This window comes from Lonchura striata, chromosome 14 (genome assembly GCF_046129695.1).
Source record: "Lonchura striata isolate bLonStr1 chromosome 14, bLonStr1.mat, whole genome shotgun sequence".
Lineage (NCBI taxonomy): Eukaryota > Metazoa > Chordata > Aves > Passeriformes > Estrildidae > Lonchura > Lonchura striata.
Window position 1 is genome coordinate 6,042,899 of NC_134616.1, and position 60,948 is coordinate 6,103,846.

The following is a 60,948-nucleotide window of genomic DNA, read 5'->3' on the forward strand; positions in this document are numbered from 1 at the left end:
CAGCTTCTCAGCTTTGTTATTTTTAGTAAATTCTCTTTTTGTGTATTTGTTTTCTGTGTGTATCCTGTAAACATCTCTGGAATGTTATTCCAGGGGAATGTTGGCTGATATCCCCCAGGAACCAGAGCTGGAGCTGCTGGGGTGGGAGCAGGGCAGTGCCCGGTGCCCCAGGGCACTGGGTACATACACAGCAGGGAGCTGGGGTGAGCAAAAACTCTTGGCAAATCATTTTCATTCACAACCATTCTGTCAAAATGCCCACAGGATGCCAAAACTCAGGGGAGAGGAGGGAGCAGTCACTCCTGTCCATGTCCCACACAGCCTCTGGCGGCTTGGCTGTGTCCATCCACAGTGTCCCCAGCAAAGGGCTCAGGCTGGGGGAGCTGGGGGTGCTCACCTGGGGAAGAAAAGCTCCAGGGAGAGCTCAAAGCCCTTCCAGGGCCTACAGGGGCTCCAGGAGAGCTGGAGAGGGACTGGGACAAGGGATGGAGGGACAGGACAGAATGGCTTCCGTGCACCCCAAGACACAAGGAGAAGGGTCAGGTGGGAATTCTCCCCTGTGTGGTGAGGCCTTGGCACAGGGTGCCCAGAGAAGCTGTGGAAGTTTCCTGGAAGTGTTTAAGGCTGTGCCACTTGCTTCACTACCCAGGCCAGAGAGAAGAGCCCTGTAACTTTTGGTCCCAATTAAAGATGGTTTGTTTTGAGATGCAAATAGTTTGTAATCAGAGGGGGAAAGGTGGAAATATCCACAACTTAATTTCTACAGTCTAAAATGAATCAGGCATCTGTGGGGTTTTTTTTAAACATGTATTTCTTTTAATAGGGTGAGTAACTTTCGTGTGGGCTGAATTAGCTCTAAATGAAAGCAAACAAGGCATAATTAGAAACTGGTTCACTTTTTTCCTGGTTTCTTCCCCTCTGGAAGGGCAGCAAGGTGTGCATTCAAGGTGTGCATCTGGCAGGGATGGACAAGCCCAGCAGTGGGGTCCAGCTGGGGGGTGAGGAGGGGGCAGCAGGAGCTCCCAGCACGGGAACTGGGCACACACTGGGAACCATCCAGTGGCTTTAAGGCTTCTGGAGGTGCAGGATAAGGCCCCCTCCCAGCTGCCAGCCCCACCAGTGGCTGTGGCACTGTGGGTCCCTGTCCCCACAGCCAGACATCCCTACTGTGGGAACCTGCCCCTTCCCAGCAGCAGGAGAAGGGCTGCTTTGCAAAGGCAGCTCCACATGTAAATCTGGGAAGCTCCCACTTGGGAAGTACATGAGTTTCTCATTTAACGTGGTACCACACTGCATTCTTTCTTTATAAAGAGCCCTCATTTAACTTTAGGCGTGTTTGCACATCTAATTAAAATTGGGTAACGTTTAATTGATTTCATATATCACTGCTGCCACCGCCAGCACAGTCCAGTGATGGTGGCAGTGCTGCATCCCTGGCACAGGCACTGGGTCCCTGACCCTGGCTGGGTCCCAGGTGTCCCTTCTGCTCTGCCCTTGTCCCGTTGGCATGGCCACAATGCCAAGTGCCACCAGCCCCCCATGCCACCATCCCCAGGGAGCTCCCCCTGGCCAGAGGAGCACCAGGCTGAGCAGGGCAGGGAGAGCCTCTCCAGCCCTTCCATGGCTTCCCTCCAGCTCCACGGTGCCCACACACAACCACTGTGGGCTGGTGGTTTCCAAATCCTCAGGCTGGGGAGGAGGACACTGCTTCCAGGGCAAGGCAGGAGCTGGAGAGCTCCCTCCATGTCCCTGCCACCCCTGCATGGAGCTGAGCTGGGGTTGTGGCACTGCCTGTGCTTCCCATCGCCCTGTGCTCGATGTCCCCAGTGTCCCTGCTGTGGCACCACCACGGTGAGGGACACACCAGGGGCAGGAGCCCCTCCAGAACACAGGGACAGCAGGACAGCAGAGAGGGGGACAGCGCTGGGGGACAGGGAGCATGGCTGGGGAGCCCAAGCCTGGCAGGACTTGTGCCTGGTGTGTGCCCAGTGGTTGTGCCCGCCCTGCCAGCCCCAGAGCAGCAGCAGGGACGGGCACTGCTCGTCCTGCTCCTGTCACAGCTCTCCTGGGGAGCTGAATCCAACTGTCAGCAAAGAGGGGACGATGAGTCAGCTCCCACCAAAGGCTACCCTGTTACCTAGCAGCTTAATAATGAGAACTGTCATCATTCCTGCAATAAGGAAAGATAAAGAAGTTATTAAAAGAAGAGCCTCCACCCTGCCTGGGCAGGGCACCACGCCAGAGGGATGTTAACTGCTGGCCACAGCCTGTTTGGGGAATGGAGAGGGATACCCTGAGTGCTCCAAGGAAGAGCTCTTCTCCAGATGGCTTGGAGAGAGCTCGTGGGCCTGGCACAGTGAGAGCCACCACTCCTGCTCCAGCCACGGGTCCTGCTCCATCCACCACTCCTGCTCCAGCCACAGGTCCTGCTCCAGCCACCACTCCTGCTCCAGCCACAGGTCCTGCTCCAGCCACGGGTCCTGCTCCAGCCACAGGTCCTGCTCCAGCCATGGGTCCTGCTCTATCCACCACTCCTGCTCCATCCACCACTCCTGCTCCAGCCACAGGTCCTGCTCCAGCCACCACTCCTGCTCCAGCCACAGGTCCTGCTCCATCCACCACTCCTGCTCCAGCCACAGGTCCTGCTCTATTCACCACTCCTGCTCCAGCCACTCCTGCTCCCATTCCTACTCCTCCTCAGAGCTGCAAACATAAATACAGCTCCAGGAAGGGAGACGGGGCTGGAGGGGAGGACTGAGGGTGAGGAGGGGCCAGAGCAGGCTCTGAAGATCTGATCACCCCAAATCCAGAGCAAGGAGTGCATTCATGGGAGCTTTGCTGAGCACTGTCAGTGGGACCCTCTGTGGCAAGAGCACCAAGGGACCACCCAGAAGAGCATCCCTGTGGCAGACCCTGTGCAGAGAAGGGGCTGGTGTAGCTTCCATGCTGGACTCTGCTCTGCTCCACAACCAAAAACAGCTCCCCTGCCAAGCCCCCTCTGGTTGGGGCTCAACTTTAGCACCTGTCAATATGTGACACAGCCAAAGGCAGCTCTGATCTGGTGGCAGAAAGGTGTGAAATGGTAAAGGAAGGAGGAAAGAAGTGACCTTCCTTGCCCAGCTGTATTTTACTGGGAGAACATCCACGAGCTATTCCATCTCTGGCCAGGAATGGTGAGGCCCTGACTGCTCTGAAGAGCTGAACAGAATAAATGACCCTCATAACACTGTCTCTCTGAATTCCTCCAATTTTGCACTAATAAACAATTTGGTTGTCAGGGCAGTCCAGCCACTTTATCTAAAAAATGCTCCTTCCTTCCTCCCTGAACAGTCAGAGAATCTTCCCTGGACCCTACAGCAACACATTCTCCTCCCTGCTGTCTTCTGGGGGTGAGTTCTCCCCAGGTCCTCCCACATCCCCAGCTCTGCCCCCATCCCCACTGGTGTGAGCTCCTGGGGGCTTAAAAAAATAGAACATTTATGGTGGCACCCCCCTCTCTCTCTGGGCTACCTCAGTGCCATTTTTAGCCTCAGCACAGCCCCTGGCACCACGTTTTTTACCCGCTGTGTTTTCATGCATCTCCTGCAGCAGCTGAAGTGTCCTGACAAGCCTCTGGAATCAAAGGCTTGGAGCTGCCCCAGGGGCAGGGAGCAAAGAGAAAAAATCACCTGGGCTGTGTGGGGATGGTGCAGGAGGGGCTGCGGGAACACGCCTGGCACGGAGGGGTGGGGATGGTGTGTGGCAAGCACATTTCTCTCCCTTGCAGGATTTTCATAGAGGTGCACAGAGAGAAATGAAAGAGAAAACAATTTCTATTTCTGCTCCTTGTTTTTCCTATGTGGAATGTGTTTGGAGAATTGTTTACCTGGAGTGAGTGCTTGGTTGGATTTTGGTGAGGATTGTTTGAGCCTGGTGGCCAATCCAACCCACCTGGAGCTGGGCTCTCAGAGAGGGTCATGAGTTGTGTCAGAGATAGAGTCAGAGAAAGTAGCATGTAGTTTTAGTATCCTCCTTTTATATAGTATATTGATGTATTTTAGCACAGTTATAATAAAGAAATAATTCAGTCTTCTGAATTGAGTCAGGCATCGTCATTTCTTCCTATTGGGTTCACCTGCATTGACAATAATGGTGCAGGAGGGGCTGCAGGAACACGCCTGGCACAGAGGGGTGGGGATGGTGCAGGAGGGGCTGCAGGAACACGCCTGGCACGGAGGGGTGGGGATGGTGCAGGAGGGGCTGCAGGAACACGCCTGGCACGGAGGGGTGGGGATGGTGCAGGAGGGGCTGCAGGAACACGCCTGGCACGGCCGGGTGGGCTCTGGGCCACGGCCCTGCCACCCACGGCGGCGCAGGTCCCGGCACGCCGCGCTCCCGCAGACACCACCGGGGACCACAGGCACTCTCAGCCAGGAAAGAGCCCATAAAGTTAGTGAACATCTTAATAATTAGTGGCTAATGAGGCCCGTGGTGCAGCCCAGGGCTGCGTGCTGCTGGCACTGCGCTGAGCCCTGCCTGTCCCAAATGCCACAGCAGCTGCCGGGGCGTGGGGCAGGGGGGACAGGGCAGGCACAGGACATGGCACTGCTTAAATGGCCTGGGGACACTGGGGAGAAGTGGGGAAGGTCTGGTGTGACACTGAATTGTCTCACCAAAGCCCTTTGCTCTTCGACTCCCAGAAGCATTTTACATCCTGAAAACCTGTTTTCAGGTCTGGCTGCCACTGGTTCATGTTCCCTCAGCCACCAAGGGGTGGCTGTCTGGGAAAGGTCAGTCTCCTGCCCTCAGGCTAAAGCCAAGGGTTTGTCCATGGTGCCATCACACTGATGCCATGGTGCCATCTCCTCTGTGCCATGGTGCCACCACCCTGATGCCATGGTGCCACCTCCTCCGTGCTGTGTATCCTCCCTGCCAGAGCCAGGCAGCAGCAGTCCCACCTGTGGCCATCTCAGAGGGACCTGAGGGCTGGGCTGAGGGCAGTGTGTCAGAGCCCTCCATCCCTCTGTGCTTTTCTGGCTGTGAACAACGCAGCACCCACGATGTGGATGAGCCCCTCGGTGTCTCAGCTCTTGCTGCAGGAGGGGACAGCCTCATCCCAGCCCACGGCACAGGATTTCCTCTCACATCCCACTGGGCAAAGCTGACTGGGGCCGTGCCCCTCTCCAGCCACCCCTGCCTCCCCCTGCTCTGCTCTGGCCACGCTGAACTGACCCATCCCTCCCCCAGGGGCTGCTCCCCTACCTCTGCCCCAGCCCAGACCCTGCCTCCAGGGCACTTGCCCGCCTTGGTGCTCCTCTGGAGACTTTTTCCCCCAGCCTCCCTCCTCCTGGCCAGCCTCCTGCCGTCCCTGCCCTCTACTGCTCTCCTGCCGCCTGTAAAAATATATAGAATATAGAACATTATTTTATGATGTACTATAAAAAAAAAAAAACAACCTGGAACTAGGAGACACGTGCCAAACCTCAGCAGCACATGCAGGAATGCCTTTGTCCCATCTGTTGCTGGGTTGCCTGAGTCTGAAGGCTTTTCAGGACAGGAATCTTGTTTCTCTTAATTTATTGATTTTTTTTTTCCTGGCACTGGCCAGCAGTGGTGGCAGTGGCTGTGCACAGTGAGTGATGCCATCTGTCCTTTGGGTCCCATCTCCTGAGGCCCTGCCCAGGGCTCCCCAGACCAGAGCTGGGAGTGTGGCTATCAGTGGAGCTGCAAAGTGTGAGGAGGGGCAGGAGCAGGGGCCTCCCATTGTCCCGAGGATGCTGCTGCAGTCATTGCTCCTCAGCTCCTCTACCTGTCAGAGCCTTCTCCCTCCTGTACCCCTCACCTTTTCCTGGGGTTTCACTGAACTGCTGATTCCTGCACAGGTGATTTGGGGCACCACGAGCAGGGAACTGCTTGTCTCTCCTATCAGGGCTGATGTCAGACCCTAAACAATCAAGGGACTCCATCCCACAGCAGTACCCACACCCTGAGGTGCCAGACCCACACTAGGAGGTGCCAGCTCTTAGTCCTCCCTATTTCCTTCCCCTCCTGGGCCGGTGAACTTTCCTACAGCCCCTCAGCCCTAGCTCCATAAAGCTCCCAATTCATTCCGCAGATATTTCCTGCGCTGGGGCTTTCCGCAGCATCTGCTGGTTTGAAGTGCTCCGTTTATTCGTCCTGGGGGCACCATTACTTTCTGCTTTAGCAGTTCTGCCTGCTCTGAAGTCTCTGCCAGGCTCCATCCACGGGAGAGAAAATTGATGAAAGAATAATAATGATGATTGTTATAAATATATATTTCATTGCGGTGGCCCTTGGTGCACGTGTTCGTCACTGATGAGGAGAGCAGAGGGTGAGGGGGTGCTCAGTTCCCACCAGGCTCCCAGAAGCAGATGTGTGTCCTCACCCTGCTGCCCTCCTCCTCCTCCTCCTGCCCTTCCTCTTCCTCCTCCTCCCCCTCCCAAGGCACCGGGCTGTTCTCCCCAGAGGGTCTCAAGGGGGTCTGGTGGCCAGAAGAGCTGGACATGTCTGGAGACAGGATTCTGGTGGTGCCTGTGGGACGTGTCCTGGGCAGGCTGGAGCCACTTCCAAGCTCATGCATCCATTGGGATGGCAGGAACAGGGCTCAGGGGGAGAGCACTGACCTGGGAATAGAGCCTCACAAAGTGGGGCATGGGCAAGAGATGCCCAGCCAAGTGTCCTGGCCTCTGCCTCCATTTCTCCATGGATTTCTGCTCTCATCCAGCTGAGTGGAAACATAAATCACCAATAACTTCACCCACAAATGATCCCCATCGGCACCAGCAACACATTTCCCTCTCCTCAGGGATTATCCAACCAGGGATTCTGTGAGTGAGTGCAGAGAATCTTTCCCCTTCTCTTAAAGGAAACTTTTTTCCTTTGTTTCCCAAGCTGTGGATAATCCCTTTCCCTCCACATCCTCAGCCACAGCAGACTGAGGATGCTCTGGGCCAGTGTCCCGGCCCTCACGGCCACTCAACCTCCTCCACTTCCATTTCCTGCTGCACAGAGTTTCAGGTATTTCCTGTAGACACTTTAACATTCCTCAAGGGCTTCTCCATTTCACCCACAGTGGGATGGCCTGGAAGCAGGACAGCAGGAGCTGCGTGGAGTGGGGTACCTGGATCAGCATTCCTTGGCTCATTTTCCCACTGGCCTTCCCACTCAGAGCAGCCCTCCCCTCCCTGCAGATCAGACCAGAGAGTTCTACATGGGCCCTCCTGGGCCTGAATATCAGTAAATGCAATTCCATCTGCAGCAAGGATAACGTTACCACGGCTGGCTCATCCCTGCTCCAGCCAGGAGCCATCTGCGTGCTGGGGGCTGTGCTGGGGACACACACGGACACACGGAGAGCACCAGCCCAGGGGGGTACTGTTACCTACAGATGGAAATTCATCTCCGAGGCACTTGATCTCCCCTAAACTCCTGTGCTGTAACTCTTCCAGAGGACATCTGTTAAATCCCTCCAGGGATGGAGACTCCCACTGCCCTGGGGAGCCTCTCTCAGTGCCTCACCGCTATTCTGGGGAAGAAATTACCCCTAATATCCAACTGAACCTCCCCTGGCACAGCTTGAAGCTGTTTCCTCTCATCCTGTCCCTGTTCCCTGGGAGCAGAGCCTGATCCCGACCTGGCTGTGCCCTCCTGTCAGGGAGCTGTGCAGAGCAGGAAGGTCCCCCCTGAGCCTCCTTTTCTCTGAGCCCCTCCTGGCTCCCTCAGCCACTCCTGCTGCTCCCAACCCTTCCCCAGCTTTGTTCCCTTCCCTGGACACACTCCAGCCCCTCAGCATCTTCAGCTCTTCAACTCTACATCTCTACATCTTCATCTCTATGTCTCTCCACCTCTGCATCTTGCAGCCCAGGAAGGAGGGAGAAAGAGATGGAAATACATCAACCACCAGAGCTTGCGCAAATGTAGATGCAAAATCTGGGATTTTTTTTATTCCTTATCTGCTGTTAGACCAGTCATAAGTTCTGCTGGAGCCCCCTCCCAGTATGGTCAGAGGCATCAGAGCTCTCCTGTGCCCTCGGGGTCACCATCTCCTCCCCCATGCTGCTCCAGTGGTGCATCCTGCAGAAGGGAGCAGCTCCCTGTGGAGCACCCGGCTGTGGCCATCCCAGCCTGCGGCAGATCCTTCCCAAACACTCTGAGATCCTAACATAAATGGGCAATTCCACAGAAAACCCACAGCTCAGCTCAAGCAGCAGGTCAGGGATGTTGGCTGAAAGGCTGTTTCAGAGCCTAGAGAGAGACCATGCAGCCCAGAGGGTCTCAGCTTCCCTTGTTTGCTCCCGAGGAAGTTGGTTCTTATGGCAATTTGCGCTTCAATAAACGTGAAATAAAATCCATTCTGCCCTTTCCCTGCTGGCGTCATCCCCATTTCCCTCTGTTTATCACATCACATCCATTGCCCCGGCAACCGCGGCAGCGCAGGCAGGGATGGTGGTGGCAGGTGGGGCCTGTGCCAGCCGCACGCCTTGGCACGAGGATCCCACTGTCACACAGGCGTCTCCAGTGGGACACGCCACAGGGAGGGAGGGAACCCAGGATGGGAGAAAACAGCCGCAGAGGAGGATGCTCATGGCAGGAGCTGGTGCTGGCCCCGGGAAGCACCCGCGGGAGTGCCTCTGGATGTGTTTGCCTGTGGGATCTGCAGGTGTGGACATCCACCCCCGCTGCCCTGGCTCTGGCTCCAGGACATCACAAACAGAACCCCAGCTCAGACAGAGCCCGGGAGCCGTTTGGGGACCGGCTCCCAGCGCAGGTCCCTCTCTGGGCTCACTCGTGCCCTCACAGCTCGTGGGGCCATCCTCTGCCTGTGCCTCCCCTGCGCTGTCACCCTGCACGTTCAGCCCTTCGCAGTCGGGAGCCCGTTCCCGGTGACTCGTTCCCTTAGCCCTGCATGGGTTCGGATTCGGAGCTCGCTGTCCCACCGCTCCCGGGACAGCTTGCGGACCCGCTGCGGGCAGCGCGGCCCGCGGGGCTGCCCTGCTCCCGGCCTCGCCTCCATCCCGGAGAGATGCCCGGAGCAGCCGCAGCCCGGGACAGCTCCTCCCGCGGTCTGCGCCTGCCCCCGCGCGGCGGCGGCGGCACGGACACACGGACCCACGGACGGACACACGGACCCGCGCCCAGGACGGACACAGGACGGACCCACGGACGGACACACGGACCCGCGCCCAGGACGGACACACTGACCCACGGACGGACACACGGACCCGCGCCCAGGACGGACACATGGACCCACGGACGGACACACGGACCCACGGACGGACACACGGACCCGCGCCCAGGACGGACACACGGACCCACGGACGGACACACGGACCCACGGACGGACACACGGACCCGCGCCCAGGACGGACACACGGACGGACCCACGGACGGACACACGGACGGACACACGGACCCGCGCCCAGGACGGACACAGGACGGACCCACGGACGGACACACGGACGGACACACGGACAGACACACGGACGGACCCACGGACGGACACACGGACCTGCGCCCAGGACGGACACAGGACGGACCCATGGACCCGCGCCCACGGACGGACACATGGACGGACTCACAGACGGACCCACGGACGGACACACGGACCCGCGCCCAGGACGGACACAGGACGGACCCACAGACGGACACACAGACCCGCGCCCACGGACGGACTCATGGACCCGCGCCCACGGACGGACACACGGACGGATGGACCCACAGACAGGCCCACACCCACGGACAGACCCATGGATGGACCCACACTCACAGATGGACCCACACCCATGGACAGACCCACACTTACGGACAGACCCACGGACAGACCCGCACCCACACTCACAAAGGGACACGCACCCACCGGGAACCATGCCTGGACCCACGGACAGACCCATGGACAGACCCACAGACAGACCCGCAGCAGTTTGGGACAGACGAGGGTCACCGGGAGGGACGAACGATGGGAAGGATGGGAGGGAAATGCCCAAACACTGGGGGAGATTGACTTGAGAGAGAAGACTGACAGTGTTCAAGGCTGGGGGAGCCCTGGCACGGGCAGCCCAGGGAGGCTGTGGCTGCCCCATCCCTGCAAGTGACCAAGGCCAGGCTGGACAGGGCTTGGAGCAGCCTGGGACAGTGGAAGGTGTCCCTTAAGCTTCTCGTGCCAGTGGGGATGGGATGGGATGGGATGGGATGGGATGGGATGGGATGGGATGGGATGGGATGGGATGGGATGGGATGGGGTGGGATGGGATGGGATGGATCCTATCTGTGCTGGAAACAGAGCCTCCTGGAGTCTCCAGGGGCAGCCTCATCTGGATTGACCCTACAGGCAGCTCTCTCTCCCTCTGTGGGCACCAGAACCTCACTGCCACATGCCCAGGAGGGACACAAGGACTGTGGAGCAGCCAAGGGACAGGGTTGGATGCTGGGTTCATCGAGCCTTGTGCAAGGCTCTGCTGGCAGAAACAGTGAATGAAGATTAAGCAGCCACAGGGAGTTGCTTCACATCTTATCAAAGAGCTGCTCTCCCCTCCCCTGCAGTGACTCATGCTCTGCTGAGCCCTTCCCACCTCATCTGGGATGTGTTACAGTCCTGGACCATACTCCCTTTCCATACAGATGGAGATTCTCATGGAATGTCTGCCTCTTCCTCCTCCTCCTCCTCCTCCCCACTGTTTCTGCTTCTCAGGTATCCCCTGCCCAGGTAACACAGCCTGTCCCCTAAGCAGGGCTCCCTTTGGCTTGTCCCCGCTCTGGAGCCAGCCCTGGGAAAGGGGTGCTCCCCAAAGCCTCCCCCTTTCCAGAAGCTGCTCATGGCTGTTCCTGCCTGCTTGGTTTGGCTGCCAATCCTCTCCAGGCCAGTGTAACTCTGCCCAGCAAGGGGAAGGAGGCAGACACCCAGACTGGGAGTGAGCCCAGATCCATTGGCTCCTGGTGATGAGCTGCCAGCTGACATTTCTGAGGAGCTGAGCACGTTCCCTCGGTTGGGTGAGGTTTAATTTAACCATCTCAGAAGCACACACACCTTTCAGAGCCAGGGACAGTGGTGACTTGAGGAGGGAGCAGAGCTAAATCAGATATTAAACACTGATTCCTCCACACATCTCCAGGGACTGACAGCTGGAGTCCCTCTCACCATCTGTCTTCCCGCTGCAGCCCCCAGAGAAGACACACTCTGTTAGCTGTTCCTCCAGCTAACAATGGAGAGAGAGAACAAATGCTCTCATTTCCAGGCCTATGGATTTTCCATTCAGGGATTTCGGGAACAAGCTGCACTGGGGAATGTGCTCTGTTCGTCCCAGAAGCAGGACACAGCTCCTGTGCTGTTACAGGGACCCTGATGAACTAACTGTATCCTCCCCACCCCTGCCCAGGGCACCCTGCAGGCAGATGTGTCTGGGCTTTCTGATCCCCAGAGGAAAAACTGTCCGAAAGTTTGTATTTATTGTTCCTTGTGCTCTCGTCTTCACCCCAGGCAAGCTTGGAGACCAAAGGGGTTGGCCAGAATCTTGGGACACATGATAAAACCATTTTGTCTCTAGATAGGACACATCTTCTTGGGAACGAGTCCAGAATTAATAAAGCATCTTCCAGCAGCCAAGTGCATCGTGTTAACTCAGAAGTAATGAGGTCGTGGGGAATCACCAGGAGTCTGGGATGCAGTGGGAGAAACCAGCTCAGAAAAACCCTGGATAAAACCAAACCTGGATGCAAACTCTGCTTCTTTCTTCCTGACTGAAACCACTTAACAGTCTGTGTTCCTGTCATTAGAGCTCCATCACAAGCTGCCAGGAAAGCAGAAGGGGAGAGCTGCAGGTACCACAGGAACCAGCCCAGCCCAGGGGGATGCAGGAGCTGGCGAGGGGGTGGGGGGCTCAGGAAGGTCTGGCCTCTGCCTCCCCAGCAAAGCCCCCTCGGGGATCCCAGAGCTCTGCCCTGGCCCTGCAGGGACCTGTCCCACCCTGCCCACGGCCGGGGCTGTGGTGATGCTGCTGTGCCAGATGAACCAGGAGACAGGGAGGGCTGCAGGCTCTGCCAGCCCAACGCATCCCAGGGATCAGGAGGAGGAGGAGGAGGCTGAGGGCACCCTCCTCCTCTCTCGAGTTGTCCCACTCCACAGCAGCTGTTGCCAAAGGGTTCTTGTTCCTCGGTGGCACAAAATGTGAGCAGAGCATCCCTTTGCAGAAGTTTTCCAGGTTAAGGTGTCTGGGGCTTTGGGAAAATGACTCTGTGGTGGGGTGACAGCCAAATCAGAGCTCTCACACTGAAAGGGAGCAGCAGTGGGACAAACGCTTCTCCCTACTTTGCATGTTCATTAATTATGATTTACAGGCTAATCCTGTGCCCTGACAGCCTCAGCACCCACCCATACTTGAATCACCTTTTTCCCTGCAGACTTTGGCTTAGGCCACCCACGGGATTGCCAAGGCCTCCTCCCGCCTCTGCCCTCAGTGTCTCAGGGGAGCCACCTCCCTCGGAGAGTCACCCAAGGGTGTGGAAAGCAGCTGGGAGCAAACCCCAGCTCTGAACATTCCTGTGCATGGGGGGCTCGGCCTCAAACCCCAACCACGGGGGCTCTGCAGTGTCTGCCACACTCTACCCCAGCCGTTCTCCCCGTGCTTCTGCTCTGGCAGGTTTTCCTCATCTTCCCCATTCAGCCACTCCAGATGTCTCTTCCTCAGCCCCTGCAGAGGTGCAAGAAGGTCTCTTTGCCCAGGCACGGTGATGCCTCATCTTCCTCCTGTCCTCCCTGTGGGTCCCTGACCTGCACTCCCACTCCCAGTATTTAGCTGCCCATCAGCCCATGAGTCTCTCAGGCACTGCCTGCAGCAGGAGCATCATTCCAGGCCTGGTGAAAACTCACAGAGGCTGCTGGACAGAGGGTTCCTGCCCTGACTCCTCAGGAACCCTCTGACTTCATTCTGGAAATGCTCTTGGGTAATTCCAACACTGTGGAGGTTAATCCAGGCTCTTGTGCATGAAAACCAAGGCAGAAGAAGGGATATTTCAGCTCTTCAAGCTGCAAGAGACAGCAAAGCCAATGGACCAAGGGTTCAGACATGCCCACTCAGAGCAGTGATATTTTATTCAGCACTGATTTGCAGGTCTTTGCATTCACAACAATATTGAAACAACTCTGGGCTTGGGAGGGACAGGAGGGAGCTCACCCTCTCCAGCAGCTCAGCTCCCTCAGCATTTCACACTAGAGCAGGGAACAACTCTACAAACCATGAGCTGAAAAGTGATATATCACCCTCCTTCCTTTTCTCATCCATCAGCTCAAATTTTCCTGTTCCCCAGCTCCTGGAAGGCTCTCTTTGTAATTAACTTCCAGGAGGACGTGAGCCCCAGCGTGCTGTGGGTTCCTGGGCAGCACAGGAGGCTGAGCAGGACAATCCAAGGGAAGCTGCTTTGGGAATGCCCATCCTGAGCCTGGCACTGCCCTCGCCCGAGGTGTCCCTGCTGTGTGGGCACGGATGGGCTCTCCAGGGAGGGCAGGGACCGAGCACACCCTGACCCCTGGGACCTCATCCCACGTCAGCCCTGGCAGGTCCCCCATCCCAGGGATTTCGTTCAATCCAGGTGCACTTTTTATTGGATTTTGTTAAATTAAACATGTGATCCCATTTTATCTGACCCAGCTCTGAAGTCTCCCAGGCCCAGGCAAACTCTGCTGCCTCAGCTTTTCATTTCCATGTTTATTTACTGCCTTTCAGATCGCCTGGGCTGCACGGTGCAGCCTCTGATGAATAAATAACCGGTGCCCTTCCAGGCCAGATTGATTAGATGGATTTAATTAACGAGCCCAGCTCCCCTTGAGGACTATCCCAACTAAAATACTGGAACCAGCCAGTGTGTTACAGCGCCAGGACCTATTGATTTACGGGAATATGAACAAGGGATCATTTAGTGACTTCATGGATGCCATAACAAGAGGCTGCGAGGGGTTGGGTCACAGCTGGTTCATCACAGGGAGGTTGTTCCCTCCCAGTGCTCAAGCAGTGCCTGCAAACATCCATCCCTCCATCCTCCCCACCCCGGCTGGACCTGTGTGGCAGCAGGGGCAGCAGGAGCCGGAGCAGCCAGCTCGGTCTCAGTGGGACTGAGCCAACACGGGTGCTGGAAACCACAGGAGAAAGACAAAATCCTCAGGGGGTTTCTGCACCCCAAGGTGGAACCTGGAGCTTTGCCGGGAGGAGGGAGCAGGGCAGGAACACAGAACCCGCGCTGGGCTGGGGCGGAGGGAGCTGAGCTGTGCTGGGGGATCTTCCAGGACCAGCCTGAGCCCCGTGTGCCCAGGACCATCTCTGTAAAGGGGACAGCCGTGGGACAGGGCGCTGAGCCCAGCTGTGCCCTCCCAGCTCCACGGCAGCTCCCGCACGGAGCTCACCCCGCTCCCGCAGCACCCCAAGATGGTGTTGCATGGGTTAATTAATTAGCCCATTAAATCATCGCAGAAGTAATTGAGAAGCCGTGTTCCCCCTGCAGGTCCCTCCCCGGCAGCCGTGGCACGGGCAGGAGCCGTGACACGGGATCGGATAATGAGCTGCCACGGGGAGCATCCCGTGCCACCTGCCCTGTCCCTGTCCCTGTCCCCGTGCCGCTGCCAGGCTCGTCGCGGTGACAATCGTCAGGTTTTAATTAGTCTCCAACACGACTCCTGTCACAAACACTCTGCTGGGGGTTGTTTGTTTTAATTTGATCAGGGACAGGCACAGAGAGGGGGAAGGAGGAAGGTAATTAAATTTGACTAAAAATCTTGGAATGCCATTAAAGAGGATGTCCTGATTTGCATAATCCGCTCCCCGTGGCGCCCCGAGCTGCCACCAGCTCATTGTGAGCAGCCGGGTGTGCGTGGCCGAGTCCCAGCCAAGGGACAGGGGAGCACCGGGGTTCCATGTCCTGCTGCGGGCAGGACACCAGGGACACGGTGACAAACACCCCCAGCTGTGATCCCAGCCTCGGGAATGCTCCTGGAGCTGTGGGCTCAGGCCCCTGCACAAGGCCAGCCAAGCAGGGGGGTCAGAGTGGGTGTCTCTCCTCATTTTGTAGCCTTCAACAACAACTTTTGCCCTTTGGTGCTTCTCTTTCCCTACTTGTGTTTCCCGTTTAGCATGGAGGAAATGGTGTTCCCTGCTTGGCTGTCCATAGAGCAATTACCTGTAATTATTTCTGCTCACTGGCAAGCTGTTACTAATGATGTTTGCTATAGGTTTGATTATTATTGCAAACGCTGCTTCTACATCTGGAGTTGGGGCTGGGATGCTGGGGAAGTTTCTGGGAAAAGTAGGTTTTCCAGGGAGGGGCTGTGCTTTATGGAGATATCTCAGTTGGAACCAGAGATTGTGATGCTGTTGGGGCAGGGTTTGTTTGGTTGGGGAGGTTTTTGTTATCTTGATAAAATAACAAATGTGATAACCTCACTCCAGTGACAAACAGGAGTTTGATGAAAGACAGTAAAAATCCTGGATAATTTAGGAAGAAACATGAAATGCCACCAGCTCCTGGCTGGGATGTAGAGGCAGCAGCACCTTTGGGAGAGCACCCAGGGTGGAATTGTCTTTTCCAGAGGCACTGAGGGAACAGTGAGAGCAGGGCAGGGCAGCAGGAGCCGCTCGCCTGCCAGCTGTCCCACAGAACACGACTTCAGCAGGTGATGTGATGTGCTCCTGCCCTAGAAAACCTCTCACAGCCCCCAGCAGAAACAGGATGTCATAAGAATGATCAGAATTGGGAGCAGGATCACGTCTGCTGTGCCCTGGGAGTGCCTCGATGCTGCCCCAGCTCTGGCTGCAGCAGCCACGGGCACTGGGGATGGATGAGCTGGGGGAGGATGGGATCCCCTCCTGACCTCTGCAAGCACAGCGAGGGATCTGCAGGGGGTCATCATTCCAGTTAAAAACCGTGGGACTGGCACTGTGATTGTCACTAAGAGGACAGCTGGAGCATCCTCTGAGCACCTTGCCCAAATACCCTTCCATCCTGTTTTGTAGCTGTGCCACTAAACCATCCCTGCTTCTAAGAAAGGCTTGGTCTCCCATTTCCTTCAGCACCTGGGTCTTCCCCTTGCCACAGGGACTGTGTGACTTCACTTACCTACAGGATCTGGTCAGATTTGTGCAATCTGTTTCCAGCATGCCTGTGTTCCTTTTTAAACTTTCGAAGTCCCAGTTAAAGCAGTGTTCTCTCCCATCTCCCTACTTCCATCTGTTTTCTGCCTGAAGGATCTCCTGCATCTGAGGACAGGACAGAAAAGGAATGCAGAGCCCAGTGAGGTGCCTTGGGATCAGCTTGGGAGCTGCAGAAGGATAATCTGTGTTCTGATCCCTTGGGATTCCTCCTGGGAGTACTCACCATCCCACAGGACACAGGACCCTTCTCCAAGCTGGGTGTGTCATCCCAACAGGATCTGTGTCTGTCAGGGTGCCAGTGCAGTGCTGGCAGGGCCAGGAGCACTGCATAGGTTCACAGCCCTTTCTTTTATGTAAAAATGAAGAGTTTTGTCCCAAATCTCTGTCAGTGGAGTCAGGCAGGGAGGATGCCTGAATTCCCATCTTGTCCATGACCAGACAATGTCTGTTCTGCAGGAATGCTGAAATCACAGTTCCTGTTTGTGTGACTGCTAGGCTGGGCAAGTGGCATGATCTTCATCCAGAGACGAGGAAAAAGCTCCAGGAAAAGGCCTGATTGAGAACTGAGGGCTCATCCCAGTGGCAAACAAAGCAAAAGGAAAAGCTGGGTTGGTTTGCTCAAACACAAAGTTATCCTGGTGGGAAGGGGCCTGCATTGCCGTGCTGGAGCGGGGCTGCCTGGGACACGAGTGCAGAGCTCTGCCATGGAGATCACACCTCTGAAATCCCAGGATATAAATCTATGCCATGAGGTTGCACAAGCTTTCCCTGAGCCCCTCAGGGTCTGTGCTGTAACATTTGCTGGGCTGCACAGCCCAGAGGCTGAACCCGTGTGGGGAGGTGTCCAACAGCCCTACATCATCCCAGGCCTGGGAGGAGCTGCAATCCCAGGAGCCGGACCAGGACTGCTGCCAAAGGGTGGGAAATTCTTGGACCACTAACAAAGCTCACGTTGAGAAATACAACCAGAGTGTAAAGATGCTGTGACAGCAGGGGGTGGGCGATTGGACTGGGCATCACTTGTTTCTCCTGGTTTTATTTCTCTCTCTTCGTTAGCATTAGAATTTTTTGTATTAATTGCTAAGCTGTTCTTATCTCAACCCACAAAGTTTCCCTTTTCTATCCCATTTCCATCCCTACATGGGGGATGGTGGGAGTGAGTGGCTGTGGTACTGAGCTACTGCCTGGGGTTAAAAAGCCCAATCTGAGAGCAGGAAAAGAAACCAGTTCACCCCTATCCCCTGAGAAAGTTATTCCAGCCCACTGGAAGCCCTCCAGCATGAAGGAACTGCTTAAATCCCCTGGGACAAGAGGGTGTCTGCTGGCTGGGGCTGATTTAGGACGAGGGGAACATTCTGCCCATGAAGACAGAGAAGTTGCAGTGCCAGGGGGCCCTGTCCTGGCACAGGTGTGGTACAGAGTGAGGTGAATTTGAGAAGGGTAGGAGGGCATGGGGGGAAGGTAGGTGCTGGGTAGGTGGGGCAGGGCAGGTAGACTCCACCACCAGGTGCTACCTGTGCACTGAGAGCTGTGGCTGAGCAATTCCTTTAAAATCCTTCAGCCAGGGCTGAGCTAACAGCCCAAGGATCCCAGGGATGGGCAAATGGTCAGGCTGGACAAGCATCACTCCTGTGCTGGGGATGGCCCAGACAGCCAGCTGGGATGGCTGCAGCTTCTCTTTGGAAGCAGAGAATCATCATTAATTTTCCCCAGATGCACATTTCCAAGTACCTGTAATGAAAGACAACTGTGCATGTTCCTCCCTGTAATTGGGCTGTTTGCACTCTAAATGCAGTACAGCTTCTACCTGACTGGCTAATAAGGAATGATTTCCTCTCCTTTTATCTCTAATTAAGCCAAACTGAGCCTGGCATTGCTGCTCTGCAATCATTTCCCAGTGCAGGGGTTTGTTAAGTTGTAGGAATTGGCTTTTATAAGGTTGGAAAGATTAATCTGTAGTAACGTGCAGGAAGAAAACATAAATCTCTGTAAATGAAACTTGGAGGATTTCAGTAAGAAATTGATTTTAAATGTTAGTGTCTGCAAAGCAGGGGTTGGAGGAAAACACTCTTGGACTGAGCAGCGGACACTGCTGAGGGGAGGTGGATTTGGGAGGGTGGCTGGGGTGGGTCCAAAAGCCCTGGGATGGCTCCAGCCAGCTTTGCAGAGGCTTTGGGGTGTTATTTAGTGTTTGCACCCAGCACAGCATCATGCAGAGAGGTGGGGAACCTCTTCATTCAATCTGCTGGGGACTTGGGGCCCGGGGACAGGGACAATGTGAGGCAGGGCAGGGCTCCCTGCAGGAGTGGGGGTCCCTGAGAGCTCACAGCCCTCCATCAGTGGGGTGCCTGGGTGGGTCTGAGGGGTGTTGCCATCCTGCTGGGACCCTGCAAGGTGAGATGCCACCTTGGCCTCCATCCCAGGATGGGGAGAGTTTCCTCTCCACCCCAGTGCTGGAGCCCTGGCCACGGGTGAATTTGGGATGAGCCAGGGGCTGCCCCAACATCTCTGCCCATTAGTGCTAAAAGCCAGAGCAGTATTGCTGCTGCCAATTCCACACTTTAGCCAAGCTCATAGAGGGATTCCTTCCTCTCCAGGCTTTACTCTTGCAGCCTTCATCACCATCATCTTCATCTGCTCCAGTATGTTCCATCCCATTCCCATCACCACTCCCAAAACAGCGGCCAGAGGTGTCTGCTCCAGGGAATTCAACAGCACAATGTGGTTCTTCTTCATCGGCATCGCCGATGCTGGATGCTCATCTTCCTCCTCAAGGTGCTCTCCCTGCTGCAGGTGGCAATGCCAGGAGAGCCCCAAACCCTGGCAAGGCCCTGGAGCACAGCTGGATGTGGAAAATGCTGGGTTTGAGTCTCTTCACCCACACAGGGGCTGCCCCAAGACCACACATTGCTCAGCCTTGGGCTACTCCAGTGCTGGAGGAACCCTGAACACGGAGGTTTCCTCATCAGCCAGCAGATCTTGTTAGTACTTTATTAATTGCATGGATGGGAAGAGCAGCCCCAATCCAAGTCAAACAACTGCTGCACTTTCATATGATACAAAAGAAAAGTCCCTTAAATACAAAATAACCAGCTCTAAGTGAGCATCACCTGGTGCTGAGCTCTGCCACCAGAGTTATATATTAATATTCCACCTGTACAAGTATTTATAGATAGAAAAAAAAGAAACACTTTAAAAAAATATCAGGAGAAAATTCACTCCCCCACATGTTAGTTATATTTTTATATATATATATAAAATACATATATATAAAAACACAGAGGCTGACTTGTGCTTTTCTTTTTTACCAAAAGACAGACAATTATGGCCAAACTGACACTGGGGGTCCGTAGCTCATGGGTCGTGTTGCCTTCCTGTTGGAACGACATCTGGGAATTTGGGTCCCTGCCTGAATGGAGAAACCAGGTCATCTGCTGGGTGCTGACAGCTCCAGTGAACAGTTCCTTCACGAAGAGAAGGGGTGGAAAGGGGAACGGGTGTCTCTGCAGGGAGCTGGTGGCCATGGGCCATGTGTAGCTGCCCAAAGAGGGGTGAATCCCAAACAATTGCCCCTGCTGCCATCCCTCCTCCCTCTCTGGGTACAGCCCTCAACACTGAGCGCAGCACAGGGGAGCTGGTCTGGGGAGTCTCTCCCCACCTTGATGTCTTTTTCCAGGCATTGCCCCTTCCCACCCAGGTGCAGCTGCTCCAGGGCTCCAGCAATGCCCTGCCCCATGCAAATAACGGCTTGGCTGGTTGGGGATGGCTTTGGCTTGGAGCGTGATCCATCCACCCCTCCTCTCAGTGACATCCAGGGCAGAGAGAGGGCTTTTAGCCAAGGAAGAGCAAGGCACAGGAGTACAAGGCTGCTTCTTCCATGAACTCAGCACCAATGCTGCAACAGGCTCCATCTTCCCCTCGACAGGGGTTGGCACCTCTGTATCTGTAGACAGCCCTCTCCTCCCAGAACTGCAGCCTCTTCCACCACCACACAGTGACTCCCTGGCTGTCCCCACCGGGTGACACCACACACACAGTCCCCCCTCGCTGCCCACCCTCCACTTCTCAACCCCGCACTGCGACCTGCGGACACGGCCCTGTTTTCGCTCCTCCCACCTCTCTCCACGCTCCTTCACCCCTGCTGCTGCTCCTGGCAAGTGTGGGGGCCCCGGCTCCTGCCACAGGCTGCATTCAGGGCTCACCCCATGGCCACTCCTTCCTTCTGCTCTCCCACCTCTCCAGCGGGACACCATGGCTTCCCCTCTGCAGCCACCCTGCCCCGCAGCACCTGGGCCGTGGCACGGGACTGCCCAGCCCGGGGTGAAAGGACATTTATAAATATATGCCTCTGTCTGCCCCTCCACAGGCACTGCACCACACCATGCTTCTTCCTGCTGAGAGCCCCAGGCTGCATCCAATGGCAAGTCCATGTCTGAAAGGACAGAGCATCTTCTTGCTGCCTCAGATCTTTGTCTCGGGGCCAGTGGGACTCAGCGCTGGGAAAGAGTCTCGGATCCTCGCCAGCTCCATGGCACAGAGGTGGCCAAAGACCCTGTTATACCACTCGGGAGACCGGCCCCTGGAGGAGGGAAGAGGCAGGAGGGGGTGAGCGGGCAGGAGAGACCCTGGCAGTATCAGGGAGCAGCACATCCTGCTGCTCCATCCCCGCCCCGAGGCTCCCGTTACCTGAGGTCAGCCCTGCAGATGTGGGTCACCCGGGAGCGGCCCATGGCGCCGGGCTCGATGAGGTACTGGGACGTCAGCACGATGGCCTTGACACCTCCCTCCAGTGGCACCTTGTCGTGCTCCACCGAGAGGGAGCTGAGCAGGCAGGCTCCCCGCGGCAGGTCCGTGCGCCAGCGCCTGCGGCAGAGCAGCGGTCACCGCGTGCCCACCGCGGGCACCACACGGCCCGGGAAAGGGGAAAGGAGGAGGAGATGGGGCTGGAGGGACGTGCCCAGCTGAGCCCAGACCCGCCGGGTCCCACCACGCTCACCGGAGCACCATGCAGTCCCTGCGCGGGTGCGGAGCCATGCTGTCCGTCACGTAGTGGTACAGCTCCATGTCCTTGTCCAGCGCCTCCACCACCCTGCTCTGCAGCAGGTCCTCGTCCCACAGGTGACGCTCCCGCAGCACCCGGTGCAGCACCGTGGCAGGAGGGGCCTCCACATCCGTGGAGACCTTCCACAGGCGCAGAGGGTGCCCGTCCCCAACCTGAGGGGACGAGGTGAGGGTCGCACAGACTGTCCCACAGGACCCCAGTGCTACCCCCTGAGCAGCTTCACTGATGGCTCCCACTGCCACAGAGCACCACAGTCCCATCTGCTGGACCTGCTCTGGCAGCTGGAGAGGTCCCCCCCATACACATTTCCCTGCACGTTCTCTCCACACGGTGGCATTTACCTTTTTGCAGGACAGCTCCGTGTTCAGGGGCCCCGGCGTGCTCAGCCACCCCTTGAATTTCTCTGATGACTCTTTCAGCAGGTTCTGGACACTCTGCTCAAAGTAGGAGTGTAAATGCTTGCTCTCCCCCTGGCACACCAAGTCAGCCAGGGGGTGGGGATAAGCATCTGCAGCCATATAGGAGCTGCTCAGCTGCAGCAAGATGTCATGGGAGACCTGCAAGCCAAAAGCACACAGATGTTCAGTAAGAGAGATCCTGTGGGGACTTTGTGAGTGGTCCTGTACACACATAGAATCATAACTCATTCCCCAGGGAGTGGGGAGGATGGACATGCAGCCTGCACCACCTCCTGCCCCAGGACATAGCTGGGCTTGGCTCCAGGGTGAATGGCTTGTGGCTGCTGTCCCACTGAGGAAAGGATGCTCTCAGCTTGCCCCAGGACCAGCACCTGCCAGCAAGGTCAAACCTCCCACAGGCAGCGCTGGGCTGGGACACCTTGCCACCCACCTGGAAGAGCTTCTTGCAGTCGCTGATCATGTGGGAGAGCCCCTGCGTGGCAGCCATGTTCTCACTGAGGTCCTTCTGGTCCGGCTTCCCCATGGTGCCCCTCTTGTGTATGGCCCTGTGGGCGATCAGGCAGTGCTGGCACCAGTGGGCACCTCTAGACCCCCTCACTTGTGTCACAGAGCAGAGCCAACAGCCCCCCAGTGTCTCACCCTTCCCTGCTGGACCCCTCCCACAGCAGGCAGAGAAGGAGCACTGGGGATCTGGGGCTCAGCCAGCCCTTACCTGGGCGATGTGCTTTCCTTCTTGGACACGTTGAGGTGGAAGATGGAAGGAGCCAGGCACACAGCCAGGTTCCCGGCCGTCATCTGGTTCTCCTCAGCCGAGGCGATGTCGCTCAGGAAGTAGAGCAGGGTCTGCAGCACCTCCCGGTTCTCGTCCGGCATGAGGATGATGGCGGCCTGCACCGCCTGCAGCCGCTGCTCCTTGGACACGACTGCGGCCACGGGGCAGTGTCAGCGGGGCGTCCCCACGGCCACCACCCATCCCCTCCTCCCCAAAGCCCCCCAGCTGCCCCCAGCCCTGCCCTTACACTGGTAGATCTGCAGGAAGGTGTCGGTCAGCTTGCTGGTGAAGATGGGCTCGGGCAGGTCGCGGAAGTATTGCTTCAGCAGGTCGGCCACGTCGTACGCCGACTGCCCCGAGTAGTCGACGTTGTCGGGGCTGGTCTCGTTCATGTGCCGCAGCGCCTGGATCCGGGACTTCACCCCGGACTTGCGGAAAATGCCAACCTGCCAGAGCAGAGCGAGGTGAGCGGGCACCGGCCTGGGGGCACCTGTGGGACAGGCAAAGGCACTGCCTCCCCAGAGGGATCATCCCTGAACCCACAGGAGACACTGAGTGAGGGACAGCCACGGGTGTGCTGCTGGGTTCCCACGGACAATCCCACCCTCCCCCTTCAGCACACACAGAGGTGAACAACAGCACCCCTAAAGCTTTTTATTTCCCCCCAATCCCAGTGCTGCTTCCCAGCAGCCGCAGCCTCACCTGGTCCAGGCACTGGCTGCGCAAGTAGCGCATGGCCTGCTGGATGCTCTGGGGCAGGGGCTGCCCCGTCCGCTGCACGTTGACAATGGGTGGCACCCCAAAAACCATCTTGTCCCTGTAGTCAGGGACTTTACTCCGCTTCATGAACTTGGGGACAGTCCTGCAGGGTGGGACAGAGAGACATCAGTGCAATGATCAGCACCCCCCTCACAGAGAGAGCAGGAGCCTGGGAACAAACACACACACACACACATTTCTGCAGTATTTGGACTACAAGCAAGGCAGCTTCCCAGCAGGAATGGCAGCACCTTTTATTCAGCTAAAACATTTACATACTTGGCTATGAAAAGAAACCACTGTCCCACTCTCTTATGCTGCTGCAGCACTTTTAATGCCCCACAAACACCTGCAGCCCCCACAGTGGCAGATGATGCCAGGAGCCCCCTGGAAGCCAGGCTGATGCCAGTATCCTGGCACTCAGCTCTGGCTCACACTTGTCTGAGCAGACAGGCCTTGGTTTAGCTCTTCCCCCTCCACACCCTGAAGCTGCCCCAAGCTGGGGACACAGCACGAGCTGCAGTCTTTGGGCCCCATCCTGGTCCCCCTCGCCCCAGCTCACCACGTCCAGGCCTGCTTGTGGGGCACGGAGTACTTCTCCATGATGGCTGTGAGCCGGAGCAGGGAGCACTTCTGGAGCAGGTTGAGCTGGGCCGATGACTGGCGGTTGATCTCCAGCGAGGCCGAGTTCAGGCTGGGCCGGTGCGAGTTCTGGAAGCTGTGCCAACGCAGCTTTCTGGGGACACACGGGACATTCCCAGCTAAGGAAACCCCCACTGCTCTCCGCTCCTTCATGGTTACTGCCACATCACCCTCTGGCACCAGCCGAACTTGGGGAGCAAAGCCAGAGAACTCGGCACCAGCCGTAGCTCTGCGGGGAGAGCCCCAGGGAACACTGGCACAGGGGAGGCACCTGCCCGCTGCGTTCACACTTGTTATTCGTTATGAAAAACCTTTTAATCACGGGTCTGTGCAGGCAGACAGGGCTGGCAGCGGTGTCGGTGTTGAAGTGCTGGCAGCGGTGTCCTGCAGCCAGCAGAGCGCACCAGCGCCCCGCGCTGCGCTCCCCTGCCCGCACCCGCGCCGGAGCGCTCCCCTCCCTGCGCCCGCTCCTGCCTTCCCGGGAAAAGGAGATCATCCAGCCCCGAGGACGGGATCGGGCGCTGCTCCCCAGCCCCACGGGCTGTGCCCCCCTCCCTGCTGCAGCAGCCCCGTCCCTGGGAGTGTTCACGGCCGGGCTGGACGGGGTTTGGAGCGATACGGTCTAGTGGAAAGTGTCCTTGCCCATAGCAATGGGGTAACGAGATTGTCTCTACGGTCCCTTCCCACCCAAACCACCTCGCGATTCGGTGATACCTGCAGGGTCTTGTGAGAGATGCTCCCACCCCCGAATCCCGGCGCTCCCGTGTCTCGATCTCTTCAGCCTCGTTGAGGGAGTTCCCAGTGCTACCAAAGTCACTGGCAGAGGTGCCAACATCCGACATGGACTGTTCTTCGAAATGCAGGTTGGAGGGTTCCCCTCCCGAGTCCGACTCCTCCTCATCCTCCTCTTCCTCGCCCCCTACCTCCCCATCCAGGCCAGGGGAGACGGCTTTACACCAGAGCTCCACCTTCTGCTGCAGCCCCCACACGTGCTGCAGGATGTCGTCGAGGTTCTCGTAGGTGACCTCCCCGTCCTTGCAGAAATCCTCGCTGCTGCCGAAGTCCGGCACGTTGTCGTAGACGCTGACGCGGCTGCCCAGGGAGCTGCAGGAGCCCCGGCGCCGGCGGGCGAAGCCCCTGGGGGACGCCGAGCCCTCGGCGCTGCTGCTGCTGCCGCCCCTGCCCAGCCCCACGGCCGCGCTCCCCGCGTTCCAGCGGGAGCTGCCGGCCAGGGGACACAAGCTCTCGATGGACAGGGATTTGGGGAAGGTGCCGGGCTTGTGGTCACAGGGGATATAGACCAGGCAATCGCCGTGGCGAGCCCGGCGCTGGCACTCGGCGGCAGCCCAGGCACCGCCGGCGGCAGTGGCTGTGTCTGCGTCGTAATCCTCCAGGTAAACTCCACCGCGTTTGGGGTCTGAGCTGCCCTTGGTGCCCCCGGGGCCGAGCAGGCGGTTAGTCCTGTATGATACCGAGAAGAAGTGTTTTTTGCTGTGGAAAGGGGCAGGTGTCCCTCTTTTAGAGGAGTTGGTCCTGGCGGCCGCGAGGTCCCCATCGCTCTTCAGAGAGCCCCATCCCGGTGGCAGAGTGGCGCTGCTGCGCGGAGCCACCCTCCTGTCTGGGCTGGGTTTCTCCTTGTCCTTCCTCCGCAGGGACTCGATCCTCTTCAGGAAGCTTCGAGACCGGCGCTTCTTCAGCTTCTCCTTGGAGCCCTCTCCCTGGCCCGGGGGCTGCTCCGGCGCAGAACCCTCGCTCTGGCTGCAGCTGGAGGCGGTGGCAGCGGCACGGAGAGGGGACGGGGGCTCGGATGGCATGGCCGCGGTGCAGCCCGTGCCACCCACGCTGCCCACACTGCCCGTGCTGTGCAGGGACGTGGCCTCGGGGTTGGTGCTGAGGTCCGTGAGGACGCTCTCGTGGCTGGACACCGGGCGCATGGTGCAGCTCAGGGCCTCTGAGCCCTGGGACAGGATGTCGGCGGACCCCACCCGTGACCACCTTTTGCTGTCCCTCTGGAAGGTCCACCGGCTGCTGATGGCACACTGCTCTTCCTCCTCAGAGTCTTCATTCTGTGGGCAGATGGGAACAGGGGATGATCAATCAGTTGGAGCCGAGGAGGGTCAGCACATCCCCACACCTCAGTGGGGCATGGCACCAGCATGGCCCCAGGTGGGGAGGAGAGCAGCACGGTCACTCTTTAAACCAGCTCGGGACCCCTTTGGCAGTGCAGGCCTCCAGGAGCCACTCTGTGCCCAGGGCAATCCCAGAGCTCACCAGGACATTGTTCCATCATCGAGCAGATGATCCCCTGCACCCTCAGCCCCTCACCTGCCTCGAGCAGCCAGGACGTACCTGTTTACGCTGAAAGTGAACATCCAGCTTCATGGAGGCACAGGTGTTCAGGGTCATCAGCCTCCTGCAAGAAACAGAGTGGCTTTACCCTGGTCCCAGCCCTGATGCAGTCACAGGGAAGGCTTTCGCTTCTTTTGATTTTCCTCCCTTAAAGCCTTGGCTGTGCATGTCGCCTGTCACCCATTGCTTTGGGTCCACGGTCAGAGGGACCCAACAAGGGGACAATGCCAGCAATGTTCCCTGATCTGAACAACTGAGTCCTCACTGCAAGGGGAGTGACAGTGCTGGAGCGGGCTGTGACCCCAGCCAAGGTCAAGGCAAGCCCATCACCCCATCAGGCACCCCCTGAGCCCACCACCCCCTCAGCCTGGGCCGCTCTCTTTGTCTGTGCCACATCCCTGTGCTGATTCCATGTGAGGGGGGAGTCAAGGGAGCATTACCTGCACAGGGATTTGAGGGAATCCTGGTCCAGGAAGCTGTGGTCCTTCTTCACAGCACTGATGTCAAGAGGGAATGATGACTCTGGGGAAGGAAGCGAGATCTTCAGCTCCGTCAGGGCAAAGGCCAGCAGTGGGCATGGGAAGAGAAGGAGAGGCTGGAGTGGCTGGAGATGACCTGGAGGTGGTGCATGCCCAGCATCCCTGGGCACAGCTCTTCCCAGGTACGTTAGGTGAGGGTGATAAGGTGCCCAAGGGCCTCAGTTCAGTTCCCTGCTCATCCCTGTGCAGAGACACCTCTGCTGGGATTGTGCATGTGGGACCTGGGCCCTCAGCCCCAAGGGTCTCAATCCATCTGTTCATGAAGCCATGGAGTGTGATCACCACGGGAAGGGAAACAGAGGGAAACACTTGGAGGATGTGGGAGGTTCTGTGGAGAGTGGCTGGAGAAGGGCTGGTTGATTCAGACTGCAGCAGCAGCACCGCTCCTCACTGCCCAGCTGTGAGCCCTGTCTGGGGCCAGCACCTGGGGCTGGCTATCCCATCAGGAACCCGGCCTGTCCTTGCACGTGGGTCTGCCCCCCAGAATAGGCACTGGCAGCAGACAGGCTGCTCACGAAGCCATCACCGGGGAGCTGGTGCTGCAGGGGAAGTGCCCGGTGAACAATGGCCCCGCTTCCCGCTATTGTCCGGCCGGCCGGGCCGGCTGCAGCCGCCGCTCCTCGCAGCAGCCGGACCAGGATCCCCCCGTGGCCCAGGAAAACACAGCTGAGCCTGAGGCCAGAGCCACCACCACAGCCACCCTGCCAAAACAGCTCTTCTCCAGGCAGGGCTCTGTGAGTGCTCAGGAAGGACAGGCTGGAGCAGGGCAGGGGTTGTGGGAGTGGGGAGGGACAGAAGCAGGAAGAACATGCTGGCTCTTCACATTACCTACACTGGCTGCCCCTATGCTCCCACCCACGGCAAACACTCCCTGAACCACTTCAGAGCTGATGGCTCTCCAAAGCCTGGCTGCCCTTGGCCAAAGCAGCCGCCCCAGGATTCCTCAGAGCCCTGCCTGAAGGGGAAAAGTTCAGGAATGCAGGGAAGTTAACTGGCTGGTTCTCCAGGCCGTGGCCAAGGGCTCCAAGTGTAACAAACAATCATATAATCAGTGAACAATCCCCTCTGTCCCCTCCTCTCCCTGGAGCTGTGGGCGCTGTCCCTGCAGCCCCTCTTGGAATCTGGAAGAGATAGAGGCTCTGAGCAGGCACAGAGCAGGGTCAGAGGCAGGAGGCAGCTCTCACCTTCATACAGCTGGGCATACTGGGGGAATCCCGCTGCCCGGAGCCAGTCACAGGCTTTCTTGGCTTCAATTTCTGTAAGAAAGCAAACAACCAGCCTGAGCATCCTGCCAGCAGCAGCAACACCCTGAGAACACAGCCCACGTCCCAGAGCCCTGACACCAAGCTCGTGCTCCATGTGCACAGAGCAGAGGAGATGTGTGGCTGCAGAGCCAGGGGTCCCACCAGCAGCAGGGTCCTGGGCAGACAGAGCTCAGCTGCAGCTCTCTGCCAGCACTGGGCTAAGAGCAGGAGGTGACAGTGATGCCACCTGAAGGACGGGGATACAAGACTTAGTTTTAACCTTCTGATGAAACATTTTGTTTCTGAACCCACCAAACCAAACACCGTTCTTGACCAGGCAGGAGAGGAAGATCTTTCTTTGTAATCATCAGTTCAGAGCTTGCCAAAGCTCAGCGCTGATCACTTCTGCAAACATCCCCAAGCAAAGGCTGCCAAAGGAGCCCTTCCTCCCCACCTCCTTCCCACCACCCAGCCCTCTCCCCCTCTTCTTTCAAGCTGGTTTTCGTCCCAGTCAGCACTAAATCCCTGGTGGGATTCTTCACTCCTCGCCCAGCTGGTTCCCACCCCTCACACAGGGATCACCATTGCCCAGATGAGCCCATTCAGCAGCCAGCAGTATTTCCTGGGAAACTCTTCCAGTTTAGAGTAACTGAGGGAAAACAGCCCAGAGCTCCCACAGCCACAACAAGTCATTGCCAAGTGTCAGCACCCATCAGCCCGATGACATTTCTGCTGCTGAGGGTGACAACATTTGACCTCAAGGGTAGAAAATGCCTTGGCAGCCTCAGGGTCTGATCTGTCCCTCCTGGAAGGAGCACCCAGAACAGAATGGACTGAGGCCAGACACACCCAGCACTGGAATACCCTGATTCCATCCCATCCGCCCACTGCCTCAGCCCAGAGCTCTGGCTGCAGTCTGCATTCTCAATTCCAAACTACAGAAGCAAAAAAAAAAAAAAAATGCTCCAAATAAGCAGCTCAGTTCAGGACAGGACTAAGCCAAAGCCCTGAGCCCAAATACTTGGCAAGTTTTGGGAAGAAATTTTGGCATGAACATCTGGATCTGGGTCCAAACCGCACAGCTGTCATTAACCATGCCATGAGTCCTGCCAAAACCCGGGGCTGACCCCTCCTGCCCCCTCCAGGGCTCAGACCCAGCAATCCCAGTGGAAACTGGGATAGACCCTGGAGATATCCTGGGTCAACTGGTCCATGTGGAGCACCACATCCCTGCCAAAGAACCCAACACCCCGTGGGGAGGGCACCCCATGGCTGCATCTGTCCAGCAGGAGGGCACCAAGACTGGTGGTCCCTGGGAACGCTCTCTGGCCATGCCAGCTCTGGAAGCAGATCCCTCCCACACTCCTGGAGTGGGCAGGACCCAGGGACAGGCATTTCCCACAGCCCCTGCCAGTTCCCACTCCTGCCCGACTCTGCTCCCAGTGGGAATTCCACGGGGCCAATCCCAGCCAGCGACCGCAGCTCCGTGTGCCCCAAGCCCTGAGCAGAACCACAGAACCACGGATCTCCCACCTGTGCCATGGATCCTGTCCCAGGGATGGCTCTGGCGGCGGGCAGCAGGAGCAGGGCCATGGCTGAGCTTACCCCTGCCCGCAGCGGGGCTCAGCTGGCACCAGAGCATGGCCGGGCACTGACTGGGGCCACACCAGAGCCTGGTGACCCCCAGCGTGACCACGGCCACCCCGCCAGGCCGGGAGCAGCCAGGGCTGCAGCAGGATGCTCTGTGCAGGACCGGGCTCGTCGTCGTGGTGGAAATGCGGAGTCAGAACACGACATTTCCTTCCCTTGGCCCCCGCCCCCAGCACGGGCTGGCAGGGGGCCAGGGCCCCAAACCTCCACCTCTCCTCTCCAGGAGCCAAGTCCCGGGCTCTGCCCGCTGTGGCAAGTCCTGCATCCCCACAGAGCCCCTCAAACAGGGAGAAGCCCCCCTAGAGCAGGGGAATGTTTGACCAGCCCAGGCTGAGCCCTCCTCATGTAGAAGTGCTGTCACAGAAAAGGTTTCCAAGTGTCCTGTCCCAGAGGGAGCCAGCAGCCAGCTTCCTCCTCCTCCCGCCCTTCCCATGGACGTGCTTTCCCAGGGAAGTGCAGGAAAGGCCGGGCAGGCAAACACTCCTGCCGTGGGGCATGGCCGGACGCTGGGCACAGGGTCACCCACCCCAGCCGTGTTCCCAGCCCTCCCTGTCACCTCTCAGGAGCCTCACTGTCGGGCAGGGTGATGGCACCTGAGCCCAGGGATTGCTGCCAGAGACCCTCTGCCCTCCCCCAGCTCAGCCTGAGCCCCAGGCAGCAGCCACAGAGATGGGTTCCCAACAGCTCCAGGTGCCAGGATTCTCTGATGTGTAATGCAAGCTCATCAAGCACTACACCCACCCTCAGCAGGGCACAAACAGGGTCTCCTTGCTTCCACTGGTTGGAAAACAATTTCCAGGAGCTTATAGCAACTCAATATCTTTGAGATCTGTGGTTTAAACGGTGCAGAAATCATCTCACTCCAGTTGTATAGCAGGAGGAGCAGGCAGAGAGTACAGGCAGAGTCCATGCATCCCTGAGAAACAAGGGGATAAATCCCACCAGCTTCCTGACTGCAGGCAGGGAAGGGAGACCAGCAGCCCCATTATGGAAGCTCTCCATGGGTGATGAGCCCTCAGGAAATGCCTGGACAACCCTATGGGGGAAACCAGCACCAACACCTTCAGTGGAAAAAGCTCCTAATGGTGCACAATCCCATGAGCCACCAGAGAATCCTCCCCCAGCAAAGCCTCTGCCCTTGTCCAGCAGCTGTTGAGGCTGGATGGTGTTTCCCAAGGAAAAGGTTTCCACAGGAGCTCTCTCTCTGCTCTGCAAGGGGCAGAGACTGTAACCCAAGTGCCACCTTGATCCATCAGAAATGCCCTGAGTGGGTCCAGCCCCACCAGCCTGACCTCCCAACACCCCCAGGAATGGGGTGGAAATCAAAAATGAAGGAAGACAAGACGTTCCCGTTGTTCCAGAAGAAAAGGATGAAAACCAACACTGAAGTGCAGAAAAAAGGACAAAGTTCCCCAATCCCCTTCTTGCAGTCACTGCACTGTGGCATTTCCCTGGGACAGTCACTGGTGACTCCAGCAGGAACGGCTCCTGGCTGTGGGTGTCTGGAGCCTGATAGCTCTCTCTCAAATGCTTTTGGTGTTCCTTCCACCCCACCCTGGCCTGGAACAGGCGTGGACCAGGAAAAAAGGGAAAAGCCCAGGACATTCCATAAAAGCTCTAAAATAAGCAGCCTGGCGCACTGGAGGCCAGCAGAATTACAGGCAGGAAGGCCACTTCCCAGAACCCCAGCTCTGCACTTTCACTTTAACAATCAAAACTGACAAGAAGTCCCAGGACAGGCTCTCAGCTTCCCACAGCAAGGTTCCAAATCCCCATAAAACGTCCCACACAGCCAATTAGTGTGTGAGGAGAAAACCCCGCCACAAAATCGCTCGCTCGTTACCTCATGGAAAGCTGGAAGCAGCTGCCTGGCACTGCGGGGGGAGCTTCAACCCCAGCACCAAGGGGAGAAAATTGCTCTTTTTTCTTTCGTGTTGGTGTGATTTCTTTCCATCCTGCCTGAAAGTAAAACTGCCTACAACAGGGACTTTCCTTCCCAGCTATAAGCAGAAGTTTCTTGCCTACTTTTTATAGGAATGACAGAAAGTCCCAACAGCTCTCCTGAACCAGGGAGATGTGCCTTCACTGCCTGAGAACACGAGGAGCTGAAGCAGGTGTCCCATGGGAAAGGTGCATCCTACTCATGCCAAAGGTACCAGGGAGAGAGGGACTGACTCTGCCTGGAGAAATCAGAGCTGGCTTCCTGAGCAGGGCATCTCTCCCACAGCAGCAAAGGGCAAACCCCAGACCCTGCCAGGGGGCTTTGAGGAAGCCCCCACAGTGCCCTCCCAGCACTGGGCATAGCTGGAACTCACTGCCCACCCAGCCAGGCTCCTGAGGCAGGAGGCACACAGAGCTTCACGCAGCCATGGCATCTGCCAGCCAAGGGCAGCTCCTGCTTCCAGCTGCCAGCTCCACTCAGCAAAGCACAGAGATTTTGGAGCTGCCAGCACAGACATGGACAGGGCACATGGACAGGAATGAGGAATGCTCTTGGATGTTCTCCCAGACACGGCGCATTTCCATAATTAACCTTCACACAGTAAATAGGTCTCACGAGCTTTGGGAACTGTTCCTTGCTATGTCACCGATCAGGAATTGCTCAAATGCCTCCTTCACCTCCAGCCCTGAAGTGTCTCTCCGAGGTCATCGCTCAATGGGGACAGCACCTGGAGGGGGGGATGGCAGCAAAGCCCTCTGCCACCCTGCTCCTATCCCAGAGCAGCTGCTGGGAACATGAACACGAGGGACATGCAGAGGTAAAAACGATCCTAGAGGTTGCACAAGGATTGCTGGATGGTGTCTGTGAGTACTGGCTGGTACAACCCAGACAGGAACACGGGGCAGGGAGACTGTAGCTGTTGGGTGTCTGGATCAGATCTGGATCATAGTCCATGCAGGCTGGGCACAGAGACCCCCCAGCAGCACCATCAGAGCCCCCCAGAGCACTCCCCCACCTTATCTCTGCCCACTCATCCCTCCGTTGGGCTCCAGGGCTGTGTGTGACCACCCTTATCAGCTGAATGTGGCAGCTCTCATTTCCTCCCCTCAAACGAACCCAACAGCAGCCTCAGGTCTGGTTTATTCTGTTCCAAAACCCCAACTAGGCCTTCACACCCACAGTGTGCAGAGCTTTGTGCTGCACAAGGCAGGAACGCGGCCACCAGGAAACCGAGGTGATGCTGCAGCACCGTCCACACCAAAGCACCTGGGAGAGCAGCTGGGCCCAGCCTGCACAGGGAACACCTCTGCTTCCACAAACATCACTCAGAACAACCTAAATTCGGGGTTGCAGCCAGTGTTTTCTTTAATAAAGATGAGAAGGAAGAGCTGAAGCAGATATATTAGCCACAAAATAATTATGTGTAGGACTATGGAATCATGGAATGGTATAAGCTCAGAAAGCCATTTCAGATCATCGAGTCCAGCACTGCCAAGGCCACCACTAACCCGAGTCCCTTCCTCACACCAAAACGTCCTCACAGACCCCACAGGGCAGGGCTGAACAGGGGACAGCCACACTCAGGGGCACCAGAAGGACTGAGTGCTCTGGGACGTGCCATCTGATGGACACTGGCAGCAGGATGCAGTGGGGTGGCAGAGACCAAGTCAGCGTCCCCTGGCACTGCTGTGATGGCTACAGGAGTGTCCTACAGCATATTACAGATCCCTGCTCCCCCAGGCAGCTGCTCAGAGTCCTGCAGCCCCTTTGGCCCACAGGACACCTCCTCCCAGCAGCTCCAGAGCACTCGGGAGCCGGAGCTCTGCGGCAGCCCGGGGGTTGCACGTCCCACTGCTCGGGCTGCAGCTGCACAGCAGATGTCTGGGGAGAACAAGGGATGGGAAAAGAGAAGAACAGAAACAAAGGCCAGGAAGGTGAGGACCCTGAGGATCCTTGTCTCCCCCACCTGCATTTCTGCAGCTGCTGTAACCCCAAAGGAGCAACAGAGAGGGCAGGACTGTCACACTGTGCCAGGAGAACACAGCAGCAACCTGAGGGCAAGCCCAGCATGGAGGGAACCTGGGTTTCCATCTTTGAAAAGGCAATGGCAAAGCAAATTCAGAGCAGAGAGAGTCCCTGGCTCCAGCCCACCCTGTGCACCACTCCAAGAAGGTCTATCAGGGCCTCTCTGTTGGATCTAGGCTTGGGGTGAAGTTTCTTCCTTCTCTTTGGTGTTTGCTGAAGCCAGAAAGAAAAATCCATAAGAGAATCCCAGAATAGTTTGGGTCAGAAGGGACCTTAGAGATCATCTCATTCTGACCCTCTGCCATGGGCAGGGACACCTTCTACTACCTCAGGCTGCTCCAAGACGCATCCAACCTGGCCTAGAACAGTCATGAGGCATCCACAAGGAGCAAGATGAAAACAGCTACTTGTATGCTGAAGAAAATGAATCCATCTTGCCCATCCTGTAGCCCACCCTTTCTAAACCTGCACCGTTTTCCTGTTGGCCATCCCATGGATCTCACACGCACTTTGTTTGGACAAGTGGACGCCGTTGCTCTGAGGGCAGCCAGCGGAGCTTTGGTGTCCAACACCCACCACAGGTACCAGCCAGGCTGCACCTCCCAATGAGGAGACATCACATTTCACTTTTCTCTACATTGACAACAGCAAAAGTCCAGTTTTCACCACCTGTAAGAGCGTTAAACCCAGCATGGACTGAGGTCAACACCCGGACTACTGCACGAGACCCAACACCAGCCACCACCAAAGGCCAAGGAAGGCCAAGCCAAAGGAAAACACCAACAGCTCTACTAAAAAAACAGAATCAGCAGCAGCTCTGGCTCTGCAGGGAGCTCTCAGCTCCAATCACCCACTGGAGCATTTGTATCTCCCAAGGATGTGACCTGCTGCAGCTGCTCTCCTGCTTTCCATGCTGAGGAATGACCCCCAGCTCCAATGCCAAATCCAGGCACTAAAGAACAGTTACTTCCTTAATACACAAGGGAATTCCCTCCTACTTTTATGCATTTATTTAGAATAAACACATGTGTTACCAGAGGAACCCATGGAGCAGAATTCCCTTGCGGTCTTGCTGCAGCTTTTTCCATGTTGTACAGAATCACAAACCCACTCTGCTGCTGGCTGAAGAATGCTCAGGCTCCAGCAGCTTTGGTGGGAGCCCTCCATGTCCCCAGGGACAGAGAGTCCAAACCAGCTGTCACACCCAGCCAGTGGCCACTGCCACAGCCCTGGCATGGGCACGAGCCCTTGCAGGAAGGAACAAGCACTGAATTCCCAGCAGAGGCATGAATGGTTACTTTAGGGCTCTTTTCTTCCCTTTTGCAATACAAAAATAACCCCAAATCGAGTATTTCCCAGCTCAGCACAAAATCCTTCCTCCTTCCCCAGTGGACTCAGCTTTGTTTTATCGACTGGTCCCTGCTGCCCAGGGGAAGTAGGGGTGCCAGCATGTGCTCCTTCCTAAACTTCTGAAATCCCATCCCACATCAGAAAGATCTGCAAAATTCAGGAGTTTAACCCCAAGGAGTCCTGGATGTGCAGCCGAGCACAAGGCCCCCCTCAGCCCACAGGGATGCAGGCTCAGAACCCCTGTCCATGCAGGGAGCCCTCCAGGCACTGCCACACATCAGGGCATAACCCAAACTCCAAGCTTCAAAATGCAGCCAAGGGACATTTCTCAGGGGGACACAGGTCTGTGTGCCCAGAGGAAGGACTCACAGCTCTCTCCCATCAGGATCCCCTTCTGCTGCACCCCACACCCACTGGCACCTCTTGGCATCACCCACCACAGTTTTGGGGACATTTCCACCTCCACCCCACAGCTCCAAACCCCGCTCTTTACTCATTCCTGCTCCTGAAAACTGCTTTTAAATCAGTGAACTGGTGTCAGCAGGTGATGCCACATCCCAGAGTGCAGCTGGCACCAGCACCATCGCAGCCCTGCCAGGGCTGGGCTCACACGACAGATTTTGGCTCGGGGAACAATCGGAGATCAGGAGGAGCTGGCACACGGCGCTCCCACCGGCCTGGCTGCCTCTGGCAGAAATAAACCCAAATATTGCCAGGGCTGAAGGTCTCTTCTGCCTGCTGCCCCTCCAGGGGGGAGCAGAGGGGGAAGGAGAAGCTCCTGGCGGTGTGACTGAGGCCAGCCCGTTCTCTGTCACTGCCACCGCCCCTCCCATCCCTGCCCCTCTCAGCCGCATCCCCGGCCCCGCAGGGCACGGGGCTCCTGCGCATCCCGCTGCAGCCCCGCTCCGGGCACGGGAGAAAAGCTAGAGGAAAATCTGGTTTTCGAGAAAAGATTAAAAAAAAAACCAACAAAAACAAACCAACTACTTTACAACAATACAAGCGACACCTCTGAGCCCTGCCCTCGCCCCTCTGTGTAAGAGCCAGAGCAAACCGCCCTGCTGCACAGGAAACGCTGCTTCCAAGAAATCTCTAACAAGAAAAAAGGTCATTTTACAGTCTTTCCCACCTCCCCCGAGAGCGTTTGCTGTCTTCAGCCTCCCATCCAAACACAGAGCCGGGACACGAGCAGACTCACCATGGCAGGAGCTGTTAATCCCGGCTTTGTTCATTGGAACCCGTGGCATAAATGCAGAAAAAAATATCAGCATGACCCCCAGCCTCCTTCACGCCCTCCTCGGCCACCCAGCACCGTCCACCGGCGGCAAGAGACCTTCCCACAGGCACTCCATGGCAGAGCTGCAGTTTTCCCCCCGGCAGGGCTGTGCCGAGCCGAGCCGAGCCGAGCCGACGTGTCCCCGCCGCCCCGGCAAACAGGACATCCCGGCCCCGCAGGGCTGAGCGCCACGGCGGGGGTGGGAGCGGCGGGGAGGCTCCATCCGGTACCGCTCCCAGCCCCGCCGTCCTGCCCCGCACGGCTCCGTCCGGCACGGCACGGCACGGCACGGCACGGCACTGCACGGCACCGTCCTGCCCGGCACGGCATCATCCTGCCCGGCACGGCACCGTCCTGCCCGGTACGGCATCGTCCTGCCCGGCACGGCACGGCACCGTCCTGCCCGGCACGGCATTGTCCTGCCCGGCACGGCATCGTCCTGCCCGGTACGTCACGGCATCGTCCTGCCCGGCACGGCACCGTCCTGCCCGGCATGGCACGGCACCGTCCTGCCCGGCACAGCACCGTCCTGCCCGGCACAGCACGACACTGTCCTGCCCGGCACGGCACGGCACTGTCCTGCCCGGCACAGCACGACACTGTCCTGCCCGGCACGGCATGGCACTGTCCTGCCCGGCACAGCACGGCACCGTCCTGCCCGGCACGGCACCGTCCTGCCCGGCATGGCACGGCACCGTCCTGCCCGGTACAGCACCCTGGTGCTGCCAGGCGAGCCGCAGCTTTCCATGCCAAGCACGGTGCTGGATCCAGGCGCTGGGAGTGGGGCCGCTGGGGAGTCTGAGCTGCCTGGCAGGACACCGGGATCGAGGAGAGGGACGGACACCCCCAAACCCGCTCTCATCATCAGACATCAGCCACGCAAACCACTGGCCCTGAGCCTCGGCTGAGGCTCCTCCGGGAGCAGGAGCTGCCGGCAGGTTCTGTGTGCCAGGGATGGGAAAAGTGACAGCCAAGGCTGGGCTGGCGTAAATTTCCCAGTCCCTCAAGGTACCAAAGAGGACTAAAAGCTAAAAAAGATGGTTCAGGGACACGAACAGCAGTGCCTGCAATCTGAGATATCTGGAATAAATCACCCAATTCCCTACAAATTTCAGGTTTGTGCTGAACCCAGTGTGCTTCACCTGCCTTGGGAATGTTTCTTGCCCGTGCAGCAGGAGTTGGCTCAACTCTCAGCCCAAAGCAGAGGGGTCAGCACGGTACAAGCAAGAAGCTGTGGCTGACACAGGATTAGTCTCTGCAATGAAAACCACATTCCCTGTGCCTGCACTCCCCAAACCAGAGCTTTGGTATAAATAATTTCCAGAATGAGCTGAGCATCATCTCACCTCGTTTCTGATTCCCGGTGAGAAACACCATAGATCTCTCATGCCTATCCAGGGATACAGCATTGGAAAACATCCCAGCCACCCTCAGCTCACACCTGGTAGGTCAGACCCTGCAGATCCAGGTCCCAGAGGGGACCCCAGCTTGTCAGACCTCGCTGTCCGACAGGCTGTGACAGCGATGGAAGCTCAGGCAACAGGCCCAATACCATCCCAAAAACACGGGGGGCAGTGAAACCTGCAGAGAGGGGTGGAAACACAGCAGGACATCAGGTGTAGGGAGGTCACTGAGTCAAACAGGAGCACATGGTCTACCCTTTCTTCATCTCCCAACTGCAATGAAATGATGTTGGGGCTGGAGTCGAAACTCAAGGCTTCCATCCTTTACGGAGCTAGCAGAAGATGCCAGGACAACAGGACGATGGCATTTTGAAGAAATCTTAAAGGATGTCACAGTTTTCCAAAGAGATAAAGGAACATTTCAAAAAAATACAGAAGTCAGGGAATATTATAAAACAGGATGAAAAACCTGGCCTCAAGCAATACTAGAGAATCTTACACTGGTCTGACAGACAAGATGCTGAATCCCAATGGAAGACCAATCATGGGAATGGCAGAGTCAGCTTACATGGTACCATCCATCTGCCTCCCACCAGAGAATCCAGCACAGCCAGGTCTGTCTGTGCCCCTTCCCACAGCCAAGCCCACCCTGCACCCAGGCATAGACCAAAACCAGGCCCTTTATGTGAAAAGCATTTCTGAGGAGCCAAGGCAAGTAAAGCCTTGTGGGAGGGACACAGAGGAGAGCCATGGATCAGGAAGGATCCAAGGATGCATGAAGGGATCTGGGCTGCTCTGTGGCTAAAAGACAATTCCAAATCCAAGACCTTTGCTGTAAGCAATGCTTCTCAAACATGGTTCAAACAACTCTTGAGTTTGGTTAATTAACCAAGCACTTCCCGTCCTTCTGAGGGATTTACAGGCACAGGAGCTCACACCCCTGGCACAGCTACTCCGGCTCGCGGGAAGTTGTGACGCCGAGCACACCGGAGCCAGAGCGGTGGCTGCCGACAGCAGGGTCAGGAGCAGAGGAACAGCTCCTGGGGTCAGGAGAAGGAGAAGCCCTTGCTGAAGGGGTCAGCAGGCAGCAGGAAGCCCCAATTCCACACATCAGCCGCTTGCAGTAGGAAGCAGAGGCCAGTTACTGGCAGAGCAGTGCCTTTGGCAGGAATGGGCATGTTTGTTCCAGCTTCCCTTCCATGTGAAAGCCCCTCTGTAAGGAAAAGATTTGTCACAGCAAGGCCCACTTGGGGTTTTTTATCTGGGCCTGACTGCACAACAGCCTCGCTGGTGCTCACAGCTGGACATGGTGAGGATGGGGCTGCTCGTGGGTGACTGATCCCCTCCTGATGGAGGGCTGGTGCCAGGGCTGGCAAAGGCTGTTCAGAGCTTCCCAGGGGTGATACTAAGAACACTTTGCCCTCAAGACAGCCATTCTGGGATAGCCACTGCTTTCACACAGGGAGGAACCATCCCAGCCAAACCCCCACCACAGCAGCTGTGCATGGCAGGGGAGCCATCCCTAGCATGTCCTTCAGAACAACACTCCAAAATGCTCATCAGCAGTGTGCAGCAGTTGCCTCACTGGTGATTCTGAGGAAGCAAAGCTCTCTCCCAAGTGCTGCTCATTGATGTGTTTGCAGTCAATCAATCAGCTCACACCCTTCTAGAACTTTATCCATCTAATTTTATGGGTAATGTTTCACTAATATGTGAGTTTTCAGGAGGGACCCAAAGCCCCAGCACACCTCAGCATCTTCGGGGATGAGCAGCACCTGCCCGCAGCCCCATCCAAGAGAGCTCGTGCCTTGATTTGCCAAAATCCCATTCCCAGTGCCTGGGCCCGTGGCTGCTCACCCAACAGTGTCTCACTGAGAGCCACAGCCATGCCCACATGGCCAGCCACGCTCTGGTGCCCTGCCTGGCACGTGAGAGGTGCCACTGACCCGTGACCATCACACACAAGGACTCGCTGCTCTTCCCGCTGGCTGCTCGCCGAGTGCTTCATTCCCAGAGTGGCACAAGGTCCCTGCAGGCTGAGAGCACCAAGTGGGGCTGCAGGAGCTCATCTTTGCTCTCCTTGGTCTCCAGGGCATTCCCAGAAAGAAAGGTGGGATCTGGTTTCTCCTCCCCCTTCCACTGTAAAATACCCCCATGCCAATCCCCACCCAGGACTTTGGCAGAGATGGAGATGAGCTGAAGGGGAGCTGGAAAAACAGGGAAAGCACTGACAAAGCCACCAGTGCATCACTCTGTGCCACGATGGGCTGAGGAGCCTGGCCAAGAAACACAAATGCTCAATAATCCACGGAACCCAGTCTTACACAACATCCTCCGTGCTGCCAGGAGCCCTTCACGGCTTAGTCCCTGCTCAAGGAGGAGCATAGAGCAGGTAAATCCCAGGTGAAGCAGCTGGGCAGGTGACTGGCTCTGCCAGCACAGCCAGAGAACAGCCCAAGAGCAGCCAAGCTCTCTGTGGGCACTGGCAGTAAGGAGAGACTGGGATCTCTGAGGATTTGAGCTCCATCCTGAGCCAGCACTGAGCACTCAGGGGGATGTGGCCCTGCCAAGACAGATGTTCTTAACTCACAAAGTTTCCTTTTGTCCTCAGAGACCACTGATAAAATATCAGTGAACCTTATCAAACACCAATCGTTGAGACTCCTGACTTTGCTATCTGTGTCTTCTCCAAACACTGTGTCCAAAGAAACAGAGACAAGCTCAGGCTCCTTCCCCAGGACCCTGCCTGGGGGACCCCAGCCCAACACTCAAAGCAAAAATTGACACCCAAAGCAGGGAGAGAGCAGGGCAGGAAGGAAAAGCGTCAAGCTACGAGCTGAGCCAAGGGTCCAGCGCTGCTTCCTGCCACGGTTCTGCAGAGAGCTTCATTAATGAGCCAACAGCTGCAGCTCCCCAGCCTCTAACAGTGTTCACAGAAACAAAAAGTTAATTAAAAAACAATCCCTGCTGCTCGAGCAGGTGGGAAGGCCGTGGAGAGCAGCAGAAGAGAGGCACCCTCAGAGTGTGGCTGCGGCACGGCGGCCATGCCCGAGCTGCAGGGACAGCGTGATCCCCACCACAGCTTCCTCGGTCAGAGGAAGAGCTTTGGGCACACCCAGCTCCTCTCAAAGCAGGCTGCCGGTGGGGAAGGACGATCCACCCAAAATTCAGCAGGTCCCAGCCTGTTCCTGCTGCACGTCCCTGCACCCGGGATCCTGCAGAACCCAGAGCAGCCGGACACGCGCCCAAGGTCAGGCTGGCAGCCCCGTGCCCAGGAGGGACATCAGGCACAAAACTGCAGCTCACCAACAAACTCTGACTGTTACCACTTCTTCAATCCCACACCACCACAGGGATCACAGAATCACTGGCTCTTGGAACTACAGGATGGTTTTGTTTGGAAGGGACCTTTCAGCTCATCCAGTTCCAACCCTGCCATAGGCAGGGACACCTTCCACCAGACCAGGTTACTCCAAACCTCACTCAACCCAGCTTTGAAGACTTCCAGGGATTGGGCAGCCACAGCTTCTCTGGGCAACCTGTGCCAGGGCCTCACCACCCTCACAGGAAAAAATTTCTACAAGTGCCTCAGCAGCACCTGAGGGTCACCTCTGATCCCTCTCTTTGGACACTAAGAAAAGATATTTTATATTTAAACTACATGCTGCTTCTTTTGTGCTGGGAACTGTCCTCACCACACCAACCAGCACCACCTCATTTTATTTACCCCCTGTTCCCTGCTTCCTGCCATGCACACACCATCCATCAGAGCGGTGTCACCTCCGTGCCTGGCCCAGCACACAACCAGCCCAGTTTGCAAACCCAGGCAGCACCCCACCAGCTCGCTGCCTTTAACCTGAGGCGGCCCAGGTGCTCTCAGAGGCTGCCCAGAGAGCTCCAGTGCTCCCAGTCCAGCCACTGGGACCAGCGCTCCTCTGATCCGGAGCAGAGCGACACCCCAGCGCTGCCGGGGCCTGGAGCCAAGGCAAAACAATGGGAGCCATTTACAGGGCAGGAAGCTGCATCTGCTGGATGAAACGCTATCTTCAAACAAGACGTGTTTGGATAACTCCAGTTTCATAACTCGCCTCTTCCGATGTTAGGAAATCACGGTAATAAAAAGAAAACAAAATGGGGGAGAAGAAATTTGGCACCGGGAGCATCGGGGGGCAGCTCGAGCCTGGGGGAGCCCAGCCTGGGGTATTGGGGTCTGGCTGCAGCCAGGATCAAGGTCTGATCAAATATCCCCGGGGAAAGAGTTAAATCTGCACTACCCAGCCCAAGGGTAGTGAATGTTGATGATCTGGTGCAGTACCACCTTGGCCTGTTTGGCTTTTCAGTGGCAACCAAAGCCATGCTGGGGGAGGGAAGACAGCCCCACCAAGCACAGGATGCGGGGTTCAGCAGCTCTTATCTTCATCATCTTAAAGATAACGGAAGGCACGGCCTGAAAGCACCCTCGACACCCCGTGGATGCCAGCTCAGCCTCAGCAGCACTGTGGGGGCACACAAAGGACCCCGAGGGACCCCGCTCCTCGCCCTGCTGTGACAGCCAGCCCGGCCAGCAGCTGCCACCTCCTTAATTCGGGACAAGGAGCCAAAAGTTGAGGTCACCCGGCTCGGCTGCAGACCCTCCCCAGCACCCACCTCCCCTCCCCACCCTCGCCAGGCCAAATATAAATTTGCTTACAGGAAATGCCTTAAAGAAAAGGCACCTCCCTGCGTCCCGAAGAATGCCCAGAAAATAAACTGTCTCTGGACAAGAAGGAAATGGCTTTTTTTTTTTTTTTTTAAATCACATTACAAAGCAGGTTTAACCCTTTCAGTCGCTGCTGCATATGCAGTCCCTGTGTGCCTCAGGCCTCAGGGAATCTCAAGGTGTCTGGATTCCAGATTGGTGATCTGAGAAAAGCTTATCTGTGGCATCACCAGATCCTGAAAAAAATGCCACAAAATCCAGAATCTAAACACAAACTCTCTGTCTGGCAAGCAAAGCAGGGGATCCCCAAAAGGGGCTTGTTGCTGGGGACCCACTCTTGATCTCAGCAAAGCTCTGGCTCTGTTCCCAGAGCCGCTGGGCAGAACGGGAACTTGCACAGCTGCTGGCATTGCTGGAGCTCCTGCACTGCAGCCAGGGGGGCAGGGGGCTGCACCTGTGTCCCCCTCCCCACCCAGACCCTTTCCACAAGAACCCTGAGCGGGGTGTGTCACTCACCCCCCCTCCAGGGGTCCCTCAGGGGCCGTGCTGGGATCTCCAGCAGATGGAAATGTGGCTCCTGAGCTTCTTGTGGAGCAGGGATGGGGTACCCCGGCCCCCTGCAGCCCCCCCAGCCCCATAGTGCAGCTGCTCCAGCCCAGCAGGGACACACGTGGAGGCTTAGGAAGCACAAATGCTGCCTTCACACCAACGTCCTGACACCAGGCACAAGAAAGCAAAAAGAGAAGAAATACAGGAAATCCAGGAGGTGGAGAAGCAGCTGCCTCCAGCAGTCAGTCAAGGACAGAGCAAAGCCAACAGCCCCGTGTGGAGAGCAGAGAGCTTGCTCTCCCCAGGCCCTCCACCATGGGACAGCACAATAAATAAAACAATAAATAAGCTCAGTGCCAGGATCTGGCAGGGTTCCCGTGCACTCACAGGTCACTGCCACAGAGAGGGCGATTCCATTCTCTCTGTACAGCAGAGGACACCGAAGCAGGAGCAAGGCCAAGGGCACAGCCAAAGCGCTCCCTGTGTCACCAGCACCCCTGAACATGCCCTCAATAACCAGGCACTTGGGGCTTTCAGCCCCAGAAGCCCTACGTGGCTTGATCCCATTCAGCTGCTGCTGCAGAACGCCTCCAGTGCCTGCTGTGGTTTGGAATTTCTCGGCGCAGCAGCGGCGCTGGAAGAGCTGTGGGGAGGTGTGAGGCCAGGCGTGGGAAAGGGAAGCGTGGGGTCAGCTGCCTCTTGGCTGGGAAGCAAATGTCTGTCCAGAGCAGCAGCCAGGGCTCAGGGCTCAGCAGCAGATCACCCGCCTGGAGAAGAGAGGCAACTTCTGCCTTGTCCCTGATTTTGCATTTTGTGAACGTCCATTATTTTTAGCTGGGGGAGAACCACTGCTTCCTACACCCTTGCTGCTCCTAAGAAAGCAGCACCACAGCTTCCAAGATTTCACACCAGGAGAAATCACACAGCCACAGTCCCTGTGTGCCCCCAGTGTGTCTGTCCAGGCTGCTCATGCCAGTGGCTCTCTCCATGGAACAGCCATCCTGGGATTTGCTCAGGAAGGTGTCTGGAGGCCATGGGGCAACCCTCAGCCTGGAAAAACAGAGCTGGAACAGCAGCCCTGACTGCCCAGACATCCTGCTCTTGCCCAATGACACTGATGAAACGAGGTCAAGTGCCCTCTGCGTCACTGCTGTGGGCACTGTCCTGCAGCCTTGTGACATGCCTGCCCAGGGCCAGTTCCAGTTTCAGCAGGAGCAGAGAGGGAATTGGCCAGCAGCCACTGAGCAAACCCCACAGAGCAAACCCCACAGAGCAAACCCCACCTGCAGCCTCAGAACCACCCCTGCCCCCCGCCTAGCCTTCAGCACTGCCAGCAAAGACTCATCCTCTTCGTTCCTTTTCCTTTTTTCTTCCTTTTTCCTCTAAATGCCAGCTTTCTTGTCCTCTCCACCTGCACCTGCAGGGCAGAAAATCTCCCAGCTCACCCAGGCTGGGGCACACGGGACCCCTTGGGTTCAGCACCAGGACACCCTGGGGAGAAGCCACCGGCTCCTGCTCTCACTCAAGCAATGGGACCAAGCCTTGGGTGCACCCATGGAAATCCAGATGTTCATCCCAGGATCATGCCAGAAGCCAGATGTCCCAGGAGTTATCCTGGACCAGCCTGTCTCCCCTGCAGACCCCCAGGCTTTGACACTGCACCCCTGCTGGGGTTCCATGTGCCTCCAGTGCCATGGGATAAGAAGTGGCTGAGCCCCTGGGGAAGGCTCCCCGAGCTGCTGAAGCTGTTCCCAGCACCGGCCGTTAACGTTTACTCTGCCCATAACTGGCACAGGGTGACAAGTGGCCTGTGGTGATAAGGGCTCTGCAAACAGCCAGGCCAGCACCCATGCAGCACGGGGACCTGTCAATGATTAACCCAGCAGCTGCAGGGCACAGCAACAGGCTGGGGACACGGCCATCCACGGGTGTCACTGCACCCAGAGGCAGAGGACACCTGGGGACCCAGAAGGAGCCACGTCCCATGGGATCAGGGTCACACAGGCATCATCAGGCAGAGGGTGATGAGCACGGAATGGGCAGAGTGAGGCCAGCACAGCTCCACACTGGCAACAAACCTCCTGCAGGACATGCAGGTAACACGCCCAATGAATCAGAAGGCAAACGGATAACAAAATCCAGAAGCCATCACCTTCCGGCACAAAAAATTATCCTCTTACTGGAAATGTAGGGACAGATCGGGTCTCTTTAAATCCCCACGCCCAGCCCCGCAGCCTGGAAAGGTTCACATGTTGCCAAGGTGCCTGCCCAAATGGCAGGAACCAAAGGGCCACAGCAGCTCAATCATTAACCTGCCGAGACCCCCGGCCTCGCAGGAATGTGCCAGTCCCCTCTGGAGCTCTGCTCCAAGGTTCACAGGCACTGCTCTGCCCTGGCCACCAGCCCCTGGAGGCTCCAGCTGCTTTCCAGCACAGCTTTCCTCCAGTGCTAAATCCCCCCAAACACCTCTGTCACATGTCCCAGCAGGGGTGGAACACTATGTGCAAGAAGGGAAGTTGAGAAATAGGAAAGCCCAAGTTCCAGGGAGACATTCCCATGCTCAGTAAGCCTGTGAGGTGGTTTGGGGAGCTGTTATTCCCCATGGCTCCTCTTGCCTTTGGAGTACCACTGGTGCTGCAGCAGGACCAGCATGGGCATGGCATGGGATGGGAAGACTGGCAGGGCAACAGCATCTCAGCTTTTACAGCCCCCACACCACTTCTAAAGCTTTTTACATGCACGAAAACAGCTCAGCTTTCATCCCTGGGCTCTGGTAATCCTTGTCACCAATTCAAATGGGCAGAAGGGACAGAGCAATATTTCTGCTATGGGGCTGGGGGTAGGAAAGGAGACCCCCATGTAAGGGGATGCTCTACTGTGCCAGGGAGATGAGCCCTGGCACAGGGCAGGAGTCCATCACACCACAGCCCCCCAGGTCCCCATGCATCAGAGCCACAGTGACCACTCCAAAGGCATTCCATTCCCCACTGCCCTGCTGCCAGCACGCTGCCTGAATTTGGGGATTAAACTCCCACAGACACCAAATGCAAAAGCCCTTCCAAAGTCACAGTGAGGGCAAAGGCAAATCCCAAACTCTGCAACGGGAAAACTGTCTCAGGCTTTTCATGGAGTGATCCCTTGAAGGAAGGAGACTTTGTTCTCTCTACTGGCAGCAATTTACCCTCGGCAGCGCCTGCACCCTTCAGTGCCAGCCAACTTCCAGGCTTGGTCCTTCTGCCCAAAGTCACGCAGCAACCTCAGCATGCCCTCGGGGAAAGGGCGACCTTTCATTCCCCCACTCACTTCAATTGACTTTGAGAACCTTCAAATCTTTTTGAAATTAGTACAAAACCAAAGGGAAGTACTGACGTGCCCTTGGGCACAACCACATTTTGTTCTCTTACGAAACTGAAGCGCTGGCAGCCTGTCCTGTGAACGCAGACCAGGGTTTGGGCATCGGAGGCGATGCAGACAAGGAATTCTCAACGGAATCACGGCTGGATTTATGCAATCAGGCTTTTATCAGAAAAGGATGTCTTGTAGGAAGTGCGAGCACATGGCATCAACGTGAGCTGCTCCTCAGAAGGAGCTTTGATACCTGCTCCATGCTGGAACTTCGTGTTTTGCCACACACAGAAAATACTGACAAGCTTTCAGGATAAGGGTGGGAGCTGATGTTTCCCCTGCAAGAATGGAGGGAGACTGATGGGATGTGAGCTGATCTGTGGCCCCTGCTCCTGTTGGCACACGTGTGCCAAGAGCAGCAAGGGGTGAGTGCACAGCCACCTCCTCAGCTGGGCTTTGGTGAGAACGCAAACAGAAAAAGGCACAGCCATTGATAACAGTTCACGTATGCAAGTGGAAAAGAGTGTGGATTTCTGCCAAAAATTCACAATATGCACTCCAACACCCAGGGACTGTACAAAGGTCTTTAAGTAGAAGAGGCTCTGCTGCCCTCGGCACACGGAGCATTTCAGAACACAAAGCACAAATCCAAACGCACAAAGGGCTGGTGTTTGAGCTCGGCACATCAAAGAGCCCCCGAGGAAGCAGCCTCTCACCTCGGCAGCACGCTTCCCCAGAGCGCTGCTGGGTCACAACGTGACGAATGACACAGGCGCAGCAAACCCACCCGTCCCTACCAGCGACAAAGGGCTCCAAAGGAGCCGACCTGCTGCAAACGTGCCCACGGCCCTGAAAGCCGGGACAGAGCCCAGCCTCCCCCAGTGCAGTGAGAGAGCCTGATCTGGAGTCCCCTGACAGATGGCAAATCCGCGTTTTCCCAGCCACCAGGCTACCTGCACTAATCCCAGGAAAGGAGGTGAGGAGGAGCCCTGGGACAGCGCAGGCGGTCCAAGCCCCGCATCCCTGCTGAGCGCTGCCAGCCGTGCGCGGCTCGGCGCGGCTCGGCGCGGAGCGGAACGCGCTGAGCCCGAGCCCGGCCGCTGCAAAGGCAGCCCCGGACTCTCTCCTCACACACTGCCGTGGCTCGGATAACAGAGGATCCGGTTACTGCACGAGGCTGTCAGGAGCTGCATGCCCGCTCCGAGCTCCTCATCCTCCCCACCTGCAGCAACAGCCACCTCCTCCAGGTGTCCATCCCGACACGGACCCCAGAGCACACGCATCCCACCTGGAGGCGTTCTGGTGCTGCTGGAGGCAGCAGGGCTGAGCAGCGTTCTCTGGAGCCACGGCTGAATCACAGAATCGCATTCGGGTCAGAAAAGCCCGCTGTGACCACCGAGCCCAAGTGTTCCTCCAGCACTGCCAAGGGCACCACCAGCCCATGTCCCCAAGTGCCACAGCTGCACAGGTGTTAAATCCCTCCAGGGACAGTGACTCCACCACTACCTTGGGCAGCCTGTGCCACTGGACAGTCCGTTCAGAGAAAAAAGCATGTTCCTAATAGCCGACTAAAGCTCCCTTGGCACAACTTGATGATCCTAGAGGTCTCTTCCAACCTCATTATTCTGTGATTCTGTGAACTTGAGGCCATTGTACCTCCATCATATCCTGCCTACTTACTCCACTACACACAGAGCTGTGATTTCAAAAAGGGATTCTGCCAGGCGTGTGCACAGCCCAGCCGAGCCAAGGAGCAAAGACAGCAGGTTGCCGGGTGCTTTCTCCCAAAATCCTCTCTGAACTCACTCCCCGCGCCCAGCCGCGGGTTCCCCATTTACCTTCAGGCTGTGCCCGTCCAGCCGCGCTCTCGGGGCACCTGTCGAGGGAGGCGAGCGGGCTCAGGAGGAGACGGAGGGCGCGGGGGACGCCGGTGGCCGGGCCGCCGCGGGCAGCGGGCGGGCTCGGCAGTGCCAGCCGGCGCTGCGGCTGTTGTCGCTGTGAGCAGGTGCGGGACTGTGCCGCGGGGAGCGCCCGGATCCGCCCCATCCCCGGGAATCCATCCCCCATCTCCGAGATCCGCCCCCATCCATCGCCAGCACAGCCCGCCCCGGGATCCGCCCGCCGCCCCCGGGACCGCCCCGCGCCCGCAGCCCCCGGGCCCGGGCTGGAGGTGCGGGGCATCCCCGGTGCCGCATCGGCCGCTGCCGCGACAGAGGAGGGACGTGGAGATGCTCCTGGGACCCCTCTGCCAGGGAGCCGGGCTGGGAGAGCTGGGGGTGTTCACCTGGAGAAGGCTCCAGGGAGAGCTCAGAGCATTGTCCCAGAGCTTGGGACGAGGGATGGAGGGACAGAACAAGGAAGAATGGCTTCTCACTGAAAAAGAGAACAGTTAGGTGGGGTGAAATTCTTCCCTGTGAGGGTCAGGAGGCCCTGGCACGGGTTGCCCAGAGAAGCTGTGGATGCCCCATCCCTGGAAGTGCCCAAGGCCAGGTTGGATGTGACTTTGAGCAACCTGGGAAGTGTTAGTGGAATAGTGGAAGGTGTCCCTCCATAGCAGAGGAGGGAATGAGATGAACTTTAAGGTCTCTTCCCACCCAAACCATTCTATGATTCTGTGCCATATGTGAAACCTGGTGGAACCCCCAACCCACTGGAACCCCAAACCCCATCCATGTCCTGCAGTGCCTCAGGCTCCCGTACCCCCCCAGCTCAGCCATCCCTCTCCCTCCACTCCCAGACTGGCAGCAGCAACTGCAGGGCCTGCAGGATGGGGACACCAACAGCTGCCACCTCCCTGCAGGGCTGAGCACCCACGGGGATCCCTCAGGCTGTTCTCCCCACAAAGAGGAGCCCCAGGACACACCTGGCTGTCCCCAGCTCTCCCTGTGGGTCAGACCCAGCAGATGGAACAGCTGGGGTGGAAGCCACAGCAAGGCATTGAGAGGAGCAGTGGGGCTGCTTGCAGGGACTTGTGTCCCCAAAAATCCCCTTGCACTGCTTTGTACTTGCTATTTCAACAGCACAGAGTGAGGAGAACCTTCTTCACGGCACACACACCTCACAGCCTGGCTCTGGACCACACACTCCTGTCACACCAGAGGGGCACAGCCGCAGGTGATTTGCAAGAAAGAAAACTGGTGCTTAAAAAGGACTTGAAGGATGAAATTTTTGTGAGTAATGAGAGGTGAAAGGGCTGGAGGTGAGGAAGCACCAGCCCGATCATGGAGGGAGAGGCAGAGGGTGAGATGGAGGCAGACAGCAATCTGGGATGGGATGACCAGAAAAGCAGGAGAGAGACCAGGTATGTTGCAGGGATGCCAGAAACCACCTTTCCTCTGGAAATCATTGCTTGGAGGGATGCCCAAGCTCTCAACACGGGAGAATCAAGTTAAAAAACAGGATTTTTCCCCATTGTTTTCATAGTCTGAGAGGCACATCTTCCTTCCTTCCTTCCCAAGCTCCTGACTCTCCTCCCACCAACCTCTGCCCCGCTGCAGCCCCCCTGCCCTGGCTCTCCCCACCGAGGGAAGGGACTCCAGCACAGGCTGCTCAATGCGGCTCTTGTTGGCTACAAAGTCCTCCCGCAGCTTTGTGCGTGAGAGCCCCTCGCCAGCTGGACCCGAGGGGCGGGCAGGGGGTGGCAGGGGGTGGCAGCAGGCAGCCGGTGCCCCGCGGGGTCAGCCCCAGCGAAGGGAGAAGCTGTTCATCTGGGGGGATCACTGGAAGGTCATTTAGGCTGTGAGCACCCGCGGGCAGAGGAGGGGTCAGGAGGATTGGGGTGTCAGGACCCAGCCGAGCCTTGACCCCCACAAGTCCCGACCCCACCAGAGTCCGGCTCCCCGGCTCATGGGGAGGGGACAAAAAGGGACAGAGGGCGAGCAGAGCCTCTGGAAACACGATGGGTGCAGAGCCCTGGAGCGCTGACTGACCCCCAAAGCCAGCGCCCCAGGGGACAGCCGGGATGGTTTTGTCACCAGGGCGGTCCCAGCGCGGTGACTGCCACTGGAAAAGCGCCGGGCTCAGAGGTTTCGGGCATTTTTCTGCTCGTTCCTTGCGTGAGGCAGGAACAAGGGCGGGTGTGGAGGCAGAGAGCAGGAAATCTCGCGGAGATGCTGAGCTGGTCCCAAAGCGCGACCCCCGCCCGGCCCCGCGGGACACGGCTCCCTCCGCTGCCCCGGCACATGAAACCCCCGGAAGGGTCACGGCAGAAAACGGCGGAAAGAGGCAAAAAACTATTCCGAATCCACGGGAAAAGCGCCTTTGCTCCAGCTGGGAACCCCCCGCAGAAGGGGAACCCACGCACCCCCCGGACACATCCTGCAGCAGCACACCGCGGCCTTTTCACTGCTGCTCTTTTCCAGCAACACGAATAAATGGGGGGAAAAAAGGTTACAGTTTTCTTTCATATAAATACAAACAGACCCCAGAATCTCCCACAGGCAATGGGGTCTGAGGCATGTGTGTCACACCCAGCTGCCAGGGGACTCGTGCCCTGCTAATGCATTATCCATGGCTCCTGTTTTTCCACTGCTGTGGAGGGAGAACAGGAGAAACTCTTGTTATTTTCACATGAAGGGTGCCACCCCCTGGCAGAGCTGGCCCAGCCTCTACTGGCACCCTTGCCCACCTTGGGATGCCCCATTTATTTCTGTCCAGCTGCCCTAGTGCAGAACACTTGTTGGCTTTTCCCAATCCCCAGCTCTAAAAGCATCACCCAGGTGCTTCCACTGCAGCCCTTTCAACCACAGAGTACTCAGCAAATGCCAGAAGGAGCCCCGGGCCCACATGGCATCCCTAACACCCCTGGAAACAGGGAATCTGCAGCACTGAGAGCCCAGAAAGCACCTTTGCCCATCCACCTGGAGCTTCCAGGACCACAGGGATGTTTCAGCACTGGCCTCACACCAGCAGGAAGGGAGCAAACCAGCTCCAGCCAAGAGGAGAAGGATGGCTTCAATGTCCTTCATGAGAGGAAAATCAGGGGAAAGAAGTCGACTGGCACACCCGAAATGGCAGCTGGAGCCGTGCTGCCAGCTGCATGAACACAGCAGGCGGGATCTCAGCAGTGCCGAATTCCCCAGCTTCCAAAGGAGGAGGGAGGAAAAGAGAAGCTCAGAGACACACACAACAGCATCATTCATGGAGCTGGGTTTGTGCAACAAGGGTCCTGTGTCTGGCTTGGAGCTCCGGGCAATTAAAAGAGCAGCCACAGATCTAGGAGAAACAGCAGGAATTTATCCGAGGAATCCAGATTATGTGGCCACTGCTGAAGCCAAGCAGAAAGCCCCCAGCTCCTGGAAGGCAAAACGCTGGCAAGTGATGAGCAACCAGCTCCATTATCCAGCTGTTCCTGCCTCAACCACCCGGTCAGAGCCTCCTCTCACCACATCGGGGATGGGGGGATTCCTGCTGCTGCTCCTGCCTCCAGACAGGCCCCCCAAGGGGAGGGTGAGGGCCCCGTCCCCAGCCCACACATGGGCCTGGCTGCACGGGCAGGGGTACGAGGGCTCGGTGCTGCAGGGCTGCTCGGGGGCACAGGGCAAGCCAAGTGGTCCCAAAGAGAAGGGCAGCACTTTGCAAGTCTAAGAACGTGGTTTTCCATTCTGGTCCATCCTTGGAAGCATGCACAGGCTTACCAGCACATGGGAAAAGAGACAGGATGCTGAGCAATCTTGTGAAAGGAGCAACCACAAACACTCCAGGAGACCCCAGAGAGGATCTGTGCTCCCTGCTGTCCTATGGATGATCCCAGAACAATCTCCTGTCCCCTGCAGGCAATCCTGTCCCCCCTGATCCATGGGGCAAACAGCCCCTGGCTACAACGTGCCACATGTGCCAGCTCTGAGCCAGGCAATGTCACTGGCATGGGGTCTGGCAGTGGGAGAACTTTAGAGAACTGCACTTCCCCCTTACGTACAACAAATTAAGCCTTTCTTCTCATCCCTGAGGAATAACCCCTGTCCACCCAGCGTGTTTTGGGCCATTCCTGGAGGGATCATTTATCAGCAGAAAGAATGAGTCTCTAGGTGTGAGGTGGAATTGTTCACTAAGCATCACAGCCGACGGAGAAACCAGGCAGCAGCAGTTCCTCCTTCACACAACCCAAAATAAATGGCTTTCAAGATCATTACCCACACCCTGTTATCACAGGCATCTTTACAAGCCACATCAAACCAGTTTCAGCACTGGAGTTCCAAATGAACAAAAACTCCTCAAGCATTTTTACAGCCTTGACAAGATGACTGATACACGCATCATTAAAACATTATCAAATACAAAATAATGCTCTTTCTTTGATGAAAAGTGGAAGCTCTTTTCACCTGACCGACCACCGGGCGGATGATTTGCTTTACCAGCCGGCTCAGAAAAGTCCTCGCTTTGGCTTTGGCATCACTCAGACACGACAGACAGCCGGGCACGGCTCCGAACACCACCAAAATCGCTCTGGTTTGGAGGGAAAGCAGAACCCGAGCCCTTCAGCCGCATCGCATCCCCTGTCCGCGCTCTGCCCTTTGCATCCACCGCACGGACACGCACCGAGCCCGCTCTGCGCCAGCCCCGGGGAACAAAGGCGACATCCCCGCTGCCGGCGCTGCCCCGCACCGGGCCGGGCCCGCACTCACCTGCCCGCCCGCGCCGCCTCCCCGCACGGAGCCGCGGCCCCAGCGAGCGCCCGGAGCCCCGGCGCGGAGCCGCGACCCCGGCCCGCCGACCCATCGCTGCTCCTCCCCCGCCGGGATGCCGGCACGGGAGCGGGGCCGCTCCCGGGGAACGCCCGCTCCCCGTCCGCCCGTTCCCCGCAGCCCCGGCGGAGCCTCCGCGCCCGCGCCCCCGGCCGGGGAAGCCGCTCGGCCCGGCGGCCCCGCAGCATCCCCGGGGCGCGTCACCCGGGACTGCCGGGCATCACCGGGGCCCAGGTGAAGGTGATGCCGAGCCCCGCGCTCCCAAAAACGGAGTCACCTCCGCCCGCTGCCACCCCGCGCCCGGGCGCGCTCGCTGCCGCCTCCGCTGCCGGGGGCCGGCCGATGTTCAAAGCCCTGCAGACGCGCCGGGCAGGGCTCAGGGGCTCTTCATTAAGAAAAGAAGGAATTAACGTGATCAGACTGGCCTGCCAACACCTCACACTGCTTTTTCCCCATCTGACCTCTTGGGCTTTGAAAACAAACTCCTGTGAGCACCACACAGCGCCAGGAGGCCCCCACAGCCCCATGCCTGCTCCCTTTGTACCAGCTCTGCCCAGGAGGACTGAGGGGCCACTTCGGGCACAAGGATTACCTTCCTGTGCATGTTAAGGCAGTTTGCATGTCAAAGTTCTGACCAAAGAAAAACCATTGCCCAGCCAAACCTTTCCACCACTTTTCAGTGTATTTTCTCATTATAATTTCAGTGAAATGACCACACTCGGAACTTCCCTCTTGCTCCTTTCAGTCTCATGCAAACCACCCAAAAATGCAGATAGAAATGTACTTTCCTGCCTACAGTTACTTTTCCAGTCAGTCTCAATGTCTCCTTGCTGCCATGGAAAAAACTTGGCGACGTTCCGGGCACAAGGTGGCTAAAGGGGCTTTTCCCCAGCTCATTCCCTGCACTTCCCACATGCTCTGAAGCTCACCAGCACAGAAAAACCTTCTCTCTAAGCCAGGCTCTTCCTTTCTGGCCTTCAAAGAAAATCCCCCAACCTGTGAGCGGATCCTGCTGTCCAGAGGGGGGAATCTGTATTTTGTTAGCTACAGGAAACGGGAAAACTTCCAGCCCTGGAATTAAAGCCCAGAAGGAAGGAGCTGAGCTGGGGGAGGGGTCTCTGTCACTGCAGCAGTCATCAGGGGGTCAGAGCTACACCAATTTTGCAGGCAGAGGGACACAAGAATGAGAACTGGTGATTCACCAGCCAAGCCTGAACCCAGGATGGCGGGGAAGAGGAAGAGGAAGGAGCACAGAATCCCCTCATCACATGTCCCACCAAAGCCACAAATAATCACATTCGGTTCAGCTTTTCTACTTCCCAGTGCTCTGACCCACACCCAACCCCATGACTGCCTTTTCCACCATGTAAGAGCAGCAGTTTCTCAACGGGTTCCAGAAGTGCCCAGAATGGGTCCCTGCTGCCACGTCCAGCATCCCACTCACTCCATGGGTCCCCCTGATCTCCCTGGCTCTGGTGACACAGCCAGAGCTTGGCCCCAGTGCCAAGAGCAGCAGCACTGGCCCCTGCATGCCCACACATCCCAGGACAGTGCCCTGCCAGCCCCAGCCCCTCTCCCTTCCAACACATTCGTGACAAAACCAGATCCCAGTCTCTGCTTCTGCCCCAAACCCGGGGAATCACAGTCAGGGGCTCAGGTCAGGTGAGGAACGGGGGCCTCAGGCCACAAACCCACCAAGTCAGCACAGGAGATTTTTGTGTGAGGAGAGAAGAGCAGCTCAGCTGTGACAACACATCAACAACAGCTAAATTTAGTAGGTTATTTTCGGTGATCCAGATGCTGAGTAAATACAACCTTATTATTTCATGCAGGGGCAAAAGTTCAGCCGAGTCCCTTGTGCTGCTTTTCCCTGTTAGTTCACCACATCCAGCTGTAGGAGCCCACCCTGAAATGCTGCAATGTCACCACTGTCTGGCTGTGCTGGCAGGAGCCACCAGCTCCCTCCCTGTCCTTTAGCAGCAAGAGGAGCCAGTGCTCCATGACATGGGCAGGGCACCTCCCGATCCCTTTTGGAGGGGTCTGGTGCTGCTGTTGGTAGGAATTTTTTTATTCTTAGGATGCAGTTCTCAGGTGCTTGGCCAGGCTGTGAGCCTTTCCTTTCTTCAAGCTTTTCCTTTCTGCTCAGTCCAGAACAATACATGGGAAGTGAATGCTGGAGAGGAAACAGAGGGTTAGGAAATCCATGGAAACATGACCCAGCTGGGATTGTTCCAGTGGTTCAGTCTGGGGCTGTGCAGGGGCTCTGTGTCCCACACAGCTGAGAGGACTGCCGGGTGGGCCAGGGAGGGCTTTGATGTGGGGCAGGGCAGCAGGAGGGACAGCAGGGACACAGGAGTCCCCATGTGCCCCACTGCTGAAACATCACCTCCAAGAAGGCAGATGAAATCCAAGTTGTTTTCCACCATCACTGCTGCAGGAGCTGCCATGGCATACGCAGGTATTTGGATGCTGGGGGGAGCCACAGTGACCTGATCCAGCCCGTGTTCAGGGAAGGGGATGTGGCTGCACAACCACAGCTCCAAACAGGGGCTGGGAGTGGGTCTGCCCTTGCCTGGAAAGCAGCTCAGGGAGTTTGCCACGAGAGCAGCAGTGCTGAAGGGGGAAAGTCAGAGGCAAGCTCTGGGAATTGATGGAAGAGACACTTTGCCAAGAGCTGCTGGGATAAAGCAGAACCATCTCCTCCCTGCCTCGTGCCACAGTGTGGGGAGCTGAGGTCCTTGTGCCACCCATCCGAGGAGACTGAAATTCATCATAAGGGAAGAGAATGGTGTCCCCCAAGCCCACAGCCTGAATGCCCCCTTTGTCTGAGCATCTTCTGGGGACAATGAGTGAGGAGGACATCAGGCACCTGCCCTGGCCCCTCCCCAGTGGAGGGGACAACCCTGCTGCAGGCTTGCTCCTGTCCAGTAATCCATGGGAAAGGGAGAACTCCAGCCTGCCCCAGGCACTGTGCTGCTGCAGGTCACAGTGACACCAGGAGCACTACATCACATCAAGTCCCAGGTGACAAATCCCACAGTGAGAAACTCTGCAGCTGCTCAGGACACGAGGCTCCTGCTTAGGACACGAGGCTCCTGCCACTCCTGCCCCCAGAGCCCGTGGCCACCCAGCATCCCTCCAGCAGCCAGAGCTGGGACAGGGACTTGTGACAGGCAGGTGTCAGCTGGGGTCATGTCAGTGTCATTGAGCCTTCATCAGTGCAGACCTGGATTCTACAGGCAGTTTGAACCAAGGGAAAAAAAAACCTATAAATGTTCTTTGCCCCAAAATCCCAGTCACAGTGTGATCCACAGGAGCCTTCCCTGCCCCTTCCCTTCCACTGGGCTCTTTAACTCTTGACTTTTCTGTTCTTAATCTCTCCCGTGCAAGGGCCAGAGACCACCCAAGATACCTCTGGGGCTCTCTCACAAAGCACCTTTTGTTACCCAGAGCTCTCCTGTGCTCTGGGCTCTCACCAGCCAGACTCAGAGCTCACTTCACCCTTACGTGCATGAAAACAAGAGGCCCTCAGTGCATCACCCTTCAGGCAGGGAACTGCCTGGAGATCCCCAGGCATATCCCACAGGCTCCCTGCACGGTGGGCTTCCCTTTTCATGGTGCCAGGGCTCCAGCCAGCAGTGTGGGCAGCCCCACTGCCCCCAGCTCTGACACCAGAGCCACCATCCACAGGGTGTTCCTGAGCCCTGTGCCCAAAGCACCAGAGCCACCCCGGCTCCAGGTCTCTCCACTTCCAGAGCCACCAGAGCCATAGCCATGGGACACCCTGTGTAGGACAGGACAGGTTTGACTCTGTGTCACTGCACAAACATCCCTGTGGGATGATGAAAGGCAGAGCCTCTGCTCCCCTGCCACAGCCCCATCCCTTCCCTGCTTCCTGATCCTATTGGCACACATATCCTCCCCCTCCTCCTCCTCCTCCTGTCCCAAAGACCACCACCAGCCTCCCCAGCACCCACAAACCCCTCATGGAGGGGCAGCCCCAAGCCCAGGCTGTGCCCCCACCTTGGCAGAGGTCTGATCAGGGCAGCAGCAGCCGTGCACAATCACTGTGGATCAGCCTGCAGCTGCACTGCCAGCCCCTCCTGCCCCACAGTCATGGCTGAGACACTCCAGTCACACGAAGCTGGGGGGCTCTGAGCCAGGGGTGCCCTCCCTGCCCGTGGCACTGCAGTGCCAAGGCTCTGGAGCTCCCCATGGCATTATCTGCTAAGCACAAAGCTGCTTGCCACAAAGACAAGAGGACTTGAAAAGGAACCAAGGTCCCTTTGTAAATATATTCTCTTGAAAATAACATCTCTAGGGGAAAATCGCACTGCTGGCAGAAGAACCCAGCAAGGAGACATTCCTCCTCCCATGATCCCTGCTCACCTGCCCTTCTTTAACAGCAAGGGCACTCCTGCCCCAAAAATTATTGCTGCAGCTTACCTGCATCTTTTTTATCTTCTAACAAGGTGAATTTCTGTGAAAAGAAAGAAAAAAAAAACCAGAAATATTGAAATATTTTTAAAATAATTTTGATTCTCACATTTGCAGAATACTGCCCCTCACATCTGCGCTTGGTCCCTGCTCCAGCCTCCCCTGTGCCCAGAAGTGACCTGAGACCAGCAGAGCTGCTCCAGCCACAGGACAAGCAGGGCCTGGCAAAGGCTTCTCCCAAGGGCATCAGCCCCACTGGTTTTAAAACACCATCACCACCCCAGGGGCCCTGAGCACTGGGCAAAGGTTGTGTGCCCAGCACAGCCACCAGCCCGGCTTCCGAGGGAAGCCACGAGAAATGGGATCCACAGCAGTGCTTTGCAGAGGTGCAGGAGCAGCAGAAGGTGCCCAGAGCCCAGGGGGATCCCCAGTCCCTCTCTGGGTGCAGACTGAGCCCCTGGAGGGGCCAGAGGTGCCGGCGGGATCAGCGCAGGAATGCGCCGCGGAGCGAGCCCGGCTTTCCCACGCAGCCCCAGGACCCCTCTTCCTGCCGGGCAGCAGGGCTGAGCACGGCCCAGGGAAGACAGGCTTAACCATGTCCCTGCTGCTGTGCTTCCCGCAGCCCCGCCTGCCCGAGGGGTGCCATCACCAGGGCTGGAGTCACCGCTGGAGCTCACAGCACGTCCCTGTCCCCAGGGGAGGTCACACAGCTCCTCTGGGAGCCTTTGGTATTGCCCAATCTGCTCCAACACCTTCCTTTTCCCATGAAATCTTCCACCAGCCATGGATCCACCTCATTTTAGCCTGGAAAGCTTTAATCCCGCAGACAGAGCCCAGCACGTTTCTCCCTGTTCAAGAAATTCCTCAGCAAGGAAGGTGAGAATTCCTCGCCTGTTGGTGGTGAGCAGCTGAGCAGCACTGGCATGGGGAGGAGAGTGGGTCCAGGCTGCAGCAGAAGGCTCAGCCCTACAGGAGGCCACTGGTGTCCATGGAAGGCCACCAGGAGGGTGGTGCCCTGGCCAGCTGGGCCACCAGACCCCACGTTGGGCCAGAGATGAGCTGAAGGCCATGGACTGCTGGGTGCTTCCAAGGAGGCTGAAACCCGTGGGCACCAGAGTCTGTGCGGGCCAGGCTGGAGCCATCCCAAGCTGCAGCTGTGCCAGTGGCCATGCAGGACCCCGTGTCCCTGCCTGTGCCACCACCAGTATGATGGCAATGCCAACAGCAGCACTCAGGGACAAGCAGGGTTAATGAGGACAGCTAAGCTCTCCAGAGACAACAGGGACGAGACAGCAGGGACAAGACAGCCACTAATATTACCAATGAATTTCACAAATGTCATTTTTAGACTCAACTATTTTAAGCATTGCACTGAAAGCCCGGGGGGACAGTGTGCATTCCACATTCATTTCTCCACAGCAGATCCACTCACCCAGCACAGCCCGGTGTACAGCACTGTTTGAAAAAGGGATTTTACCACTTTTCCCAACCTGAAACTCCTGAAATTCATGTTAACTATAACTCCACAACCTCCCCAGCCCACCTCCCACCATACTGCATAGGCTGGGACATAATAAACTGACAGTGATCAGGAGCAGGCAGGGAGAGTCGTTTGTTATTAAGGTGACAGATGAAAAATTAAACCCTAAAGAAAAATCTCAGATGTCTCACCATGAGAACTGCTGCTGCAGGAAATGAAAAACTGGGGGCCCTTGGCATTGCTGCTCCTTTGTCATCTTGCTCACAGCTGCCCTGACCCTCCAGCTCGGCCGTGGCTCCACAGCCACGCCACGGGTGACCTGAGCCTCTGGGTTGGGAAGGATTTCCCAGCCCGGCCACAGCACGCAGGGAGGTACAGCAGGACTGTCCTGGCTTGTGCTGACCACCCCGGGGGGCTGAGGGTGTGCACACACACACAAAAACATAAACACACACACACACACACACACACACACACACACACACACACACAGAGCCCAGCTGGCCGGGAACAGCCCCGCTGCCGGGACACGGTGACCCAGGAAAGGGCAGCGGGCGAGCCCAGGACGCCGGGACCAGAGCACCTACACATGGCCCAGCCAAAATTAAAACCCCTCACGTGCAGAGGGGCACGACACCCCCCCAGAGCAGCACGGACCCCGTCAAGCCGAGCCCCGCCGGGGACGCGTCCCCAGCGCCCCTTGCAGAGGCTTCTCCAAACCCGAGCGTGCCAGGGACGGACGCGGTGGGGCAGCGCTCGCTTACCTTGGCTCTTTTGAAGCAAGCCCAGAAGAAATCCAGCAATGGCATGGTGTGCCGGGGGGCCCGGCAGACCCCCCTAGAGCGCGGTGCTGCCGCCGGCAGCGGGGAGAGCCCCCCGCGGCACCGCCATGGCAGCGCGGCAGCGGCCGGAGCCGAGCGGAGCCGAGCCGAGCGCAGGGAGGGAGGAGCGGCAGGCAGCGGCGGAGGCGGGCCAGCCTTCAAACCCTGCACCGTTATTCAGTTGGTCGGGAACGGGCTTGGACGCGATTGAAATTCCCTGAAGATTGCGAGTTTTAAACAGCTCCAGGCTTTCCTTCCTGCCTAGAACGCACCGAGCTGCTCCCATTCCCAGGCAGTGGGATGAACGAAACTCCAGAGGGGGACAAGCGGGATTTTGGCTGTCAAAGGCACATGCAGGATGCTAGAAACCCAAACCCTAGATGGTTCCGATTGTCATTCCGGTCCTGCCCGAGCTGGCTGGCAGCTCCCGGAGCTCTCCTCTGCAGGCACAAGGTGTACCCAGCCCTGGTGCCATCCCTGGGTGCTCGGGTGCTGCTGGCCTCACCACGAGCACAGCAGAGCAGGGTCACCCAGGGCCAGCCTGCTGGTGGGGTCCCAGTGGGGCAAACAACACAGGGTAATTCCCCCAGCCATCAAATATGTCTGAGCTCTTCTCTCCAGCTATTCACAGTTCCTTATCTGCCTTCTGCAAATATCATTGTTCACAAGCCCCACAATAAAAGGTCACAAACATTTGTGCCAGCCTCCCACTTGCAGCCCCATGGGCCAGGATGCTTCCTGCAGGCACAGCAGAACACCCCACAAACTGGTGATTTGTGTCAGCAGTTCAGATGGAACAAGGGCAAGCAGATCCACAGTGATGCCTGGGCTCGACCCTGCTCCCACAGGGACCCTTGGTGGCTGTCACCCACCCTAGACTGGCATCAGGCTCTCAAATGACATCGCTCCTACCCACTGCCCATCTCGGGCTGGTGTCAGCTCCACTCCGACAGGACCTGCAGGCAGGAACCCGAGCCAGGGCACAATGGCTCTGCTCAGGATATGTCTGTACCCAACCCCCAGCAGCTGGTGCCTGTGGCAGCTGTGTCCAGTGCCACGTGTCAGGGCAGGCCAGGACAGGGTGCTGGGACCCCAAAGCGTAAGGATAAAGGAGAAAAGGCAAGCACAAAAAGCACAGAAGCCCACGGCACAGCAGAGCTGGAGCAGATATACCTGCCTGGGTAGGATGGCATGAGGCACTGCCTGAGCAGACCTGGGCAGCACCAGGGCCCTGGATTGGCAGCAGTGCCCTGGTGGCACGGGCACAGCTCTGCCCTGGCCCGGGCAGCCGCTCACAGGCAGCATCAGTCCCGGCGCCGGCTCCAGCTGCCTCCTTCCATCTCCCCCTCACTCATTCCTCCGCGGGCTCTGG

The 60,948-nt window shown here is 57.4% G+C and overlaps 1 protein-coding gene across 2 annotated transcripts; it reads right to left on the reverse strand.

The window, feature by feature from the left end:
- Nucleotides 1–20,218: 20,218 nt before the first annotated feature.
- STARD8 (StAR related lipid transfer domain containing 8) lies at nt 20,219–59,656 on the reverse strand. Of its 2 annotated transcripts, XM_021548421.2 has the most exons (15): nt 59,520–59,656; nt 57,285–57,318; nt 27,857–27,928; nt 26,574–26,655; nt 26,134–26,197; nt 24,499–25,850; nt 23,705–23,878; nt 23,086–23,245; nt 22,631–22,829; nt 22,324–22,534; nt 22,042–22,156; nt 21,534–21,749; nt 21,127–21,344; nt 20,817–20,993; nt 20,219–20,709 (listed from the first exon to the last, which is right to left on the reverse strand). In XM_021548421.2, the coding sequence occupies exons 1-15, from the start codon at nt 59,562–59,564 to the stop codon at nt 20,592–20,594; spliced, it is 3,237 nt and encodes a 1,078-aa protein (XP_021404096.2). In that variant the 5' UTR covers nt 59,565–59,656; the 3' UTR covers nt 20,219–20,591. The 2 variants fall into 2 exon arrangements, with proteins under 2 accessions (XP_021404096.2, XP_021404094.2); XM_021548419.2 differs by lacking the exons at nt 57,285–57,318; nt 59,520–59,656 and adding an exon at nt 29,450–29,643.
- Between the last annotated feature and the right edge of the window lie 1,292 nt (nt 59,657–60,948).

What these genes read in the sequence shown, in the direction of transcription:
- STARD8 (XM_021548419.2), bottom strand. Translation starts at nt 29,558, where the DNA reads ATGCTCTGGTGCCAGCTGAGCCCCGCTGCGGGCAGGGGTAAGCTCAGC. An exon ending in GCAGCCAGTGCCTGGACCAG is followed by an intron (nt 22,830 to 23,085) that starts GTGAGGCTGCGG and finishes CTGCTCTGGCAG; the next exon opens with GTTGGCATTTTCCGCAAGTC. An exon ending in ACTGCAAGAAGCTCTTCCAG is followed by an intron (nt 21,750 to 22,041) that starts GTGGGTGGCAAG and finishes TTTGGCTTGCAG; the next exon opens with GTCTCCCATGACATCTTGCT.